This window comes from Perca fluviatilis, chromosome 6 (assembly GCF_010015445.1).
Source record: "Perca fluviatilis chromosome 6, GENO_Pfluv_1.0, whole genome shotgun sequence".
Lineage (NCBI taxonomy): Eukaryota > Metazoa > Chordata > Actinopteri > Perciformes > Percidae > Perca > Perca fluviatilis.
In genome coordinates, this window is record NC_053117.1 from 18,142,589 (window position 1) to 18,214,677 (window position 72,089).

Consider the following 72,089-nt stretch of genomic DNA (forward strand, 5'->3'; position numbering starts at 1 on the left):
TTACCAGGATAACCAAGTTGTGCCGCTATTTTTTAAACAGTGGAACAGGTAGAGGAATCACGTGAGTTCCCCATAGAGTTCAGAAGGCCCTGCCACGCACCAGCTGAGTGAGTGCGGATTTCAAGTTGCGGCTTTCGTCACTGTTTGTGACTTTGCCTTGCCACTTGCCACTAGATTGAGTGACAAGTATAGGCCTACTCGCCCTGTTGTTTATTTGGTTACCACAACTTGAACATTGAACATTTACAGTATGACAGTGCTAGATAGACATACCCATATTCCCTCAAAATAACCCTTTCTGCTCTGAAGCTAAATGTCTTGGTATCACAGCTACGGTAACTCACAAGAGCAAGTATTGGAGATGTGATCATAGTGCAACACAAAATATTTGCATATATAAAATAGGATCAACTTTGTTAGGACATATAGACAATTTATTCTACTTAGCTTCTCTTTAAAAACACAGTTTGCTGAAATGCAACAATATCATTCAGATGAGTCCAGGACCAACCAACAGCAGATGCACTATATGTGGACCAGAAAGGAGAAAGTTAGCGTGCCCTTTAGTGGTGCAGCCCAGCTGCTACGCAGTGTCTTTGTGACAAAGTGGGTGAGATTCCCTGCAATCACCATTTGTCCCTTGTGCTTGTCTACATAAATTTGTCTGGTTTCCTCCCACCATAAATAAAGACATGCAAGGTAACTCTTGCCATTTCCCATAATATAGGTACTGGCATTACAATTAGAGTTGGTCCCCGGGCGCCCACTGCTCATAATTAGTCAGGACGGGTACAATGAATGTGTATGTGTAAATGTACTTGGCAAATAAAAGAAATATTAACATATTATTTTTGGTGTTGACAGCCTTCTTATCATTTTTTCTTTTTTACACTCTGGCTATGCCACACGAAAGTCTTGTCAGAGGATTTGTTATGTAATGCTGGCTTGTTCTATCTTACCATCTCGGTAGCACGGTATCACAAAATCTGAGACTCAGCCAGCCTCATTAGTCAGGGAAAAGGCTGCTTTTGTAAAGTTGTTTTGCCAACTTAGATTAGAAATGCAGTATCATCTCAAGTCAAAGTGTAATGACCTAAATAGCAATATTGAAATGGCTCAAAACCGCAAATCAAATTTTTTACCAATAAAAATAACGTATTCCCATCATAAATTCCTGCAAGATCCAGTGTACCAAGCCTAACAAACACAACATCATTATTGAGCAGCAGAAGAATTATTTTAGACAGATTGTATCACAGTGGTTTCAATCACAAGGGTCAAGGCTGCACCTCCAGTCACCAGTGTGGTTCAGCTGGTCTGCTGGCTTAGAATGCAAAACTCTGCAGTCACAGTCTTCAACGCACATTTATACTAGTTCTCACTAAAAGTAGAAACTGGAGCAGCCACATTTTCATTCCAAGAGTTCAGGTATTAATGCAATGTGTGGTCTTGTACCCTAATCCCATAGCCATGAAAAATAATTTATGAAAACAGCTCAAATATGGAACAGCAATCAACAAATTCCAAATTCCAGCTAGTCACACTGCTCACCTGATGCTCATGTGTCCTCATTCAAAGCCTCTACCCACAATGCTTTGCATATCAGTGATCAGACATCATGCAATGTTTAATCTCACTGACACACCAATGGATCACACAGATCAATCTGATGCCCACAGAGCTAAAGCTGCAGAGGCCTGTGACTATGACAGTGACTATGATGCTGATAGTATCAACCTGACCTCTCCATTCAGCAAGGCTGCATAGTTGTGCTTTTAGCAAGGTATGTAACTGAATGGGGCCAACAGTGATAGACTGATTGATTGTGGGACTAGGTGTGTTACTTATGACACACATATGTGTGTGTGTGTGTGTGTGTGTGTGTGTGTTTGTTGTTTTCCAGGCACTCTTAGACAGACGTCCTGTGATGTGGCAGCTGACTACATTCTACACATGAATATTGTAGGAGTTTGCAGATGATCATTCTGTGCAAAGATGTAAATATGTTGAGCATAAGATAGATGTGTAAAGTAACTAAGTGCATTTACTCAAGTACTGCACTCAACTTCAGTTTTAAAGTGCCAGTACTATTCTAAAATATAGCATTCCAAAGTAAGAGTATTTGGTTTTAATAATGTGTTTTTAAATGGGGACAATAATACTTTATTTTTGAAATAAATATGAATAAATTCTATTTTTTTGTAAATTATATTCATTTGACATCTACAGTTGCTAGTTTCTTTGGATTTTTTGTGCAAAATCATTGATAAGCTTAAAAGTATATTGGCTGGCTTTTAATTTATTAAGTATTTTGATCAGCTTTAAAAATACAGTTTTAAAAGGATTGACACTAACATTATTATGACAGAGTTGTGGTTCATGTTTTAACAATCACACTGTTATGTTCTAAGGATGCAGCTCCCATCACCCTGGGTGACTCGACAGTCAACACTGTGGAGTCCTTCCGCTTCCAGGGCTCTGTCATCTCCCAGGACCTCAAGTGTGAGCAGAACATCGGCTCCCTCACCAAAAGCCCAGCAGAGGACGTACTTCCTGCGGCAGCTGAAGAAGTTCAACCTGTCAAAGACAATGATGGTGCACTTCTATACCGCCACCATTGAGTCCATCCTCAACTCCTCTGTCACCATCTGGTACGCTGCTGCCTCTGCTAAGGACAAGGGAAGACTGCAGTGCATCATCTGCTTTGCTGAAAAGGTGATTGGCTGCAATCTGCTGTCTCTCCAGGAACTGTACACCTCCAGAACGCTGAGGCGGGCAGGAACGATGACCAATCCCTCTCACCCCAGACGTAAACGTCTCCCCTCTGGCAGGACGCTGCGGTCTAAAAACCTCATGCCACAAAAACAGTTTCTTCCCCTCTGCAGTCAGCCTCATTAACAAGGGCCCCCCTCCCCCACTGACATTAACTCTTAACCCCCCCTCCCGCCCCCCAGTTACTAAACTTTGCATTAACCTACATCCTGGACTTTACACCCATATACGCCCATTGTACAAACTATATGTCCTAAACTTTTTGCATGTCCCTAAACATTTTTGCACATTCTGCACTAAACCATTTGGCCTCTTTTTCTGATGTTAAACAGCTATTTTGTATATATTTGTTTCTGTCTTTGTTGTTTATTTTATATTAATGTTTGTTTATGCACCAACCACCAAGGCAAATTCCTTGTAAGTGTTACTTACTTAGCAATAAATCCTTTTTCTGATTAGCTACATGAGAGCTCAACCCCTCCATACAAAACATTTACTGTTAGGTGTGTGTTAAGTGATTTCATACAAATTGTAAATTTGTATAAATTCTAACAAAACTAAAGATTGCAAATAGTTGGGACACTCAAATAAACAGAAATTGGTATGTATAAGTTGTTATGTTCCACTGCTTCAACACTGTACCTTGGCTACAATGTGCTATGAATCTTAAATAAAAACAATGTTGGGAAAGACCAAGAAAAAAAGTCAATTTATGGTCACTATTAAGGATAAAGTAAATGAAACTATACTGCTGTAATGGCTACAAACACACAAAGACAATCTAATGGGCCCTCTGATGTCTGTCAGGTCTACATTAATCATACTGAGTTAGGAATTTTTTATTTCAATACAAAGCCCTCAATTGTATTTAAATCTTGTGCACTTCAGTTAATTGGTCAAGAAAGAAAGTATGAGGGTAAAAATGCTGGTACTATATGTCTTCCAGCTGTATGGCATTCTGCCAAAACAAGTCTTCAAGGAGCAAAACAGATTTTCTAAAACACACACAAAATACACACATGGAAAGAACACACTTTGTCACACTGAACGGGATTTAAAAGCAGACATACCTGCAGTAGTTTAACATAAAACATCCCTTTTATAAGTAGACTGAAGGATTTTTCTTTTACAGACTTGACATAAAATAACGGTTTCAACTATGGCTTTAAGTCCTTTTAAAAGATAATTCCCACAGCCACAACACACACAAAGTAAATTACATCCACAATTTAAGTAGTACAACATGAGAGCCAGTATGCAAGTTTCGAAAAGAGCCAAAACCTCTGGTGGTTCAACGGAGAAGCATCATGTAAAAGGCATTTCACATGACCCAGCTTCACTGTGTTTAGGAAGTAGTTGTCATTGAGACATCTTGCAGCTTGACATTCACAATAGATTTTTCAAAAGCAACGATCAACGTAAAAATTAATTTCGGTTCTCAAAATGTGACAAAGCTTGGTAAAACTGGATGAGGAGGAACAGCCATCAAGTCATTCCTCAGATTTTAAATTTTGGATTGAAGCCTTTGATTCATGCTTTTTGTTTTGCTGTAGAGGTGATTTGGTGGTAAGTCGATGACCCAGCTTAAGGTTTCATAGTCTCTCGTCAGCGTTCTCTTAAGAACCACCTTGCATTTTGCCCTCATCATTGCTCCAAGCATAGCCACACATGGTTAATTGCATCATCTTTTGGATTGTGTTGTAAAAACAAAAGTATAACAATAATATTTGTATTTCAGTTGAAAAAAACAATTCCAAAATCTTCTGAAAACAACTTTTATTTATAGTTTATTCACATGAAGAGCAACACAGTTTCAAAAGCATCCGCAACATTTCATCCCAGTGCAAAAACAAAGACAATCTGATTGGGTACATGTGGTACTCTACTACAATCCTCTCATCAGACCGGCCACATTGCCGATTCACCAACTTTGACTGAACCTTGTACCTAAATGACATCAGCAACTCTTGTCTCTTAAAGCTTATCGCAACTGACTTCAAATAAAACAGTTGTTTTATAAATAAAAAATGATGAGAGAGTCCCAGAGCCTCAATAAAGCTGATTTATTCATCCGATTGCTGCCAGCTGGAAAAAAAAAAAGTGTCACTCTTTCAGAATAAAAATGGTATAGCCAGGACATAAAAGTATAAGATGTGTATTTTAAAGGCATATTCTTAATTCTTAATGCATTATCTGTTAAGCAATGTCTGTTAAGCTATGATGGACTGGATGGAATAAGTGAATGGCAATACTGTTGATAACCTCTAGACGGATCTAAACTGCAATGCGATTCTTCAAAGTAAAGTCTGACAGACTTATTACTACTTTGGTTTGGAATGCACAACTCTCTGTACTGTGATGTTTTATACTGCTAACCTCCACACATGGTGATGATGTAGACAGCCATGCCTTCGATACACATGGTGTCTTTCAGTGTTTTTCCACCTGCCATCTCACTAAGAGGGCCTATGCTAGCCTTCCCTCTGTCTGGTCCACTCTTGGATCCCACTCATCCTGGCAGCCACTTTGACCAACTAGTAGGAGTCGCCGGTGCAGCAACAAACACATAACCTTTTCAAAATGTTTTCCACCTGTGTGCAGTGAGGAGGTAACACTACTGTTGCCTTTGTGACAAGACATTTTGGGGAAGGTTTTTACATAAATGAAGATGTTAGATTGAGTTATTTTCTTTGAACAACACTAACTCTACTATATTGACTCAGTCATCCTGAACATCATGACGGTGATGGAGTGGATAAGTAAGCAGTACCACTTTATATAAAGCTCAAGATGAGTGTACAACTGTATTTAAATAAAATCTTGGAACAAAAGGTGGGAAAACATGTTTAGACACTCATTAAATAGCTAGGCTACTCTTCATTCTCAGGAGCAACACGACCGTTAACATCGGAGTAACTTTAAACCTTCTGTATTTTTATTAGGCTGATGAATAGCTTACTGGACAGATTAGTCATGCCCAATTTAAATGTTATTCTATACACTTTGTATCTTCAATACGCACATTAGCCCTTAAAACAAACAAATCAAGAAATACAGTCAAAGTATTTGATCAAGACTCAATTCTATGCATACATTTTCTCTTTACACTCTATTTACACACACACAACACAAAGCAAATCCTAAAATGTCTAGATGTTTAAAAGAGAACATCCAAAATCGTAGGGGAAAACGCTGTAGGGTTGAGCATATTTACATAATAACAATTACAAGTTTAAAAGCACACCGTGTGAAAGAATGGATCTGTACAGTGACTGTACTGCAGGCAAAAAGCTATTAAAATAAAACGAACTAGCTAAACTAGGCATATGACTGGAAGAGAAAAAAAGAAAAAAACATTTGGCTCCAGTGTGCTCTCACCTAAGACACATTGGTTGTTGATTTAAACCTGCACTGTTGTGCGGTACGCCATCTACTGTACACAGTGGGAAGGTTTTTTAGTACATTCAATTGATGCCAACACAAGTTTGGTATTTGAAGCAATCAATTAATCAATCAATCAACCAACCAACCAACCAACCAACCAATCAATCTTCTAGCCAAACCATGATTAATATAGAAAATGCTTCCGGTTGCACGAGTAACTAGTCCAGATGGGCAGGCAGCAATTTCGTAACACGGCGATACAAGGTCAGTTTAATGCTAAGAATAATTCCTCTCTAAAGTACCGGTAATTTCAACTTCTTATCGCTGAGAAATCCCTGACAGCTGCATCGACATATATCCAACGACTTGAGAGAAAGTCCAGGACCGACAGTGCATACAGTACATACGCAGTAATGTTGACATTCTTCATACTTCCTCTTTTTCCAAGTGGCCATTACACAGCTTATACAGTTAAGAGCCTGAGAGCAGGCTGAACACAAGGAGTGTGGGTGAAGCATGATTGTCTGCTCAGGCATGAGGTTTAGATGAGAGTTGCAGGGGAGAAGTTTGGTCGACAGCATAAAGTGTGAGGAGTGTGTGTTTGCATCTGACAACTTCCTGTCAGACACAACACAATCAGAGCAACCCTGAGCTAGCAAACACAACTCACAGGATCAATCTCAGAAAATCTAACATCTTGTCCACCCAGTTAGAGCAAAACCTCTGGCCTTGATTAGTGCTCTGACCTGGATAAAGGGAGTTAAGAGACAGTCCTACAATAGTGCAAACACTGCTGTTGTCTTGACGACACGCCCCTGTTGCCTGTCAGTGGGGCAGAGGCTGGATGGAGCGCCTCTATTAGAGCCATTTTTGGAGCGTGGGCAGGTTTTTGTCCATCCAGCGCTGGTTCAGCCTGATGTTTTCCAAAGCTTCCTGCACACTCCTCATCTGAGAGCCACGCTCCTTCAGACTGGAGAAGAAACCCTGAACCTGCACAACACACACACACACACACACACACACACACACACACACACACACACACACACACACACACACACACACACACACACACACACACACACACACACACACACACACACACACACACACACACACACACACACACACACACACACACACACACATTAGCCTGACCACTTGGCATAACACACTAAAAGCAATCTGAAAACAGTTAATATCTTGCTAAAAACAGATTCACAGAACCTCAAATACGCTGCAGCATGAATATATTCTGTAAACAAACATTAAAAACATACTTGATCAAGATGCGCCTGTGTGGAGAACTGAGAGGTGGCAGAATTGATGATTGTCTGGATGGCATAGGAGCCTAAAGGGAACCTACAGACAAAAACACAGATGTTGTTTCATCTTTTCATTTGTATGTAAAAATAATCTGAAAATGTACTCTCAGTGATAACTTGTGTGAAGCTGACCGGGACCACTTACTTCTCTATGAGGCGGTCCCAGTTCTCTTGTATGAAATCCCAGGCAAACAAGTAGCCGGCGAAGCCGTTACACACAGTGCTGATGACCAAAGGCAACTCTTGTGTCTGGATGATATCCCCCCTCAGACCTGCCTTTAGAATCCTAGATAGACCATAATAAGTGTTCAAATGTTCAGTGCACAAATGAGAATAGATGTGTCAAGCCCTTTAATCACAAACGTGTTTCAGAATGATGACCTTAAAAGAACAATAAAATGAAAGACTCACAAACCAACGACAAGAAAAAGAAAAAACTTTTTCATCACATCTCAAATATTGGCGATTTAGTGAAAGAAATTCTCAACAGTAATCACAGTAACCAAATTTCAACTAAATACTTAACAGGGGGGAAATGAAGGGTAACAGGGCAGATTTTATTCATACAATATAGTAATATCATGATGAGGATGGCACCAAAGAATATGAAATCTTAATACAAATATCAAATATTGGAGTAGGAGGAGACTTCTCAATTATGGTGACATTTGGGGGATCTTTATGAGTTAACATGGACCACATCAGGAGCCATAATGTATTTTTACATAATGCCACATTTTGGTGCTATTCAAGTAGTCACTGAAAAACAGGTGCAACACTGATCTGCTACTTGACTCAAACAGTCAGGGTCAAGAGGAGGTATTGGGTTTTGGTTCAGGTGTTTTACTGAATACAGCTTCTGGCTCGAGTTGAGTCCATGTTTGGTTAGAGTAACAGTAGTAAGTGTAATTTATCAAGAAATTGCTCTCAGGGTGGGTTGGTAGCATTTAGCCTCTGAGTGGACTTGTATTGACCTAAAAGTGAAATGCTTTGAACATTTCAAACACTGCTGTTACACAAGGTATGTTCCAATAAAAAAAAAAAAAAAAAAAATCTCACTTTGAACGAGTGCATTGGATGCTTCTCTCTTTAAGCATTACAAATTAAATTGACTTGATCAGTTTAATGTATGCTGAATATATCATCAATGTAAAAGGAAATATGTGAATGCTTGATCCTGGTCAGAAGCAAACACAAACACTTACCATACTATATGCCGTGCGTCCTGAGTGGATGCTAGGCCCCGTAGCATTTTCCGCTTCTCTGCATCATAGGTGACAGTGTGGTACATGTGGAGCAAAGTCACCCAATCTTCATTTGATTGAGCAGCCACAGTGAATACAACTTGCTGCAGATCTCCTGGGATCCTTAAGAAAATATAAAGATGCAAACCTATTTTAAGTTAAAAGTGCACCAAAATTCTGTTTACTGAATGTCACATTCCCCTGCCCCTTCTAAAGATAGTTTCTATCTAAAAAAAGATGTTCGGGCTACTCCTCCCAACCTGCTGTCGCTGTCAATTTGACCCAGAAAAGAAATTGAAAAATAAAATGTGTGCTACACCACTGTACGTACCGTGAGGTCCCATTGGACTGGTCATACTGTTTGAACAGGGCTTTGGCTTGCTGAATGCAGTTTTCTTGATTCAGGCTACAGGCTGACCCCAGCAAGGCAGAGCGCAGCTCCTGTTTAGACACACTCTCCTCCTCTCCCCACGTTTGTTTGTCCATCAGAGAACCAAACCGATCCAAAATATAATACTGTCATATGTAAAAAAAAAAAAAAAAAAGAGAAAAAGAAAAGAAGAATTTTTTGTTAATGTGGCTTAGTACATCTTTATTCCCAAAATGTATTGTGACCTTCTTCTACCTTCTTGTGTGTGTGTGTGTGTGTGTGTGTGTGTGTCTCCGCACCTTCATACGGGATACAAGACTGTCCTCTTGTCTTTTGTCGAGGAGTCGGTAGATTACATTGAGCTGTAACAAGGCCTCCGTCACAGGAGAACTCTCAGTTTCATTTGACATGTAGGTTAACAGGTTGAGTACTTGGTAGAAGGACACACGTCCCAGTCTGTTAAAAACACAGAACAGTGAGGGAGAAGAAAGAAAGGTGGAGAATGAAAGCTTTTTAAAAGTCAAATACAGAAATTGGAAAACGCTCCTATGCTTCCGTTTCTCCTGTCACTGAATGCAACTCAAAGAACAACTATTTATGTTGTCCGCTATACCTGGAGAGAGCAAAGATGTTGTGTATGAGCGAGGCACGGTCCTCCTGTGTAAGAACATGGACATTGCTGGACAAAGCATCTTTAAGAGCAGCCCAGCCCTCGTCTCCGTAGTGGACGATGTAGAAGCCTGTGTTTTTGTAGTTCAACTTCAGCCACTTTACACTTTCTGGTAGCTCCAGAGTCCCTAAAAAAAAAAGAAAAACACAAACATGCACCATTTGACATGTGAAGTACTCCAGACTCTTGACATGATGTTACAGGTTAATACTTGGTGTTTTACCTGACTTGGTCTTCAGATTAAACATCTGTATGCAATCATGGCCCAAACTACAGTTGTCAGTTACGTACGTCACTGGAATATTCCACAAGCTAAAGAGAGTGCAAAATACAGTTAGCTGTTGGGTCTTGGTGCGTTTCTATGATCTGTGTGCGTGTGCGGTAATGTAACCCACCTGGAAGAATATGTGGCTTTGTCAGACGTGAGCAAGAAGTGCTCCTGTGTGAGGGTCACCTGACCTCCCTTGCGGCTTACAGTTACCAATGGGAAGCCTTTCTGTGACGTCCATGAGCGCATCATCTCTGACACATTGTGATGCTGCGCCGAGACAGAGACCTGAGGACAGGAAGACAAATCCTTTGACAAATCCGGTCTGTGCAGTCCAGTTCGGGTAAAAATTACAATTTAAACCCTAACGGAATATTAACAGAGGCAAAAAAGAATGATGTTGAGAATACAGCTCGTGATCAGCCATTATGTGATGACAGTACAACTAGCCAAACGTAGTTGATGTCAGGAAGAGGAGTATATTTTAGCCACATGGCTGGCTGACAGATTACAGAAGGAAGTTAAAAGTAACCAAAGTGATTAACTACTCAATGTGTGCTGTCCATAGCACCAAAAGAGAGAGAGAGAGAGAGAGAGAGACACACACACACACACCTGTGTAAGGCTGTTCCAGAGGTCTTCAGTGTCCGTGTTTAATCCACTGAACTGTTTCAGGTATTGAATGATACCCTTTCTGAACTGTTGTTCCCCTGGCAGCCAGGCATTCAACATCATGAGAATGGATGCGCCCTGGAAGACAAGAGGCACAAAGCATCTGTGATCACACCCAAAGCACTAACTAAAACTATAAACGAGTTTGAGGTCCAGTAGAGACATTTTTCCCTGAGATAAAACAGCTGGATATGGAAGTTCAGTGACTTAATGAATATTTAATCTGTTTATCTACAGATATATAATTTGGAAAAGTGTACCTTCTCATAGGAGACAGAGTCAAACATCTCTTCCACCTGTTCCGGATTATTAACCTCCGTCGACACAGCGTGGGAGGAGTTTAGTGCATCTTTGTCCAAGGCTCTGAAGCGTACTGCTAGGAACAAATTACCCTGGAAAAAAAACATAGAATTTACTGCGAAGGCACAAAGTAAAGCACAGAGCTTCAAAATATGTGAGGCAGATGTTTGAACTTACAATGTCCAGCTGGGGAAAGACTTTCTGCAGCGACATGTACTGCATGTAAGTGGCAAAGCCTTCGTTGAGCCACAGGTCATTCCACCAGCTCATTGTTACCAAGTTTCCAAACCACTGTAACACAACATCAGAGATATTAGGACCTGATGTAGCATATTCACTGCATCTGCTACTTTCACACACACGCAGGCAAACACATCTACCTGATGAGCGAGCTCATGCGCTATGACGGAGGCAACTAATTGTTTTTCCAGAGGAGAGGACTGGTTGCCCACCAGCAGGGTGGTCTCCCTGAAAGTGATGAGTCCCCAGTTCTCCATGGCTCCTGCCAGGAAGTCTGGGATGGCTACCAAGTCTGACAAAAGAAAAAGGCAGCATATTGGGGTGTGTAAAGAAAGATCAAGGAGGAAGAGGAGAAAATAGCATGTTGGTACACCTTGTGTGAAACATGTAGTACCTGTGTGTACTCACCTAGTTTTTTGAGTGGGTAGTTAATTTCAAAGAAGTTATTGTAGAACTCCAGCAGCTTTGATGCGGTGTACAGAGCATAGTCAGTGTGCTCCTTCTTCTCTGGCACGGAGTACACAGACACCTATATGTACACATCAAGAGACAGTTCATCAGCAAAAGCACAACCTCACTGAATACTAAATGAAAAAAAATACAAAATGTACAGCCTGCACTGAAAGCAAAAAGGACTCATAGTTGTGTCAGACCTACCAGAGTTTCAGAGACATTTTTGCTGATAGGGGTGAAGTCAGCGACGATGAATGCCACCAGGTAGGTGCTCATGTTAACACTGGTCTTTTCAAACTCATCTTGCATGAGGCCATTGGAAAGCTGTGTGCTTTTAGCCTGAAACACAAAGCATAGGGACAAGATTATTACCAACTAATAAATACAGCACTGCAGACTCCCCATTTTTGCCAGGGAACATGCCAAATTCTATTTTATTTTGGTATATACTGCCAGCCAGAAACCACTGGCATCACATTGAGCCTAGGACTGGGCGATATGGAGAAAATCAGATATCACGATATTCTTGACCAAATACCTTGATATCGATATTGCGGCAATATTCTAGGGTTGACAATTGGTGCTTTAACAAAATATCTTCACACTTAGATTTTAGATAAATAATCATCAGTAATGTGAACATAATGTCTAAGTGGGGAAAAGGCAAATAATAGAACAGCTACAACAGTCTGGTAAGTTCAGAAAAGTACATCTCTTTACTGTAATGCAGCCTTTAAAACCAGAAAAAGACACCACTTATGTCATATCACGATATTACGATATCCAAAATCTAAGACAATATCTAGTCTCATATCACAATATGGGTATAATATCGATATATTGCCCAGCCCTAATTGAGCCTGTCAATACCAAACATTTGTGCTAACCAAATGACGCTGAAGACAGACACTGATAGAACCTGTTTCTAGCTTAGTAGATAAAAAAATTATTCAAATTATCAGTTGATGTCCATTTACATTTTCCTTCTGTTCAGAAAGAATATTTAGTTTGTGCTAAAGCCATTTAGAACACTATATGAGGTGTTTCAACACTTGTTACCATTAATGTTACAATACCTGAGGCATGTTGGAAAGAGTCATGTAGTTTGGTTTCCTGCTGATTTTAATCAGAAAGGTCGCTTTGAAGGCTGGTTCATCAAAGCAAGGAAAGGCTTTCCTAGCTGATAGTGGCTCAAATTGGGTTGCAGCTAAGACCCTGGTGACAAGAGAAAGATGAGCATGATCATGCAAATTAGATTACTGCTGTAAAACTCATTTTTTATTGTTATATTTACAGCACTGCTTTGTTAGTGTCTGGTCAAGAGTTGAGCCAAAGGTCACACGATTAGCTGTGAAGACACACAAGCCTCTCCATACAGGCTTTTTCTAGGTCTTAACTCTGCAGCACATCTCACAGCTGTTGCAAAGTACTTACACAGCCAGTTAAGTAAAGTGTACCTTTTCTTTCCATCTTTATGAATGTATGAGCTGTTGTAGAAACCGTCATAGGTGTGTGAGAGGCTGGCAGAGTAATCCAGGGTCAAAACACAGTACTGGCCTGCCTTCATCTCCTCAGAAAACTGAACAGCTATCTGCTGTCTGGGTTGGTACTCCAGGACAGTCACATCTCTGGTCTCCTGATCACCCAGCTGGAAGACAGGAAGTATGAGTTAACAACTAGCAGACAACATAATATAAAGCAAAACGTTTGGATCAAATATGTTTTCAGGCACAAATTAAATCCTTACATAAAGTTCTGTACAACTAAATCATCTAAACTCTGTAATTACACATGGTCATTCGCACACAAAAGAAATCTTCCAATCCCACCTTGAAGGTAGCTTTGGTGATGTTGAGATGAGCACTGTGTAGGACAATGATCTTGGTGTTGTGAAGCACAGACATGGTGATGACAGTGCGGCCGGTGAAAGTCATGTTGTTGAGGTCTGGGCTGAGGGTGAGGTCATAGCTAAGAGGACGTACGCTGCGAGGCAGCCGGAACTGTGCCCATGGAAACAGTTTGCCATTTGTGGACAGAGGGTAAACTGGCTCAAAGGGAGTGGTCTTGTTGGTTTTTCGACAACCCGCCTGCAAAAGGAAGGAGGGTTGGGGTCAGCCAGAGAAATGGGTATGCCAGAGAATCTCAAAAGAGAAATAATCTGACAAAGATATCAACATAATGTGTTGAAAGAGTCAGGTTTAGCTACCTAAACAGAACTAGTGAATATTTTTCTTACCTTGGTAAATGTGCATCCAGGTAAGAAGTACAGCACCATGGTCATGGAGGCCACTATCACCAGGAATAACACACATACAACGGTGGTACGGGCTGAGGGTCGTGAACAAGACCTGAGACCAAAAAGAGTTTAACTAGGGATGCACCAAATATTCAGCCACCGAAAATTTTCGGCCGAAAATGGCCCAAAAGGGCATTTTCGGTTTTCGGCCGAAATACCTTTATCACCGAAACAATACGGCCGAAAATGTTGTGATGACGCAAACAGAAAACGCGACCTGCACTTGTGTCAGTACCCGATCAGATCCACCTGCAAAGCGTCTCCTAAGCAAAGAGGTTGAGACGGACCACGGAGTAAAAACAATGAAAAGTACGCTCTCTTAGAGTCTGTCAGCACACGTTTCACTGAGATCTGTTCGGATCCTCTGCACTTCCATCGCGACTGTACTTGATCCGCGTTATAAAGACCATTACTTGGATGCGGAAATAAAGCACGCGACGAAAAAGCGAAAATGATCCAGGCCGCCATGGATGTGGAGAACCCGCGTGGAGACGAACGCGCCTTCAGCGCCAGGAGATCAGAGCGCAGAAAAAGACTTGTCTCGCTGCACCAGATGAGGGGCATGCACCCTCGTTGTCTGATATGTTCAGTGAAATCCTGCAAGAAAGTGCCTCAATTAATAATAATAATAATAACAATAGGTAAGCTATTTTGTTCTTAGGCTACTGTATACTGTATGTGACTATCAGATTGTAGCCATATTTCTGCTAGATATTTTTTTAATTAAACTTTAATATTAATTTATACAATTGCAATGCCTTGATTTTAGTAAAGTTAGTACACAGTCATAGCCATAAATGCAATGGTACTAATAATTGGCTTAATTTCTTTCGGTGTTTCGGTTTCGGTTTTCGGTCTTGGTTTCCTCTTTTTTCGGTTTTCGGCCAAGAATTTTCATTTCGGTGCATCACTAAGTTTAACATTACTTACTTTGATTCATTTACAGATTCAGGGTGACAAGGAGCAGCAGTGTTTATGAAAAAGCTGTAGATGGTGGTGCTGTGGGGGAAAGACGCTATGAAAATAAAGCTTCAACTTGGTAATCTATTGCTGAGCAGACTAAAACCCTTTTCCATGCACATTTTTCCACGCATCCAGTGTGTAACCGGCCTAAGGTCGGTCAGCCATTGTTTACAAAAAAAAGAAAAGAAAAGCCTGATCATTTCAGAATGGTCCTACAAACAACCTGTTATTGATCAACCCTTTGCCTTGATTGTTATGTCTGGCAATGTTGCAGGTTTCATGTGTGAGACAGGCTTGATGTTTGAACGCACCTTATGATATTCATTCTGTGCACTCAATTTTGAGTGAGGCAGGGCTGCATAATTATATCCAAGAATTATTTTGTCTAATATTGTGATTGCATTCAATGGTTACTTTTGTTGTTTCGGGAATACCACTGAAAGGTTCCCTGAACAGTTCCAGATGTTTTGGTCTTTACACATTTATATTGGATTTGGTGATGGCTGGTTGAGTGATTACAATTATATTTCATGTTATATTAAAGTGCACTAACTCAAATTTTTGGCATTTTACTTAACATAGATTTGATTCTTTACGCTGCAAGTGTTTCTTCCTGAAACTTGCTACACATTTATTACTTCCATCTATTACTAGCTGAATATGGCTTACTTATTTTAAAATGTGCTTCCTAAAAATAACAAGTTATTCAGTATTTATTTCACATGGAAGTTTTAGAAACTTTAAGTATTACAACACATCCACCTGAATTCAACATTTGTATATCACCCATAGGCTGTTTTACAGTCAATAATATCACCACACTCAAACACTAACCACAGAAGCTTTGCATATGATAATACATGATTACTTATGCAGCAATGCTTTGAGAAAAAAATCCCACAAGGCATACCTTGTTTTTTTTGTTTATGTACATACTGTACAGCATCCCAAATTGTAACCTATGCAGTGCATTACCTGGGTGGAGCCTGTCTGGTGTAGGGGAAAGAGCTGGATCTGTGAGCAGAGCTACGGTTCATGAAGGACATGCCCAGCAGACGGGCTGAAGACTCGCAGTCCTCATCATCCTCGTCCATGTCATTCTCTCCCAGGCCTCGTACAAGCAACCGTGAGCTACGAGGCTCATACACCACCTCATCTGGGTCAAGAGCAGGAAACGTCTGCAGAGAGCGTGTACAGCGTTTCCCATATAATGTTAATAACTGGATTGCCTTCCCGGGTAAATTAATTAGCACAGGGTACGATGTGTGGAGGTGGTGAGGAGAGTGAGAGCACAGACAGGAATAATGGAAAATAATAAAGGACAGAGAAGGGTCTGACAACAAAAAGGGGACAACAAATGGGACAGAATCATAATGAATGGAGAGCAATCAATTTTTGTTAGGATTGTGGTTGACGCAGAAATAAACACCTTTTTAGGAGAGGGTTTGTTGGGTGTCACACAGTGAGGGAGGACAGAGGAAGTGGAAACTACAAACTTAAAGTCTATAATACTTTGTTTATGAGGCTTTATGATACAGTACTGTATGTCTGTACTGACAAAATCAAAAAGAGGAAAAAGGGTCATTGTGTAGTTCTAAAGACAAGGATAGCGCATCATCATCGTCAAGCTTAAAGGACGTTCCTTTTTTGCTAGAAGTAATTCTCACATTTTTGACTAGATAGATAGATAGATAGTTAGTTGCAGCTGACAGATCTAAAATAATCTACAGACCATTGAAAGATGATCTGAACTGAAAGCGTGCAAATGAGCACCATTGGCTACCCAAAAGTGTGGGTGTGAATGAACTGGTCCTTATTTATATTGCCCTGATCAATCACATTCATTCTCATTTACAGATGAAAACATGCAGAGTGGTGCAAATATGCATTCTGAAATATGCAAATTAATGAGCCAGGCTGGTACTTAAAATAAAGGCATGCATAGTATGCATGGCATAAGATAACATGACATGAGCATACCGGAAATGCAGCGGAGTCTTTGGCCAAATCCACAACATCAGGCTCTTCTTCAAACATGCTGTTCTCAATCATGTTCCTCGGGAGGTTGGCTACACACAGAAATAGAGAAGTCAGATAGAGGATTCTTAAAAACAGAAGTGAGAGAGAACACAATCTAAATGATTATATACACTGACATAAATTACTTTATACACTGATGTCAATATATGTGCTGTGACTGTTTTCTACAGAAGAGTTGTGGCAACTAGCCATTTTCAACACAAAGGCTTGTTATTGTTACCTAGTGTGCAGGCAACATGAAGCCTGGTTTAACAAAGCTGAGTTTCTTCAGTTTCCTGTTAGTAAACCTCCTACAGCATTTCCTGGTACTTTGACCTACATGTGAGGCTGCTACTATTCCGTACTGGTATATTATGAAATCTGTATTCCCTTCAACGTTCATTCATTCAACTGAAAAACATAAATAAATACAATAAATACTCATCATCTGGCCCTGTCACATATGCTACTACTTCAGTTTACAAATGCTTTCATTTCCACAAAATAACCTGCATCTTCAGCATCATGACAAGAGTTATGCCTTGTCTTACAAAATGCATGTGATTTTCTGGCAGCCAGTTTCTCCCCTCAATAAATCTAAGTAATTCTTGAAACAATCAGAGGCATGTTCAACTTCCTAATTTAATAATAACAAAAGTAGTAAAATGCTAAGCAATGCAAGTCTCCCGTTTTGCCTCACGTTCCATTCATTTTTTTTAGAGGCTTAAGACAATACATTTTCAGTCTCAGTTGGTGATAGATTTAAGTGGAAAGCACAGAGAGACAGTCAACGCTTCCTGAATACATAGTACCGTTCATACAGAAACAATGGCACCAATCAAAGATGTGCTTTAGCTCCTATAAAGAATGACACAAGTCCAAACATGCATGAGGTGAATTTAGTTTCATGGCTGTCCTGTACAGTGTTTCTTATAAGACTGTATGGGCTGTCACCATGTCCCTGTCCAGACCACATTGCTGTGGTATGTATGTCTATTAATAGGCTAAGAGCTAAGTACTGGGTAATGTGCAGAGGAGGATTTGATTTAAAAAAAAAAAAAAAAAAAAAAGGACATATACAAAAAAATGATTGTCATATCTACTTCTAATTGTTGTGATATTATGGTGAAATTTATTTCATATAAGGATGTTGTGCTTAGATATTGATTAAATGGTTATCATCCACACTACAATTAGAAAATACACCAGGCAAATCTGCACAACCAACAACTCCTGTACTTTCTTCAAGCTTGTTCAAACTATGTAAATACAGCTGCAGGGCATGTTCACCAGCTGACTGCACTATTCCTGTTTACTCAAAACATTTTATCAACCATATAGAAGAGTTACAGAAATATAGTTAAATATATGTGTCTGACTTTGACAAGTGTGTCCACTAATTCAGCCCAGGTAAAAACAGACAACAGACACACTAAATAGATGCAGAGTACTGAGCCACAATACCGCTATTGGTTGGTTGGTCATTCATATCATATGGGAAGGAAGCATCTACTTCTGTTTTGCTATTATTATCTGATCAAAATCTGATTGTGAAATGTGACTTTGGGCTTTTACTAACAAATCACTAAGTCACAAAAAAACAAGCAGGAAGAAAAAAAAAAAACCAGGAAGTCTAACTGCTGTGATTTAATGATTGCTTCTTCCAGGTTTAAGGGTAGGAGAACATAATAGTGTGTGCACTGGGCTTTTTGTTTGTTTTAATAAAGCCATGGACAACATAGGGCCATAAAGCAGCTGGCTGCTGGTGGCCTGAGCTGAGTATGACTTATCAGCTCTCCACACCAAGGCAAAACATAGCCATTATCAAACCAACAGGCTTAAACTGGACAAACAGCGCTGCTGTGTTTTAACAGACAACTTGAGTCTTAACAGCGGAATACTATGTTTCGGTCAAGACAGACTTTGTTTAAGCTGTTAGAAATGTTACACGAATGAACAAAAAGGTACAGAAGCAGCCCATCCTGCGTTGTGTGTGTATGTGCGGTGAAATGTTATCATGCCGCTGCAGGACCGTCAACAGACAGACACTGCGATTAAGTTTGCTTCTGAGAATCCCTCAACTGTAAAAGGGAGAAGAAGAAAAAAAAAATAATAATAAAAAGAGTCACTCAGAAAACATAAAGGTTTGGCTTGTCAAAAGTCAAACCCACCCCTCTCAACATCCTAGGGTGACATTCATTTCACTCAGTGAGCTTTCTGCTAATGTCCTGTGTTAGTTATTAGCTGGCCTGCTGCTGTTAGCTTGCTGTTAATCTATTATCAATCTATTATCTTGCTTCCTTACCTGCAACGTTACTGTCAAACGGATCCATGGTAGGGTATCTCAAACAGCTCCTCGCGTCCAAAACAAGGGAACAGGTTTACAGCAGCTCGACAGACGTGCTGTTGCTCTAGCTGGCCACACAGCAGGCTATCAGAGGCTTACAATAAATAGCAGCCTATCCTCACTGCTCTAACGTGAGCTACGTAGCTAGCTACTAGCTAGCTTGGAACTAGCCAACTTCTGACAATTGTAACTGACTGAAAGACATTTAGCTTACGCTAGCTGATATCCATAACTTTATCGACCATAGCTGTATAGTAGACTAAAACGTGAAGTCGGCGGGATCGTCTAAAAAAAATCTAACCTAACACAAAGATATGTAAACAAATCTTATTCTAACACGCTCGGTAAACAAACGAACGAGCAAATTACACTTCCCTTCCTGCCCCAGTCCTGCTCCGAGCAGTTGTTGACAACCTCCCATCAAATGATAATGCTGACATCTTATTGGATGTTACTACCGGGAGCGCGGCCAGGCCCCACGACACGCTTTCACGCACACCAACAAACACACATGAATATTTATTTTTTTACCTCACTTGGACATTGTATTTTTATAGTCACGACATGGATTTTAATTAATCTCAAGCATTATCCTTACCTATTAACAGGTCTTAGTTTAACCCTAAAACCGAGGCTGAACCCTCCAATAATAGTTGAATAGTTAAATGACGAAAACCACCAAACACTGTTTTTACTATACTTGTGAGGACATGTTTTACATCCATTCCCTGCTGGCTAGCCCTAACCTTAACTCTAAACGTCACATGTCTTGTCTAACCTCAATCCTAACCTTTTTTTTTTACCATAACAAAGTCTAAATCCTAAATAAAATACTTTAATACAATGAATACCAAGCACACACATAGTGTACACATACACAATGGACTTAACACAATGATATGTTTCGGTTAATGCAAAGGTGCATTTTATTACTTTTACTGTATTGTCTATTTGGTAAAGAATCCATTTGCACAGCATTTAATTGCTCTCTCAATATCCCCCCACACACACACACACACACACACACACGCGCACACACACACACACACACACACACACACACACACACACAAAAACACACACACACACACACACACACACACACACACACAGCTCCTCACACTCACTACTACTTCTCAGCTGCCAGTTCTACCAATTACATTTTCTTATAACTTATAATAAATAAGTCCCCTGGAAAGTTACAAAACACTCTTTAATATACAAAACACTTCAGTGATAATAAGCACATTACAATTAGCAAATAAAAACACAAATTCAAAATTTCAAATATTTCCTCGTGGCATCTGTCAACCACCACCTCTCTTTCTGCTGTCTTTCACTTCATTTGCTTGTTCAGCCAACTTCTCAGATTCTCTAGGTTTCTCTCAAACCAGCGAACATTTTTCTGCACGTTGTCCAGGGCAACCTGAGTAGCTCTCAGCTGAGATGCCTGCTCTTTGATGGACTCAAAGAACAACTGCACCTGAGAATCAAACACACATATATTAACAAAAACACAAAGATGCCTACAATTGAAAATTAGACCAATTTCAGCTAAAGGACCTACCGCAGGTCCTTCATTCCAGCAGCAGTCAGACTCTTTAATACAACATTATAATGTAGCACTGCTAGCTGATTCTGCTACATGAGCCATCACTGGACAATATTCTGCATTATCCATATTTATTTATTTATTACTCTGTGTCACCTCCTACTGCAATATGTCATATGTCAAGGAATTTCCCCAGTGTGGGATTAATAAAGTCTATTTTATGTTATCTTATCTTGAAGTCACCATTATGTTTGCAACAAGACAGGCACACATTTGCTGATGCTTGTGGTTTTATATATATCGCACTATTTTACAACTGAAGACAATTAGAATTCTGTAGAGTAGTATAAAATGCAAGGGCAAAACAGGTTGGGTTTTGGTTAGGTTTTGGTTTTAACATCACTGTCACTATCTTGCTCATATTGCCAATGCCAGCCAATGCTAATAGGATTTTGAAATATTGGTTCTCTCTAAATTGCCTAGTTCAAGATATAAGAGCGTATTTACTTCAGTGAGTTCCTCTGGAGATGAAAACTGGCCTGTGGTGCCAATGATGATGTTTCTAATACAAAATGAGCCCAACTGGAACCTACAGAGCAGAAAGACAACAGAGAGGACACTCATAGATTAATATAATTTCCTACATATACACACACTGTGATTTAGGGCGGTCATAGTCTCGCATTGCCAAACCTATCTCCTTAGCGCTGTGGGGCGGGCATAGTTGTGGAATCAACTACCCATTGTGTTGCTTATGGTAAAATCATGTCCTTATTATATCAGAAACCTGTCACTTGTTATTAAACAGCATGGAAGCCACTAAAAAGGCAGGTCTTAATGTTGTACACAAAGGTTTTGCATCCAACTCAGAACACCAGCTTAATGAGTAAAAGGCACTTTTTACTGAGTGTATATACTGGGTAAGATATTATTTTTATGCTTTAAAAATTATGGAAAAAGATAGAATTTCCACATCATTCATTACTTAACTGACTCATATTGTCATTCACAATGCATCCATTATGTTGTACTAACTTTTGAACTAGTGTGTCCCAGTTCTTTTTGACAAAGTTCCAGGCAAGGTGATGTCCTTGCGGGTTTCTGGCCACCATCAGAATGAGAGTGGACAGGTCCTGGGATCGAATCACCTTACCTTCAAGACCCAACTCCAGCAGTCTGCAATGCAAAAACACAATATAACCTACTCTATTAGTGCCACATTATCTGTCATCACTTGAAGAGCCTTCATTGAAAGTTGTTAAGCATATCTGTAACATAGCACAGAATAAATATTGGATATCTGTTGGCTCCAGTTCTTTGATACAATACCCAATGTTTGCCACATGGTGGCGGCATTAACTGTGTGAAATATGTATTAGTGAGGAAATGTACCTGTGTAGTTTGTTTGTGTCTCTGCTGCGCGTCAAGGCAAACAGGATTTTGCTTTTTTCTGCTGCAGAGAGGGAGATGTTGTATGTATGTAAGAGTGAAGCCCAGCCGTGGTCATCCTGAGCTCCAACTGCAAACACTGTCTCTGCCACGTCAGTTGGCAAGCTAGAAGCAGAGACATGCACATCAGAGACATAATAAAATATAAAATGATACGGTCCAGCACAGCAAAGGGAATAGCTGCTGTTTATGTGAATCATAACAGCGGTTGTTGACTGATAATGTGTGTTAAAATATAATTTAGACGGACATACTTGAGTGTACCGTTGGACTGAAGCCAGTCTTTGAAGCTCTGATGTGCCTTTTCCAGACAGGGAGGGTCATCCAGGTAGCAAGCAAGTGACAGGACCTCTGACCTCAGTCGTCGCTCAGACACAGAGCCCCTGTCGCTCCATGTCTGCTCGTCAATGACCGCACGGAAAAATCGCAGGATGTACATCTGCACACAGAGAAACAGCATCTCATTAACTTAAACTGCATTTCGTATTGACATTGGCATAAATATCAATCTAAATGTGTACTCTTGTCTTCTTACCCCCAGGCTGCTTGTTACATCAAACTCATTCCTTTTCTCAATCATCCGGTAGAAGGCCTCTAGATAGCCCAGTCCTTTGAGGAGAGGCACATTGTGTGTCTCCAATTGCAGGTAACCAATCAGGTCTAAGCCTTGATTGAGCGGCAGATGACCTGCCCTTTGGAGACATACAAGAATATTTAAAAGGTTAGGTGTTATTTAAGGTGGGACAATTAAAGCCGTTTTGTTTATGTCACTGTCTGTCTTGTTGTCTCACACAAACCCACAAACACATACACACACAGATGCTTACGTGACCAATTGAAAGGCGTTGTGTATCAAGTGAGTCCTGTCTTTGTAGCTCAGAGCAGTGTGGTTTTCCCTCAGTAGTTTTGCCATCTCGTCCCAACCACCGTCCTCGTAATGAACCACATAATAGCCTGTCATGTCAGTGTTTACTTTCACCCAGCTGACTTCCTCTCCTATATGTATACTGTCTAAATGAGACATAAACAGCAAAAGAGAGGATAGAAAACAATATAATGGCATAGCAAAAGTGAAGATATGCATGAATTATATTTAGCATATTCTCTCTTCCCGGTTACCTGTGTGTGTGGTCATCAGGTGTCTGTGGATGGTGTTGGAAGCATCTGTCTTGTATGTCAGAGGGATATGCCACAGGAAACTAGACAAGAAAAGAGAGTATCATTTTAAAATGTAAAACCTCAAATTTAAACCTGAGTGATGTCAGATTAAAGGTATAAATGGGCGTGTCGCTGCAAGGGCAAAAACACAGAGTGGAAGAGCAACGTACAGTGTTATTAGAAGAGTAAACGAAATAGTAAAAAAAACTGTACAGGTGCATCCTCACCCCTGTTGCAATGTGGACCAGAGAGTGTCAGAAGGCAGCACTGTCCTCAGAAATCGGTCCTGTCTAAGCAGCAGACGAGGCCCCTTCCTAGTTACAGTTACCAGAGGAATACCTTTCTGCAGAGTCCAAGTGTTCATCATGGCTGTCAGGTCCAAGTGTTCCCCTGCAAACAGGTACTGTAGGAGACAATATGTGATTAATACAACCACGTCCCAAGGTTGTGTGATAGAGGTCAGTGAGTTTATAGTTTAACTCACTGCATTCTTGGAGGCCTGGCTTCTGCTGTAACAATGTTTTCCTGAGATGAAGTCCTCCTCGGAGCATGTCTGGAAAACAACAACAAAATTCACATGTACATTACGGCTTACCATTGTACTGTATATCATGATGTTTAAAAAATTGATGTCTTCCTACCTTCAAGGCAGCTGTTTAATTAAATTCCAATTAAATTCTGTACAATATAGTACAATTAACTATGAGAGACTTGATGGGTACTCCATCACAATGGACACCATGTCTGCTTTAATTTTTGTCAATGTTTTGTTATCCATGCATAGCACAGTGTATTCTTTTAAAATCAATTACAATTTAATTTCTGGAAAAAGATGACATAACTTTGATGGCTATAAAACAGACATACTGTTCATTTTGATTAATTACTTACTTTATGCAACTTTCAAGTATCAGCAAAATTGATTTATGCACCACAACGAAATGAATGGGAAACAATGACTGTCTGGAAGGAGGGAAAACAATTCAAAAATCTAAAACACTACAGCTCCAATATGAAATTTTTAGCAAACTATACCAGATTGTACCAAAAAAAGATGTATTAATTGATTTACAAAAATATATCAAAGGACTACATAGTAAAATAATGTAATTTGTGTTTGTACATTGGCTAGGCTGTCCCACAGGTCCTGGTTGTGTGCATTTCTGTAGCTGTATTTGCGGAGATATCGTACTATCCCCCGCTGAAACACATCATCTGTCAGAAAGTGTCGCAGCATGTGCAGGACACATGCTCCCTGGTGGGAAAGAGAAAAAAGCTTTATTTAATTAATGAGCTATGACAGGTTATGCTGTTGGCTTCAAAGAAGTTTGAATGTTAGTCATAAATGTGAAAAAGATTAGATTTTCTGTCACGTTATCATAATAAAGAGATTGATAGTTATGCAGTCACAAGTGTGTGTTTAGAGGCTAATCAGAAGTGAGTTACAGAAATATGTTTTGTTATATATATAAATATATTTGTTGTGACTATATTTTATTTATCCCTGATTTTGTAGTTAATACATTTCCACAGATAATATACTCATAATGAATTGCCATTATGAGTTGAGTAACCCATTTTGTGACTGAAGGTGCAACACATGTATGAGACTGAAAGCATACTTTGTCATAGGAGACTGTGTCAAACATCTGTTTGATCTGAGTGGGGTTCTCTGCTGGGCTGGATATTGGCCGGGAAGAGTTCAACGAATCATGACCAACTGCTGAAAAACAAGTGTGCAGAAGATATTCCTCCTGCAAGAATGTGCAAAGAACAGGATCATCAGTACTAGGCTTAATATGAATTTACCACTATTAATCAATTAAGTTGATTCTCAGAGTAAACAAAGCACGTACCACTTTGAGGTCAGGGTAGGTGGCCTCGACTGAAATGTACTCCATGTATCTGGCAAATCCTTCATTCAGCCAGATATCGTTCCACCACTCCATGGTCACCAAGTTACCAAACCACTGCAAGCAAGATATGTAATGATTTGACTATTCAAGCCAAACAAACACTTAATCCTGTATGTCATTAAAGTACACTCTCACCTGATGGGCGAGCTCATGGCCGATCACCATAGTGACCCAGAGTTTATCAGAAATGGAGGATGTGAGGGGATCAAAGAGAAGGCTGGTCTCTCTGTAGGTGGTCAGACCCCAGTTCTCCATTGCACCAGACTGGAAGTCTGGGATGGCTATCAGATCTGAGAGAGGGAAAACACAGGTCAGGGTACAGAGAGTGGCAGGGTAAAGACGGGAAATGACAATGTGTGAAAAGTAGTTACAGGAAAACTGGGGGTACCTTGTTTGGGTAGAGGATAGCGAATGTTGAAATAGTCCTCATAAAAGTCTAGCATTTTGACAGCAACCTCCAGGGCGTAGCTGGTTTGCAGCCATTTCTCAGGGGCGGCATAGATGGACACCTACAGACACAAACCAGTGCAATAAACAAAAACAAAAATGTGTCCCTGAGAAAGAAATATTGGTGGCAAGAAATAAAGAGATTTAAATATCACCAGGGGAACACACCTGCACCCCAGAAGAGGTTGTTGCAGAGATAGATTTAAAGTCACAGATGACAAAAGCTACGAGGTATGTGCTCATCTTTACACTTGCATCAAACTGGTCTTCAAGCAGGCCATCGTTTATTTCAACTGTCTTGATCTGAAATACAGAAAGAATTTATTGCAGCCATTTTTCACACACATTTGAACATGTGTGATAACTAGCATGCATGCAACACTCACTACAGGCATATTGGAAAGGGAAATGTACTCTGGACTCCTCCTGATCCGTATGGAGAAGTTGGCCTTGAAGCTCGGCTCATCAAAACAAGGGAATGCCATCCGAGCACTCGTGGGCTCAAAGTGAGTTGAAGCTAAGGTTCTGAAAAGAGACATCAGTGGATACTTTTTGTATTGAATAGACAGTAGACTACTGAACTGTAGTTGAAACCCCCAGTAAGATCTTTTACTAAGCTTGCTGTGAAACAATGTATCTGGTCTTACCTGGTCTCTCCGGTGCTGGTTCTGTAGTTGCTCCTATAGAAGCCATAGAAACCGTCGGCAAGTTCTGCCCCAAACTCAATATACAGAAAGTACTTTTGCCCACTGCTGAGCACCCTGGGAGAGAAAATGCCAATCTGCTCATGGGAAGGGTTATGAAGAACTGGAAGAACCTAGAACAGGAATAGACGGAAAGAAGTTGGGTCTATTGTAGGTAACATTGACAAATAAACTGTAATAATAACTGCTCTGCATTTCCTACCTGGCCAGACAGATGAGCAAGGTTCTGGTCCACTATGGTGGCCTTGGAGATCTGCAGACCCTTGCTGTGTAATACAACCCAGTTTGTATTGTTCTGGACATCAATCTGGATCTGTACTGAGCCAGTGAAACTGAGACTTGTGAGGTTGGGGTGCAGGAGGAGGTGATAGTGAAGAGGAATGATGTACCTGAGATAAAGAAACATGTTTTAATCTATGAATCAAAAGATAGAGGTCTTGTTCATTTCTTGGATATGGCTGTTAAAAAACTAGCAAGAAGGGTACCTTGGCAGACGAAGACGGCTCCAAGGGAAGGATAGATTAGTAGTACCCAAAGAAGACTGTTCTCCTGCAGGGTGAGGAGGGCTTGACGCCTGTTGTGAACGCTGGGTGGGCTGAGACCCAGTCAAAGACATGTGGAATAGAGACAGCACTAATATCCTAACCAGGACCATTGTAGAGGAAATGTCCTTCAACCACAGATTTTTTTTTGTGTGTGTGTGACAGGCTGACAGCTAGTATTAAACTTGGTCACATCCCAAACATGAGGAGCAATGAAGGATCGCCTGATGTGAGTGTTGGGATGATTTGTCCAGATGTCACGCTATCAGAATATGGCTGAATCATAAATGTTGGGACTTTTTCTCTTAAACCTGAAAGACATAGAGAAGGATTAGAAACACACCAAATACATATATGTTAGTGAAACATGTATACCACTGTTCTTAATGTGTTCTACTAGAGTCCAATCAAAAATTTTTACCACTAAAGTCTTCCGGCATTATGGTTGTGGTTAAGGTTGCCATCTTCACTGTAAGCCCTTGGGGGCATACCTTTACTACAACTGCTAATTGTTATCCATACATACAAAAAAATTAATCTCCCACAAATGTAATCATATTTCGCAATGTAGCAATTCTGTTTCTACCTATAATAAGTGTTTATGTTTTAGGGGGACAGTTTTGAATGAATTTTGTTGATTGGTCGGTTCATTCGGGCAAACTGAGCTGCGTGTTTTAGGCCGTAAGCACAACCCAGCCTAAAGGAGACTCAAACATGTGACAAATGAACCACATGATTTTCCATGCGAACAAAACAAGATGAGGACACAGCTATAATAGAGAGGTGACAACAGCTGCAGGGTCATTACTGCAGTTCAAACCAGGCTGCATATGCAGTAGTTGTGTTGTACCATGTTGATTATGACAGATTATGTTAGTTACAACAGAAATGTAACTAATTGTGGACTATTGTTATAAAGTTACACTTAGCTAAAGTATTGTTCATCTTGTATCTGCATGTTTTAACAGAAATCAATAAGCAATTGTCAAAAACATTTACCTCGATCATTTTAGCTTCATCATCCTTCCCTCAAGTTCCTGCTGCTGAGTTTCACTTTCTCTTATTAGCTCCCGCCCACTGCTGAAAAAACTACCTTGTGTGTGTGTGTGTGTGTGTGTGTGTGTGTGTGTGTGTGTGTGTGTGTGTGTGTGTGTGTGTGTGTGTGTGTGTGTGTGTGTGTGTGTGTGTGTGTGTGTGTGTGTGTGTGTGTGTGTGTGTGTGTGTGCAGGTGTACCCTACAAGAGTATTGCCTAATGTTCTGGGTGTGTTGATATGATCAGTCTCTTACCTCAGATCTAACAGCCATATGCAGGTGTGCCTCCAGTTGTTCAAATTACTCTTTACTGACTATCTACTGTCCACATTACTGTCCTGTACTGTCCTCAGTTTTCGCCCTCTTTATGAATGCAGAGAAAGCCCACACTGTGTGTAAGAGCTCTCTCCCTCTCTGTGTGTGTGTGTGTGTGTGTGTGTGTGTGTGTGTGTGTGTGTGTGTGTGTGTGTGTGTGTGTGTGTGTGTGTGTGTGTGTGTGTGTGTGTGTGTGTGTGTATTGAGGGGGGGTGGGTTCATTGTTAGTTTAGGGTCACAACAATGTGACATGTCAATCCCCCATAATGCAATGCTCCTGGCAAAGGCAAATGACATGTCCCCATTTCACACACTCACAAATACACAAAGTGTGCACACACACACACACACACACAAACACAAATACACACACATACAAAGAGAGAGAGAGAAAGAGGCGAGGCAGTTATTACTGAAGCAACAATAACTATAAAGCAGACATGGCTGAGCCATCCAGGGGTCTATTTTATCTTCCCATCATCTATTTATGGACAGGTAAGAGCTTTCAATTTCTAACAAAATGATTATGGTAACTATTTTGAATCAACGTGCAGGAAAATTCCACATTACTATTTGATGAAAATCATACATTCCAAAATATTGACTTCTCAGAGGGACGGGACTTGTCGTTTTTTTGTTTAAAACATGGCTACCATGTTTGATTTTATTCAGTGACTGATTCAATATTATTCACAAAGCCAAAAATCACAAATTTACACTCTATACAGTACAACACCTCTATCCTTAGGTTTTTATAATATCAATAGTGGCCACTCATAGAGGAGTATTGACTCCTTCTACTGGAGTTACTACATTAAAATCACAAAGATTGATAAGGTTTTTGAGATTGCAGCACAAAAACAAACTAAATATTATTTGTTGCATGAAGGATTTAATTATAAACTGTTACACACCAATATGTAACATGTCCATGTTTGAAATTCTGTTCTTATAAGCTAACAGGTACAACTAATAGATACATTTTCAATACATGATTGCATTGTTGTGTTTGACCCAGTACATCGCCTTCTGTAAGATAGTTACAGACCAAAATCTCTCCGCATCCTTTTCATGTTGTCCTCCATCATCTTTTAGGAGGGGTAGAGGGTCATGTGCTGGCTTCTCTGGCCCCTCCAGTCCACCTGTCAGGGGAGAGGCTGGGCTGGACTCTGCTGGTCTGTGTGGTGAGTGACTTCAGGAGAGGCCACCTAGACGTCAGCTGGAGATCACCATCAGAAGGCCACATGTCCAGCTCGCCATACAGCATTGCCGTAAACAGGAAGCGTCGTGGCAACAGCGTTGTGGCGATCCTCACAGTAGCAACAGGTGACTGGCCATCGTACAGTTGCTCTGTGAGTCACAGACGACACCCAAAAGTCACCAGGAGACACCACACCCCCTCATCAGGTAGGACTGCGGCTGATCACGATTTTGGTTTCTGTCATCTCTTCTCACAAATAGAAGTTACATTTTATTTTACCTTTTGATAATTTCAGATCATAAAGACAAGATCTGCTATGAATATGAAGAGACAAAAGGTATACTTTGCAAACAATAAAAAAAAAAAATCTCCCTGTGATTCGTACAGATGTTGTTCCTTATGTTGGTCTCTGTGGTTTGATCTCCAGATGTTGCTGTGTGGACAAACACAGTAATTGTCTTGGTTATGAGGCTGCTTCTCATGAAGATTATCGTCTTCAACACTTTGATGACCACTTATATTGTGATTAAGTGGTAAGAGGATGACTATATGTGTCTTAGTTGGACTGATGCGCCTTTATTGAGAAAATAACCAGGTTTATGGTGTTGTCTAACAGTGTGAAAATGTGTTTTATCCAACATATTACCGTAGGTAATTGTTTCTTACAATGTATTTGATCTTTCAGATGGTTGGAAGATGTACCGTGTGGTCTTGAAAAGAAAACTAACCCAGAGAGGGGAACTCTATGTTGTCTGAATCTGCACAGTGAGGGTTTCTGGACTGGAAAAAGTTGAGCATAGTCGGCCCTTGAGGTTTCGGATTGGAATCTCATGAATTAAATGGGAAATTATCCACTTTCAGGATTACAGGAGTAGCAAATGCTTCCATTTTTTTGTCGCGCCCTTTTCAGCATTTTCTAATTGACATCCCAGGTGTTGCCAACTGTGGCAGTTGAAAAGAGATCATGTCTGTGAGGCCAAACCTGGTATCTGATCAAAACCTAACCTCAGACAGATGGGTTGGTGCACATGCTGTTATATGCATATGTGTGTTTGTGAGAAGATCTGTGTGTATTCTTTAATCCTCAATTCCTTGCATTACTAAACAAATAGTGGGGAGTTACAAATAAACATAATTTTATCTTTTTTAGGATGTTGTTTTGCTTTTTTATATTTCTGTTAAATGTGACAATAATAAACAAGATGTAAGCTTGGACCATTTTGACTTTATTGTTTTTTTAAATAAAACACTTGCACACAGTTTTTTCCTTTTTCCATGTTTTTTTGAGCGCCTTGAGTAACACATTGACATAGCAACAGAGCACCACTAAGTGGCAGTACAATCACATCTGACATTTTTTTAAATTATTATCCAACAGCAAGAATATGGATCTTTACTTCCTCTACAGGACACTACGTTCATAAATAAGTTAAGTATTTCAATATTGACCAGTCACTCTTCACCAAACTGACACTCACACATGATGTATGATCACATTGCCAAAAACTGATATTAAGCTGATTATGGCCAACCAAATGGGGCATAATTATACAGAAAGCTACATCTTAAAAAAGCTCATAGTCTTGACATGTCTATCAGGTATCAAATAGCATACATTTCCCACAACACACTGCTGAAGCTGACGGTGTAGAGTTCTCAGTGATTTGCCGAGTTTACACGTATCCCAGTAAGGAGCAGCTCATCAATTCTGGCAGTAGGAGTAAAACAGTCTACAGGAGCAACATTAAAAACAGGGGAGAGAGTGTGAGGAGGAGACAAGTGCTGGTTTGGTGGTGAGTTGTGACATCCTGTGTACATAAAAACCATACATTATCGGTCTTTGGCTCAAATTAAAACAACAAAGAATACAGAGAGCAACATACATGAGCCGGTATCATCACAGCCTCTTGGCAAAAAGTTGGGAATAACTCTGACATGATTCTAAGAGGAAATAAAAACACATCCAAGCATCCAACCAACTGGCAATAGAAAAAAAAACACTGACGCACACACACACACACACACACACACACACACACACACACAACACACACACACTTTCATACACAATCGCACATATTTGAAATCAGGACTGAGAAAAAACAAGAAATTCATACAGCAACAAAATAGCACTGATGGCATCTGCTGTGACACTATTCACAATACATTCAAAAGGGAACAACTCACATTGACTGAATTAAAATGAGACGCTGTGTAAAATCAGCTATTGGAAGAATGATGCATTTAGCAAAAATGGCAGCTCCTTGTATTTAACAGACTTTTACTTTGAAAGGATAAAAAATCAATTGATGGATGATCTCCACAACTTGAGCCATTGGAGACTGTCATGGAGGACAGTAAGTGAGAGGAAGAAACACTGATGTGGATTTGTTATAACAACAACAAAAAAACTAAATAAAGTGCTTCTGTTAAAACAAACATCCTCTGTCTGAGGTATCAAAGAAAAAATCACATCAAATGACACAAAAAATGAACTCCACGCCATTACACTTTGCACTGAAGACAAGCTATTTACAGTTTGGAGTGTATATCCACACACTCTATTCACTCACACAGGTACGTTTGTGTCATTGTCAAGTGTCTTATCCAAAGATGAAGACAGATTGTGAAAGCCAACATCACATCACCTGTGTTATTCCCCAGAGGGCTGATTCTGCCAGGTAAGATGCAGTTAGTGTTGCCATCTCCTGTGCTAAAAAGTTCGCAGTAATTGTCCAGACTGCTGTTTCCTCTGAACATGAGAGAGGAATCAGTGCTCAGTATCAGTGCTTAGCAAAAATCTCCCCAAACTCTCTCTCTAGTGCACACACAAAGTCCTACACAAGCCTCCCACTCTCGCTCTTACATCAATACTACGCTCAGAGCACACAGCAGGAGCAGAGCTAGCCGCGTTATAGGTTGAGAATCAGAGTGTAAGGTGGAGGTGGCAGAGCCGCGGGGGTAGATCCTCCATCTATCCCGGTGTGGATGGAGACTCTCCATGTCCTTCAGGGCGCTGTACGCCGCCATTGTGAAGTTAGCATCGCCAGTGGTGAGGAGATCAAACACGCAGGAGTGAAAGTAAATGTCCTGCACCTCCAGCTGCTCCCTGCAGCGTTCCTTCGCCCCCTCGACACTGAAAACCTGCGCGGCACCGTAGGGAGATGCTTGTGTCTGTGAGGAGTAGCTGGGCCGACGCAGCTGCTGAAGCTGCAGGCCGAGCACAGGAGGGGAGAGGGGCAGGGGAAGATGCCCTGCCTGGTCGATGCGTTCTCCGCCGGGGCAGCCATTCAGACAGAGCTGCAGGTCCTGGGTGGCATCGTAGGCCTGAGCCAGCTCCTCTGGGATCCGCACCGCCAATGTCAGGTAGTGGCCTAGCTGGCGAACGATTACAGTTACACCTATGTAGCCAGCGTGCAGCTCCACGTGGCGCCCCGGGCTGCGCTCAGAGATCCACAGAGCCCGGACTTTACCAGTTGCACCTTCTGCACCAGCAGAAATGTGGATAGGTTCTCCGCTGCTTATGGTTCCATCATCAAAGGCAGCAGGGAGGTTGTCTGTGACGGCCTGGTAGACCCTCTGTTCTGTACAACCCTCATAGGGCTTGAAGATGATGGTGATCTATAGAGAGGGAGAGAAAAAGACATTCACAATTACAAACTCAATTCATTAGATATAGGACAAAGACAACTTTCATCAAAGAGATGAGAAGAGCTATAACAATGAGTCAATTAATCATAGTTAACTGATTTATCATTCAAATAAATATCTTTATTGAGTATCTTTCAGTTGGACAAAATTGAGGTTTACAAGGTAAATCTCTCTCCCCCACACACACACACTCACAAATAGTAACATTCACCCATTACGCAGGTTATTAACTCTCATCACACAACATTTGAGAAATGACTAAATTACTTTTCAACAACTTGTAATTTGACACAGCTATGCAAACATGCTGACACATGCACACACACAGGGCTCAGTGGTAAGTGGAGGCAGTGGATACAGGGGTGTGGTGTGAGCATTACGGTTAGCACTCGCATCATAGTTCCGGTGAATAGCTGCATTGTTCACATGACAGCTGTGAGGAATGAGGCATGGCAGGCCATTAAGCCTGGAGGGCTATGTGTGTGTGTGTGTGTGTGTGTCTATAATAATCGTGACTAATAACTTGCCCCACCTCTGACACAAGGTCAAACCTTCAGCTCCGCATTTGCTTAATGTGTGTGTGTGTGTGTGTGTGTGTGTGTGTGTGTGTGTGTGTGTGTGTGTGTGTGTGTGTGTGTGTGTGTGTGTGTGTGTGTGTTATGTCAATGTGTGCATGACTAAGTGTATGCATGGGTGTGTATGTTTTAATAATTAAAGCTATCGACTAAGCTAGAGAGGGCAGCTCATCATGGGAAATATCAACATAGCTTCTTTAACACCACAAAGATCACCTTGTGTGGCTCGCCATCCATTTGGTAGTGTGTGTGTGTGTGTGTGTGTGTGTGTGTGTGTGTGTGTGTGTGTGTGTGTGTGTGTGTGTGTGTGTGTGTGTGTGTGTGTGTGTGTGTGTGTATTTTTGTCATAAAGGGATAAGGCCCCTTAAAACACATAGTGCTTTAAGCTGAGTGCAAGGAGTGCCACTTATGACACACACACACACACACACACACACACACACACACACAAATACTTGCAAAAACACACATGAGTAAACAGTGGGTCCTTTCACACATCTCATTCCATGTTATTAGAGGTCAGGCTATATGCAGCCATTAACCAAGTTAGGTTTCCAACACTGCTTCAGTCACAAGAGATAGTCACAAGATCGGGCTGTTTTCCTCACACCTGTGAGTCTGAGGGAGCGAGAGACACATTGAACGAGACAGAAAGAGAGAGAAAAGTAGCAGGGAGAGCAAGTATGTTTTCTAGCCTCACATTGATAAGATGTCTTATGCTGAAGCACAGAAAGAAAAAATAAGCAATTAAGAGTTCATTATAGAAAATGTTTCTCTCTCTAACACACACACACACTCACTCACACACACACACACACACACACATGCAAACACAAGCGCGCGCACACACACACACACACACACACACACACAAATAAACTAGATTACGCCAGCTGCCTTCACTTAGGAAACTCTTTCAGCCTTAATAACAGCAAATTAGAACTCAAAAGCTAATTTCTCTCTGCTTCCTGCTTTATAAAGGTTCTCTTCTCACCTTATTAGTTGCTGTGGCACTAGAGCCAGGTACCACGGGAACATTAGTGACCTGTACTGACAGATAGTCATTATCGATGAGAGGCCACGCCCCCTCCACCTTGCAAGTCTGGAAGCTGTCCTTAAACGTCCTCAGGTGTGGGTCCCCAAACAGCCCGCAGAAAAGATAGACAGGCCGAGAGTGGCCCTGGCTGTGGCCGTGAGCGTGCGAATGTGTGTGTGCATGCATGTGGGAGTGGGAGTGGGAGTGGGAGTGAGCATGCTGGGTGCGACTGTGGTAGTTGCAGGGTTCGTGTTGAACTTCAGGGTGCGTGGAGGACGTGGGCCCGTCTCTGGAGCAGTTCCTCTGGCTCATGAGGTCGGAGATGCCCAGCACAGCAGAGTGGAAGACAAGGTTCCCACGGCAGGACTTAGCTGTCCTCTGGGTGCAGGCCGAGTATGCACGTAAAGCTTTGCAAAACTCAGTGTGAAAGCCATCCACGGCCGGCGTCAGGTGGGAGGTAAGGGAGACGAAGTCGGTGGTGCACTTCTGTATACGGCACTGAGGGATGGCAACCTGGCACTGACCTGGAGAGGACAGAGAGCAGAAATGTTGTTAGCAGAGTGAAATCATTACAGGAACAGCCCTAACAGCCTTAAAGATTATCACTCATCTGATAATGTGGGTATGTACTACACTGAGAAAAATGCAAAGCTCATGTGCACACAGAAGACTATTAAGGTTACTTTGAACTTAAACACACAATGCTACCGGCCTGTTACAATCCAACGTAATACAATCGGAAAAAGAACCGTCCACTAGTTAAAAGTCTTGATGAATCAGTAGTGCCGCTCTGTGAGTGTAATAAACCTTAAGTGTAATAAACCAAAGAGCAGCCAGAGAGAAAAGATAAAGAACGTTTTCCCACAAGGAGTGAGATAATACTGCTTATATAGCCATGGAGCACATAACAATACAAGGTGTGCTATGTACACAAACATACTACCATGACTTTGTGAAGCTTATAATGTTCCATTTTTGTTGAGGGTATTGTATTTGTGATCCTGTGTAGCTTTAGCAGATACAATACACAATCAGAAATGTTTATTTAGTTTATTAGATATAACTTCATGTTTGTTTGCAGCTATGAGCAACAGAGCAGGCTGAAGTAAGGAAATGCATCCAAAAGACTGATTATTCTGTCCCTGTTTACCCATTAGGAACAAATTTCTTGGTCCAAAATTGTCCCTGATGTTTTATCTGTTGCTATATTTCTGAATGTAACAAGGGTCAAACCAGCCTTTTATATCATAGATCATCAGAGAGAGAGGGAGTTAGAGCAAGAGAGAGATTAGAGACCAGACCTAATGCATCAGTCACAGCGTTCTCCCATTAGATTAGGCCAGAGAGAGGCTCTGCAGTCTATGGGCAGCTGCACAGACACACACAAATAGCTATCTTAGAAAGAATGCTGCTTATGCTTTCGTTAAATGCACACTAGGGCTGCACGATATTAGGAAAATATCTAATAGCGATTATTTTGACTGATATTGCGACTGCGATATGATTCACGATATTGGAGGGAATGATCATTTTTGTATCATTATTCTCATTTTCATTGAAAAATATATTTTTTTAAAGATTGAAGTGTGATTTGGATCTGTACCAAACAAAGGTTTTTTCTTTAGTCTGTAGGATACAATTTTTAAGCCAGGATGTCTCTGCAGCACATATTTTGCCTTTAACAAATATTGCGCCCCCCTGCGATTTGGATATTGCATTAGTTCATAATGCGATTTCGATAAAATTACGATTAATATTGCAGCCCTAATGCACACAGTCAGTGATCTTCAGATGGTGCTATGATCTTCTAATGGCCAAGCAAAAGCAGAAAGTGCATGGTTTTTACTGATTCCCTTAATGTCACACCATCACTTCAAAACCACTTACACATAAACACACACAAGCAAATAGCACATTCCAGCTCTTCTTTGTACATTTATTTCATTTTGGGGCATGAAGGAGTCGGGCACCACCATTTGGGGGCAGTAGTGATCTGAGTTTTAGAAATCAAGGTGCAGGTACGGACCCCCACTCACACCCCGCTTTAGAATCTCTCTCCTGCCTGTTAAATACTGACACCAACCCACAGACCCACAGACCCACACACACACACACACACACACACACACACACACACGCACAGGCTGCCATCCATGCCAACAACCACTGTACAGACAGTCTGAGTACTGAGGACACATTGTGTCTTTGACTGGTGCACCAACAGCCTCCTTCTTTCCCTCCTATCTGCCCCGCAGTACCTAAATACCGCTCCCAATCTAATCAGAGCGGGTTTATTCTCTTTCGAAGGGGTATCAGAATCATGAGCTGCTCTAAAAACACACAAAAGAACTCATTCACTGACATTTTCCCAGCAGGGTGACGTAGCAGAGAAGAGAGTCGGCCCTGTAACTGAAGGACTTGAGTTCAAACTGCTGACTTATATAAAGGTTAAAACCTCTCTGACAACAAGCATCTACTGAAGTTTCACACCAGGTGACCCTGCACTGCCTCCCTGTGCATGCATCACACACACAAAAAGGGGATTTTCATGAGATGATTAATAATAATAAAGCACAATTTTAATATTTTTGCTCTTCAAGGCTTCCAGTATGATCTCCCTTTTGTGAAGCCATCCTCCTAAGCCTTCCTTCTAAACACGCATAGCTGTACTTTCAAAAGAAAATCCAATCTATGCATATAAATAAGCAATTTGTGGTAAGTCGAGTCGAGGTGATGAATACTGAATTGACTTGAAAATAGTGTTAAGAAGAGAATAAAGAACTCCTCATGTGAGGAGCTGATGCACGAGGGCTGTTCAACACATCCAGAGCCTGGTTTGTTTCATCCCCTGTGGTGAGTATCTAATATAGACACAATAAAACAGCAAGCAATGCCCACAGCACTCCTTCCATGTCCTACCACAATATTAGCCTCTCTTTATCACTCCATCCCCCACTCCCGGCTCTCATCTCTTCTTTTTTCTCAATATTTTTCCAGCTCAAATCATTTCCCTCCATCAGCATTGTTCTGATATAGCCCTATTCTTTCCTGTTTACAGCCATCTCAGTCTGATTCCCTGACCAGTCTCTCACTCCCGCATCCTGAGGCACCCTCTCCACCATCAGACAGAGGTCAAAAGATCCTCCATCTGAATCTCAGGCTCAGTTTAGCAATTCTTTGTCTCCCTATCCGACAGCCTCCAACTTTTCTGATCTCCGGAGATCAGAAAAGGATCTACTGGGATCATCTCTCAACCGAGGGAATAGCTTGTGAAGTGCTTATTGATCACCTTGTTGTGTGCACTTTCTCTCTCTCTCTCTTTCTCTCTCTCTCTCTCTCACACACACACACATAGATACAGACACACACACACACACACACACATGCGCGCGCACACACACACACACACACACTGAGCTCAAATCACACAAACAGCCCTCCAAGCTTACAGATACAAAGCTTCACAGGAGCTCACTACAGCGTGCACTCTTTCTCCCTCTCGACCAGACACTCAGGAGTGGGAACAATAGTCAACAACTCAGACATTCCTACCACCCTGTCTAAACAGACACATGCTAATGGCTGGAGCGACAATGGAATATGTCTGAATGCCTTGAAATGTACAAGTTATAACAAATTAAACAACTGACTAAATATATGCACATTCTTTCCAGGTGACGCACGTGTAGCAGAAGGTGCCAAGAGGGTCTTTAATGTGAAGTGGGTCTCTCTGTTCCCACCAGGCTGCGTGCAGAGGCGGTTTTGTCCCGCTGCCTGAGCCGTGTTAAACTAATTACTGAAGGTGTGACTGCTCAACAGACAGCTGCCACAACAGCAGACCCCCTGCACACACAGCAACATTCACAGACTTGGCCCAAAAAATAAAGCTGGTTTCTGGAAAGAGGACATGAAAAATGCATCTGTGGTGATGCATTTAAAACCAACACACACTGTGGTACATTCGTGGAGAGTAAATCATGACCTCTGTACAGCCACAGCCAAGGAGTCATATTATGTTTTAGTGTCAGTAATCCTTACAAACAACTTATTCACTTTTGGCTTTCTCTTCTTTTGTTTAATTCTTTGTTTTCTTCTTCTGTCCAGCATGTGGCTAAGATTGGGATGTGGGACTTTCTGCTTTTGGTGATTAGAAGACAAGCAGCCACAAATACAAACACATTGCTGTTCAGAAAAGCATTATTTTAGGGTTTTTTTTTTCCTTAGAAGAATATACCTTGTGTAACTTAAATCACTTTCAAACCATCTCTTATGATGCATTTTATAAATGTGCACCATGCAACTGAACATAAAGTGTATAGGTTTAGTCTGATTTACAAAACAGTACAGCCCCGATTACTAACTTTTCAGATCAGATTTATACTCGTATAGATAGCCTATTGTTTATTTCGATATTGCTCTGAGGAAAGGTATCTGTTATATATGGACACGAGGAGAGATAGTCACCCTCTCTTCCCTTCTCTTCCCCTCCTCCATGGGCCATTAAGGGGCAGACAGGAGAATGACGGCCCAGGAGAGAGGAGGAGAAACTCGATCCGTGCTCAGACTGCTGCACTGCCGCTGGAGAGAGAGCCATTGTCAGGCAGCACTGGGCCCAACACAAGGATCGGAAACGCAATGATTACAAACGCCTAATAACTAATAAAGTATGTCTGATTAAGACCTAATGCAACAGACTGACAATAAATGTTGTTACCGTGGTTGCAATTAGTGCAGCGCACAGCAATTAGTGCGAAATTGAATGACAAAGTGCGTGAAATGACAGATTAGTTGCGATCACGCCGAGAGACACACTCGTTGTTGCGGCGTTGAAGTGTAGGCTAGTTAGTTACCTATGTGAGCACCGCAGCAGAGAGCGATGATCAGCAGCAGCAGTGGCCGGAAGCGGCGCACCAGAGACGGGGATGCGAGGCGCTCAGCCCCGCGGCAACAGCATCCGGCTCTCCCCATCCCCGTCCATGCAGGGCCAGGAGGGGAGAGTGGACGGACCTCCAAAGGGCGAGGAGGAGTAGTGTCCAGGCCTTCTCACTTCTTCTTGTTCTTGTTCTTCTTCTCCTTCTCCTTCTTCTTCTGCCTCTTCTTCCTCACTCTTGTCTCCTTCCTCTCCTCCTCGGGTGCGCAGGGGCATTAAAACACAGCTGCTCCGCGGAATGCAGGGCGGAGGGGGTCGAAAGGCAAAGAGAGGAGGAAAACAAAGTACAAGGATAAGTCACTCCGACAACACTTTTACTTCCCCCCTGTAGGCTACAACATCCACACCGCACGTGATTTAAGTGCGCTCCCTCCGCGGTCGGACTTTCCCCTTGATTGTGATCACAGCGTGCTCTCCTCTCCCGTCCTAAACACGCACACACATCTCTCTCTTCCTCACCAGCCAGGCCGGGGTTTCTCCTCCACTCCTCCCCTTTCACTTTCTCCTCCTCCTCCTCCTCTGCCCCTCCAACAAATCAATAGAGAATCAACCAAACCCTGCTGGCGGAAAACCCGCCTACCACGACTCTCACTCACAGAGAGAAAGAGGCAGACTACAAAATAATGAAGAGGCCGGAGATAAAAGTTGTAAAACGTTGGTAAGATGCCATTAAATCACTGTGTATACCGAAGAGAATAATGGGTTTCCGATGTAGCGCTGCCAAGCCAAGGTATTTTACTTGGCAAAGTGAAAGCTGATCATCACAAACCAGAGCCTAAGATAGGCCATGCATAGCGTATTTCTTCATGTGTTCGTTTTTCTTGTGTTTTCTCTCTAATAATAGTAATAATAGGCTATTAACAATAATAATCATATTCCTATAATATAATAATAGTAACCCCTCCACCCGGACAACAAAAGGAAACTAAGCAAATTAGTTTTACAAGCTGTAATAGGCTAGTTATGAGCTAAACATCCCCAGAGAGATAAATAACACACACGCTGTCATTAATCTGTTTTCTTAAATTTGTTTGTTATTTAGGTATAAATGAAACGCCTTTTTCTAATTATTTGGGATGCTATGCACGCACACTTTGATCTTGAAATTATCACACTAAAAACAAAATAATACCATTCTGTGAAGAGTTAATGATGACTTGCAAATTTTAATGCCCGTCATAACTTTGAATGCAGGAAGTTCTCCACACTGCTATGGTTTTAATCTATTTCATCTTTTTTATTTGATCATGTGCACTGTCCAAATGAGCTACAAATACTTGGGAGATATGTTACTAATTGGTGGGTAATATACACTACCGAGTGGCTCCATGTCTCCAAGCTTGTTTTTTGTTTTCTGATGAAACCCTCTAAGACTTAAACCTCACATTTTTAACTTTATTCCAAATAACTTTGTTGTAGTTGGAAGGAGATGTGCACCAACCTTCCCTCTGTGGATTTTTTTAAGATAAGTTTGCATTTCTGCTTACGTTATTGGCAAAAAGCTCACAATAGAGAACAGAACACAGTGTGAAGGGAGCACCTCAGTGATATGAAGCAGTCCAGACAAAACAAACTGTTCAAACTGTTACTGTCGTAAATCTGTACGGTCAAAAGAACAAAACTGCAGAAGGTACAATATGTGAGACTATAAACACCCCAAGGCAATAATGAAAAGACACTGCATAGACAGTGCAAAGGAGCCTACCTTTGCTATCACTATTGTTTCCTCCCCCTACAGCTATAATTCATAAATTAATAACTACACATGCTCTTTGTGGAGGCGGTGGAAATGCATTTGAAAATTTGTATAGCAAATATTTTTAACCTGATCCAAACTCCTTTTTCAACTAAAGATTATGGAGTTGGATAGGCTTCAAAGAAAGCACAGAAGTATCTACAGTTCTAGATCATGTTTAGTGTGTCTTCAACAACTTATCTTCAACATGTTTTTAGCTGCTCAGTTTGTATTCTGTCAAGAGAGTAGGTGTGTTGAAGGTGTGCATGTGTCTGTGCAGAGCTGTATTCATCTGCTGCATTCTGCCTGTGTGTGTGTGTGTGTGTGTGTGTGTGTGTGTGTGTGTGTGTGTGTGTGTGTGTGTGTGTGTGTGTGTGTGTGTGTGTGTGTGTGTGTGTGTGTGTGTGTGTGTGTGTGTGTGTGTGTGTGTGTGTGTGTGTGTGTGTGTGTGTGTGTGCTATGCAGAAAACAGAGCTTCACTGTGGCTGATATTTTATGTGCCATGTGTCATAGCCGGATAGTTTCACTCTAACATGACTCAACTACAGTACGTACACCCACTGCGCTGTATGGTCACGGCCTCTCGTTCCCCACTGATTGTGTCAGTAAAATAAACACACACAGTCACTATAAAGCTCATAAGGATATGACAGTAAGTGCGTCCAGAGGAGATGATGTGTGCAACTCAAACAAAATCTGATATTAGATTATATTAGCTTCCTGTTTGTGCCAGAAGCCTCTGATCTCACCAAGCAATGAAGACGTCTCTGTGTGTGTGTGTGTGTGTGTGTGTGTCAGTGAGTCAGAAAATCTTGTCAGATGTTGTATTATTGTGTATAAATGTGTATTTGTCCACTATCAAATAAAAGGCATATACATACCTTAATTTTAAAAAGGGAGTTTTTCCACCACTGTTGATGGCTATTAAAATGATATGAATCATATGATCAAGGTTTTACAGTCACCAGATCTCAACATAATAAAACACCCTTCAGTATGAGAGATTTTGGACCAATGTGTTGAACAGTGCCTGCACCACCATCATCAAAACCCCAAATTAGTTTGTTTTTCCTTTAATTTGCCACCCGGCTGTACATCCTGTCCAAATATTGGGACAGGAATTAAGCAAGCAGAGTTTTGACAGTTAAAACTGCCTCTCTGACCGACTTGCCACCTCTCTGCAGGATGAAGCACACTAGGTGAACATTTCATTTATGCCTACACCCCGAACACAGATTAGTTAATTCAATTACATGTGTGCATATGGTGCTATTCATCATGGCTAATTTCATATTTCATTCTAATCACACATCCGCCCACAACGACACACACGAACCTTGATAACATATGACCCTATTCATGGAGTTTAATTCTATATTTCATACTAATTCATGTAATCAATTACACCACAGCTGAGACCTGGGAGCACCCCCTTACACATACACACACACACACACACACACACACACACACACACACACACACACACACACACACACACACACACACACACACACACACACACACACATCTTTATAGAGCTGCTCTGCTAGTCACACATGCATTCACACGCTGCGCCTCAGGCACAAAGACAGTCTGTCTCTGAACATCCAGCTTGTCTTCACCTTAACACCTCTGCCTCCCTTCTCCACTTCTACCTCTCTCCACCTGCCCATCACCCCAACTCCGAACAGCCCGTCATTCAACAAATGGCTCTCGCAACTCTATGCACACCTGTGTATGCATGTGTGTGTGTGTGCGCCAGACTGTGTAAGTGTTGAGAGTTTTGCATTGTTGCAAACATGTCGAAGGCTGTGTTTATAGGAAAGGTAAGATGTTGCAATAAATCTTATCTGTTTGTCTCTCTCTCTTTTTTTTTTTTTTTTTTTTTTTTTTTTTTTTCTCTCTCTCTCTCTCTCTCTCTCTCACTGTACTACTAATGCAGTAATACTACACTGTTAAAATACTCTGAGACATATACAAGTAATGCATCAAAATTATTTTTAGGTAAAAGAACATAACTATTAATAATTGAGTAACAAAAATTACTTAAATTCTCGGTTACACTTTAACTTTTCTACATAAGACTGACATGACACTGTCATGAACGTGTCATAAAACATTATAAACAAGTCATAAACGTTTATGACAACTCTTTTTTAGTAGGTGTCATTCGGTTTTGTCATGACACGTTATGGTTATGTTATGGTTAGGGTTTGGGTCAGGGTTCATGTGTCATGACTGTCATGACAGTGTCATGTGAGTGTCATGTATTCATGACAGTGTCATGTCACTCTTATGTAGAAAACTTAAAGTAAAGTGTTACCAAATTCTCTAAAGTAAAATTACTGTAGAATGGTCTATGTCATAGTCTTACTGTATACAAGGCTTATATTATTGGATTATCATTATTAATGTAGTAATTTGTAAGATTAAGAGAAAAAACTAAACTTTTATTTCAAAAGAAGTGTAATTGTTGTTTTGAAACAATTAAAGTGCATTGGAGCACCATAATGTGAAACGTTTAAAACTTGAACTAAAATGAATGTGCATTACAGTAAAACTGGCACTGGTAGATTTTTTTTCACATAAAATAAGTCAAATGACTTGATAAGAAAGACATTTTTTGCAGGGAACAAATGCATCGTATTTCAAATGGGATCGTATTTTGTATGAAAAATGTAATTGGTAAAGTAATTAGTAACTACAGCTATTGAAAATAAAGTAAAAGTTCAATAATCTTGAGTACATAGTTACATTCCACCACTGCGCACATACTATATCCAGTTCTTCTCTCTCACTCCTTCTCAGTGCCAGCCACCACAACACACACACACAAATCCCACACACCCCATTCCTGACTCACAGATGGGTGGTAAAGGTCAGCGGGGACCACAGGTGTGTGTGTGTGTGTGTGTGTGTGTGTGTGTGTGTTTATATTCCTGATGTGAGACGATAACATAAAAGATAAAATCCAGGTATCAAAGCCTCTGGTAATGCGAGTGGAAACCCAATCCCATAATAGCCTGTTTGATAGCTGTTTCACTCCCTGCCAAACTCATGTTGTGTTTCACTTGAGTTGGCCTTATCAGACCTCCTGTGTCTGCACATTCATTTCACTGTTACAAAGAGAGGAGACTGAGGCTGGTTTCAGGTGCGTCGTGTCAGAGTGGGAAAGCGAGAGCGCTCATCTCAGGGTCAGTTTATCTTTTGAAATGCTGAAGAGAAACGTAGTGTCATCAGAGAGCTCAGATCAGTGGGAGAGGATTCCAGAGAGGGAGATTATCACATTGATCCTTCTCTTCTTACACTCTCAGCCCCACTCTCTTTTTCCCCAGACCAGCCCACTGATGTGCATTGATTGACTGGTACTGACGTAAAGCCAAAATACTATCATGACACTCCAGTTAAAAATAGAAACAGAGGAGAGAAAATAGAACACATAATCATGATAGTGCTTTCTGTCCTTCCTCTCTTCTCTCTAATCGTGCTCCTCTCCTTCCTCTTCTTATCTCACCTGCTTGTTTTGCATACATAGAAGAAAGCAACTGCGACATTTACTGTACTTTTTGAGGTACTTGTAAAAGAATGCATGCGACTTTCAACTTCCTGTTGTCAGATTTATGTCATTTTTACTCCCCTACATTTATTTGACAGCTATAATCACTGGTTACCTCACAGATTAGATTACAGACAAAACCTATGATGATTTTATAAAATATGATGCATTGCTATGGATTAAACATCTTAAAAATATACACTCAGTCACCAGTTTATTAGATACTAACCTGGCTAAATATGATATACATTTTTTTTTCACATTGTGGTATTGCTACTTTTACTTGAGAAAAGGATCTGAATGTCAGGGACACTTTTCTCTTTTAGCTGGAAAAGGTAAATGTATAATTCCTCGGGGCACATACAGGTAGCCTATTGTAAAGTGGATTATTTGCCACAAAAGGAGTCAAGTGTGAAGATATCTGAAATAATTAAATGACCCATTTAAGAAATTGAATAACAGATTGAACATTATTTTTCTATCATCTCTTCATCATCTTTGTCTTTACCCTCTTCATCCCCTTCTTTATTTTCCTCATCTATCATTTCATCCTTCATGTAAAAACATCTGAAGCACACACAGCTGCATCAGACAGCGCGGTGACAACGAAGCCTCTGTTTTCTCCGCAAACACACACACACACACACACACACATAGAGCAGTAAGTAGGAACCAGCTGAAGGATGTAATAGGGCAGATGAGGATCATGGGGTTGCAGTTTGGTTTGGGTCAGGGTGAATGTTTGGCAGCTGTGAGACAAAGACGCGCTATTAAAACGGCTCCCTTCTCGCCTCCAGCTTGCTTTGCAGTGAAACTTGTTTTGTCAGTCATTTTGCCAGTTAACATCGAGTTAAATAAGCAAAAGCCTTGTGATTCTATCAACGTTCCTTCTGGGATAAGAGGCGTCTCTTTGTGTGTGTGTGAGTGCATAACTTCCAAAATCTGGGACATTTTCTACATGGTCAGATGATCAGCCTGATCATCTGACCATGTAGAAAATGTCCCAGATTTTTGTTAAATCTTTTTCTTAATTGTTAATCTAGTTGGCTTTCTATGCATGTACTTTAATTACATTACACACACATCTCCCTTTCTCTTTTTCTCTCTCTCAGCAGCAGGTTACTTTGTGAATGTGTTGCATTTTCCACACACGCAAACACATGTATACACACACACACACACACACACACACACACACACACACACACAGAAAAGATATGGGCATCTATAAATCACTCACACTCTGGAGCCATATGCTCATACCTGTCTGTGAGGAGGAAGCCCAAACACAGGTGAGCCTCTCACATTCCAGCAGCCCGCAACCTGACAGGTATACAGATGAAGAGAGAGAGAGAGAGAGAGAGAGAGAGAGAGAGAGAGAGAGAGAGAGAGAGAGAGAGAGAGAGAGAGAGAGGGAGAGAGAGAGAGATTTTAGCCAGGCTAACATTCAAATGCACAAATTGTAACTGTAGTTGTCAAAACAAAATGTGACTGAATGTGTGTTTTGAACCCCAAACTGTTATTAATTATTAGGAGTTGGATCGAGATAAACAGTAGGCTAGGTAGCACTAATCTTCCAGTCAGGTGCCATTACAGTAGGCTACACCATTGCAGAAGAAAAAGATGCTGTAATGAAAAGAGAGACAGTCAAACCCCAAACGGTATGGGAAAAAAACTGCAGAAAATGTGATGGAAATTAGGCATTTATGTTTGTTTCATGTATTTTAGAGGAACGTTACAGTCTCCTCATCGCTCCATTTTCGTCGCTTCAGTGGAGCGGGAGCTTCAATGGACGTCTAAGCCACTATGCTATACGTCATGATTAATTTGTCTTCAGTTGTACTTTGTCGCATTTTACTTTTATCAATTTTACCAACTTCTCCAACTCAGCTACACGTAACAACTTTTTTTGCGATGTTTTGAGGGGGTTTTTCAGGTTCTTTTATGCACACATTCAAAATGTGCATAAAACAGGTGGATAGAAAAACCTAGTGACAGAGAGAGAGAGAGTGAGCTCACAACCCCTCTCGCTCTCCTACATCCAGCTGTGAGTGCCTCCCTCTCTTCTCCTCCCCCTCTCCTTCCCTCTCTTCCCCTTGGGATAGAGTGCTCACAGAGTGGCAGATGGGTGGAATGCATAATACATAGACTATTTGGGGGGCTGGGTGTGTGTGTGTGTGTGTGTGTGTGTGTGCGTGCGTGCGTGCATGCGTGTGTGCGTGCATGCATGCGTGTGTGTGTGTGTGTGTGTGTAGTTAGTCCATGGGGAGTAGGGTGTGGAGTCATTATAGATCTAATGGTTGTGTTTTAGACACTGCGCCGTGCCAATCTCATTTGAAGTGCAAAAGCCAAATGAGTGTGAAGCGTTTCATTACTCATGCTCTGTGTGTGCGCGCTCCCCCTCGGTTCATGCGAGGCAACAGATCAGTGATGCAGTCACAACTTTTTAACTGACATGTGAGATATATATGTATGGGAGTGTGTGTGTGTGTGTGTGTGTGTGTGTGTGTGTGTGTGTGTGTGTGTGTGTGTGTGTGTGTGTGTGTGTGTGTGTGTGTGCACATTAAAGCATGTGTATTTTGAAGGACGTTTAAGGTGGATGCTATACCGAGTGAATTTGAATCTTTTGTTCTCCACAGTCGTGGTTCTTCTGCCTCCCTGCTCGTGTAGACCAACTTTATTTCCCTAATTACTGTGATTACAGCAAGATGAGGCCTATGTATCATAATGTTGTGTAATTAGCACTCAGTTGTGAACTAACAAGGCCTCCTCAGGCATAGGTAATGGATTTTGGATAGACAAGCTGAGCTGAGGCATGACTAATAGAGCAAGGGTAAGTATAATTAAGGCCTGGAATAAGGTTCCTTCTCACACACGGCTGAAGTTGGAGAAACAAAGCATCAGACGGCACTGTTGTCAGAGAAGTTCATCTAATCCATATCATGAATAACAGCAATGTCTCCGTTGGATCATTTGTTTTGTGGGAGTTAATGTGTATATGTAAGATGTGTACTATATCCAGAACAGATAAAGGCTTGTTAGCTGATGGAGGTGAAAACCCACCGCACTGAGCGCACTGAGACAGAGGCAGACAAACAGCGAGGGGGGGGGGGAGAAATCAAGAAGGAGAAAACAGAGTGAGAGAACAATAAAACAAGACAGAACAAGAGAGAGCTGGCAGGTAGCAGTTCTCTGGAGATTCATTAGGCTTGTCAGAAATGCTGGCTGTGAATATGCGTGCACAGCAAGCTCCTTGGTGGGTACACACAAACATACACAAACATACACACACCAACACAGGTGGCCGCAGGTGTATAGAGCTCTCATCTGCTGACAGGTAGGGATGAAAGCGCGATAGGGACGGTGGGATTTGGAGTCACACTGTGAAGACAGCATGCTGCGTGTTTCCAAATGGCTGCTGCGGGAATTAACATATCCTGACTGGCATTACGTCCCGTGCTCCGTGGCACACAGCATCTTAAGTGATGAGGGAAAATTATTTTGTGTAAATGTGACTGGAGGAACTCAGTTTTCTACAGTGTTGGGGCACTGTAAACACAGCAGCCTAGCTTTCAAGTGCTGTACAATCTACTCTGTGACAGTTTGTGCTTTGACAGGCATCTCAACATGTGCAATAGTTTAACTGGACAAATACCAGTGTGAATGTATACAATATGTGTGATCCTGCTTCTGGAAGAAATAATCAGTGCTACGTTTTTCAATTTGTCTGGTTAAATAGGGCTTAAAATGCTGCTGAGCTAGTGTGTAATGAACTGAAACAGTAGGAAGCATATTAAAACAACTGCTTGAACAGGAACCATTTTGTACACAACAGACTCTCTTTCTGTCTTCTTCTCTCTTTCTCTTTCTGAATAAATCAAGGAGTGTATTATCATTGTTTGTTTACAGTAAGTTGAAACACTAAGGATGAAAAATGACTAACAGATGATGAAATGACCTGAAATGTGTGATGCAATCTGTGCAAGTGGAAGAGTCCTTTGTCTACATGTGCATGATTGCATGCATATGCATGTTCGTCTTGGCACAGGAGCGCTGTGTGTCTGGGCTTTGGGCAGTGTGTAAATCCCAGTGTTTAGGTGAAAAAGAGAATCCCCGTCTGATTCCCCAGCTGTTCCCGCAGACGTTTCTCTGCCTCGACAGCTTGATCGCTCACAAAGAAATGTTTACTGTACACACACAAGTAGATTTTCAGGCATTCAGACAAATGCACGCGGAGAGCTTACTGACAATGAATAGAGGTTTTTCTTTGCAGTGTCCAGTGAGTGAAGTGCCAGCCCCCAGATGCACCCTCTCATCACACAGAGGACCTCAGTGGGAGATGGGGAGAAACTCCACACCAGCAGCTGGAAGCTAGATGACTGTTCCATGTGTTCATGTCTCACTGGAGATCCATAAAGCCTGGCCGACACAGCCTGCGACCCATCCTGTGTGTGTGTGTGTGTGTGTGTGTGTGTGTGTGTGTGTGTGTGTGTATGTGTGTTTGAATGTGAAAGACAGACAGAGAGAGAAAGAGAGCTAGAAACCGCCTGTATGTATTCATCAGTTTCAGAAAAGTATGGTATTTCATCTACACCACCTTTATATACAGTCTATGACCTGCACCCTATACTGGCAGTATACACATTTTTCATTTTCGTGGCCCCTGTGTTATGTCTAGTGGGCAAATAAAAATAGTCTCTCTATCCCTAGGAAGAACTTTTTCTATTTTCTGTGATAGTATTTATTTTCACCATTTTTTAAGTGTAAATGATCAGCCTGGCAACTCTTTCTCTCTTTTCTTCTGGGGACTCAGCTGTGGCCTCTGGATCATGGTACCATGTTTCCGTGACAACCAGACATCATTGCCGAATGCTGACACTAAAATAACAGACTGAATAATTTAGACGGATCCATTTTTAAACAGCATGTCAATTCACATCACTGGCCACAGACACCCTGCTTGGCACCCTGCAGACAGGCCCACCCAGGCCGGGTGAAGGGTGCGGTGCAGCGTCCAAAACTCAGTCAACAACAATCTGGCTGTTAGAGCTAGAAATGTCCTGAAACAACAGTGGAAATAAAGGTAGTTGTATAATATAGGTCAGTGTTCCCTCTTGAGATGAAAAAATCTTAGAATGTTTTAAATTAATATTCGCATCATAAAAAATGCATTGTGATACAGAAAAAAACAAACTAAATCAAAATATGGAGAGGCAGGAATGAAATCTACACAAATAACTGGCAAGCAGGAACAGTGTGGGACCCCATGTCATAAAATCAGATTTTATCTACTACAGAACTGAACTGTTTTTGGTGTTCATGTCATAGGAGAAAGCAGCCCGGTTTGATGAAAGTAACACATGGCTCCGTGATCAAAGTTCAAAAGACGTCATCCATCAGGACTAATTTTCACGTCCGATTTTCTCATTTAATTCAGTTTAAAAAAAGATCACAGAAATTAGCATTGATGACCGACCATTTATTAGCATGAAGCATTGGTGCAATATGATAATAAGAAGGTCTAATTAATTGAAACAGATTTGTAATGCATGTTTTATCAAGAAGTGAAATCTGGGCCAGATGACAGTTAAGCAGCTGGGGTGAACAGCAGATTTAGTTTTATTTCATGTATTTCTTTTTTATATGAAACATGCTTAATTTGCAAATGTTCCACCTCACGTATTATTACTTATTATTTATTTCAGCTGCAATGACAAGCTAACATTAACACTCGCTCCTTTCATCTCCCTCACGTTTCTTAAAAGCTATTTTCTATGTTTTATAAGAAGGAAAACCATAAGCTGAGGGCTACAATTCATATATACTCGTAAATAAAAATAAAAAAAGACCCATACATGTCCACACAACACACACAGTACCTATTGATAGCTTATTCAGATGGAACCATCAAATATGTGTACACATGATTTATTCTGCTTATATTATATATTCAGACACCATTGCTTGTGTGTGTATGTGTGTGTGTGAGTGTGTGTGTGTGTGTGTGTGTGTGTGTGTGTGTGTGTGTGTGTGTGTGTGTGTGTGTGTGTGTGTGTCTCTGGTCTCCCATTATTTTACACGCTCCTACTCACACCCCCACACACACGCCCAATCACCAGAGGGCTAAATGGAATAACGGAGGAGGAGTGAAAGGGGCCTTGCAGGTGTCTCGCTACTTTGTGTCTCTTTGTCTCTGTCTCACTCACTTTGTTTCATTTGAACAGTGTCAAATTATCCTCTCTACCTCTCTGCCGTCATACAGTTGTTTGGTTTTTTTAATCATAAAAACTAAAATAAAGATCAGCAAAAGCAAAGCCATATTTTGAATGCAAGGGTTCACAAAATGTTTCTTTAATCCTTGATGTGTAGCTCTGTATAAAATAAGTTTAATTAGAGTCAGACGTACACAGGGTTTTATACTCGTATTGAGAAAAACATTGTTTCATTTTTGATTCATATTGCATCTGTGCCAAATATTGCAGTAAGTAAATACAAAATGAATATTTTTCCTGAGGACAGAGCTACTCCAATTAACACAGTCTTTATGAAGCATTGTTATCAATGTATGTCCATCACTTCAACAAAAGTCAGTATAGTGAAGAGAATTTTAATTGAAATTTCCAGTTGTAATTTTAAATTTGTAATTCAGTGGAGGATCATAATTTACATAAAAATACCTTCCAGCTCTTTCTTTCTCCCTTTTTCCCCCACGTAATACGATATTTTGAATTTGACCTCGTGTTCTGGGATTTTGGGAGAAGATTCCCCCTGACACGCCCTGTCATCCCTTCAAACACACACACATACACACACACACACACACACACACACACACACAAACACACACTCCTCCCACCCCACCAACCTTCAGGCAGTGCACCTGGGTACAACTCTTACACACACACACACACACACACACACACACACACACACACACACACACACACACACACACACACACAGATATACACGTGTGTGCAGAGACACATTCCCCCACACATAAACACTATGCACAAGGTCAAAACACACAAATGCATACTCACAGTCTCCAACATTCAATCAGATTGGGTACTAAACTCAGTGTTTGGGCAGAATTTAGCTCCTAACAGCCGTCGTCAGGAGGTCTCCCATTAGGTCTTATAACAGCTAACACCATGACCACCTGGGATATGACAAACACACATACAGTACATACACACAGTGTGAAAACCACTAAGAGACACACAGCAGGATTGATCCCCCTCAATGGTATTGATTAGCCTACCCCCAACTCAGATCAGAAGATACCAGCTGTGTCAAGCCATTTGCTTCCTGAAGCGCTCCGTCTCCTGCATGGAAGATGAAAATAATGATGCTTCGAGCATCTTCTTTTAGAGAAATTCTGCCTGCTGGAAAAGGGCAAGAAGTCCACAGGGAAACAGTTACTGCAGATGAAGGTCGCTCCATGCCATTTGTTTTAACCCCTGTCCTGGCCCTACTGAATGTTTGTGTGTGTGTGTGTGTGTGTGTGTGTGTGTGTGTGTGTGTGTGTGTGTGTGTGTGTGTGTGTGTGTGTGTGTGTGTGTGTGTGTGTGTGTGTGTGTGTGTGTGCGTGTGTGTGTCATCTAGTTGTTACATGAGTGTAAATGTGTCATGTGATCCGGCTGATCAGCTAATCAGAACGCATCCAATTGTGTGTCTAGTGTTAGTCTTTCTGTAACTTTGCATGTGGCGTGTATACACTAACACACAGAGGGACACAGTCACACACTCAAATGCGTAGCTGGGAGAAACATCAAGGGGATTCTATTCAAATTATAGTTTCAGTGTTTTATATTCTTCAAGGACAGGACAGTTACTACATTATTGATAAAAGCATGAATATGTTTCTTTTCCAAAGCCACAAGCCAAAGACTCGGCATGATAATATCATGATGTAAAATTTACTAAGCTTAGCAAAGTTTAAATAGCTGCTCTATTTCAGTTGTTACTTCCCGGTAGTCCCTACTACTGTTTTGAAACAAAAAACGGAAACTGTCTATCTTAAATCTTTAAATCTGATTCAGTCTAAATGTTTACGACACTACGGCTAAAATCAAGATAAAACGAAAAGACTCCTCCAGAGTGAATTCTAAAGACTCAAAACCGTACTATTCCTGTTCAAAACCACAATTAGTATCTGTATTATTTCCTCATGGAAATACAGTCTATCATTGCCATAACAGTTGTGAATTACATTATTAGTAGAAAACAAGCAGCTGTTGGAGCTACAATGTGATGAGTGCCCCAATTGTCTGATGTTTTGAGAGTTTTGCATTCAATTATGACATTTAAAAAAAAAAGAAATCCTCTCTGACGGATGAATAAAACTACATTTAAAAAAAAAGGAAGGTGAAAAATACAAGTCAGTAAAGTATTGCATGTTAATAAGTGTGGGGCAGTTAATAAGGTGTTACAGTAATTTCATTACTTTTTTATTAACAGGTAGAGAAAAGGTACAATTTGAAATACATCAATTGCAATACAGTTACAAGTCGCTCCATTACGTTAACATTTTGGGGGTCGACAGTTTCCTGACTTGAATGGTACAGGTTAGCCTCAGTTTGTGCCTATGATGTAGCTTTTCGCATAGCATACATTCAAGTCACATAGACAACCAACCAAAAGATAATTATCCGGTGATTTTTGAAAAACCCACAATGTTGTTTTAAAAGACTTACCATTGTTCTGAAGGTGTTTCTAGAATCCCCAAAGACTCTTCTAATCACCTGCCACCAGATTTTCCACCTGTTTTCCTTAGCTGCTGTTTTATAGTGACGAAAATATTGGCCGGCTGCTTGCTAAACCACAGTGTCTTTTTTCTATTTCTACATATTAAATACAGAAGATGAGACCTGTGAGTGTGGAGGATTTGGAGTTGTTCAAAGGCACCTTTGATGGAACTGGTTTGAAAGTGGGATGAAAGTAATGTGTAAAAAAAAAAAAAAAAGATATTTGCTTTAGTAATGAGTAAAGTAATGTAGCCTAATCACTCATACTTCACAACAGGATAAGTTTTCTTGTCTTGGAACAACAGTACTATAATCCCCCTCTGTATCCCCGGCTGCCCTTAAAATATTCATTTTACTGAAATACTTTAAATAACCTCATAAAACTTAAAGCAATATGCCATAGTCCAGGACATGTCTGGTAAATATTCTACAAGGCAGTAAGAACTTCTCTGAAGCTCCGGTGAACCAGCTTCAGTTTAAGGAGAACTGCACATATGCACGTACATTTCAGAAGAGAGCATGTAGACTAAATCACGTGGTCACCTGTGGCCTTGTGCGTGTACTAGATGAGCTTGCGTGACGATCCAGAAACCCATCCATCGTGTCATTCGTTGAAATTTAAGCACCTGAAAACGTGATGAGAAAAGTTTTCGAGTGTCTTTGAATTGGCTAATGTTTTATTGTTGTGCAATGCTTGAAGTAGGTTATTTGTCCAATTTCAGCATGTTGAATGTAGGTGTTCTTTCTGTACAGGTGAGGCTTCCTGCCCAGCACTTCAAACATCCACCTGATCTGACACACTTTAGGCACACAGTTTAGATTCAACACAGCCAACCATCTCTCTCCTCTCAAACTCTAAATGTCTCTCTCCTACTCTGCAGTCTCTGTCCTTCTCTCCCCCCTTTTTCCCTCGCTGTATTTTTGACAAGCTGGCACACTCAAAGGGCATTGTCAAAACGTCAAACTATATAAAATATAGATATAGAAAGAGATGTACAGAGGAAAAGGGGCTAGAAGATGAATGGAGGGAATATGAGAGAAGTATAAAAAAAATAGGAAAGACATAGTGAGAGAGTAAGAAAAGAGATATGGGCTCTCTGTGGTAAAAGACAATAAAGTGTGAAAGGTTTTTCCTTTGTTTGATGTTCTCCCCTCGGGGGCTTTGTGACAGAGACTGCTGCTGAGCCCCAGTTAAAAGAGGAAAAATGACAGGAGCCATCTCTCTTTTTTCTCTCTATGGCCCTTCAGGATGAGGGTTGTCTGTGTAAGGTGTAAGTGAGTGAGTGAGTGAGTGAGTGAGTGAGTGAGTGTGTGTGTGTGTGTGTGTGTGTGTGTGTGTGTGTGTGTGTGTGTGTGTGTGTGTGTGTGTCAGAGAGTGTGAGAGAGAGAGAGAGAGAGAAAGAGGGAAAGTATGAGACAGACAGAGGAAGCAAGAGAGAGGGAGCCCTTGGGGTCTAATAAATCAGGCCTGCATTGAACAGGAGGGTCCTGGATGATATTGCGTGGGAAGACAGGTGTCCATAGTATTCTAGGGCAGAGGTTATGGTCAGACACATCAGTAATCTCAAACAACACACACATACACACACACGCACACACACACACACACACACACAGGCAGGGCTGAAATTACCCAGAGACAAAACCCATTTCCTCCTCTTGTACCTCATTAACATGTCACAGCCCTCTGCTTCATATTTGGTTTCTTTTTAATGTGTAATGCTGCTGTGATCGAATAATGAGAAGGAATGGCAACGAGTGTCGCTTTAGTAAACAGTTTACCATTGATTATTCCGCTGCTTATTGTGTTTTCCTTCCAGTTGCCAAAAAAGCGAGGCTGGCACCTTAGTGCACACAGTAGCAGTGGCTCCCCAACAACATTAGCATAATAATAATTCACAGGCTGGAGTTATGGAAATGAAAAAAAAAGATTGTTCTTTTATTCTGCAGCATGCAGCAGTATTCCGCTAAGACATCCAGTTATTATACATGACAAATATGAATTAAACACACGAGTTTGAGCTGGAGTGAAGGTCTGTGAGCGCGGAAGCAATCCTCAACTCTCTGCTGTTTGTGTGTGAACGACTGTGTGTGTGTGTGTGTGCAAGAGGTGTGTTTGTGTATATATATGCACATGTGAGAAATGTGTGTTTGTAATGCACACAGGAGGTCCTGAGAAATGAGGAACTGTATATTTGTTTCTGGGATAAAACCAGAGCAGTCAACTGTTCTCGGTCATCTGTTCGAGCCATTTCTGTGTAAGTGTGTGCGTGTCTGTGTGTGTGTGTGTGTGTGTGTGTGTGTGTGTGTGTGTGTGTGTGTGTGTGTGTGTGTGTGTGTGTGTGTGTGTGTGTGTGTGTGTGTGTGTGTGTGTGTGTGTGTGTGAATGCCTCGGGGTTACGGATAGGGGAATGTTGTGTGCCTCTCTTCTCTGTCCTCCTTTCCACCCTTAAAAATTAAACTCCTTCATGCCTCAAATACACACAAACTGTACACACAAATACACACATGCACACATGTTCAGACAGTCAAAGAGTGAAGGGTCCCACAGAGTTCATAAGCTAGTGAATAATAAAAGCTCCACACTGGACCTGTCTGTCTGCTGTAAAAATGGCCTGTCTATGACATGAATGTGATTTTTGCTGTGTGTGTGTGTGTGTGTGTGTGTGTGTGTGTGTGTGTGTGTGTGTGTGTGTGTGTGTGTGTGTGTGTGTGTGTGTGTGGTGTGTGTGTGTGTGTGTGTGTGTGTAAGAGTGAGTGTGCTCTCTATGGTAACAAGATGAATTATTCACTGTTTACTGATGAGGAAGCATTTAGGCTCCCAGGAGTAGTGCTCACAAGCAGGCCTCACCTCTCTCCTTGTGCCCTCTCTCCGTTTTTATCATTCTCATCTCCTCATTCCCTCTTTACCGCTCGCGCCCATCACACTTTCATCATCTCTCCATTACCGGAGCTGTTGGTTCACGTCGATGTCGGATAATGGCGCTGTTGTAAGAAATACTCTAGATTAAGGGTTTCTTCGCTTTTAGCATTACATCTCTGCCTGTCTTATCCCACTGACCTAGTTGAGAAACAATTTTCTGATGGTAAAATCTATGTTGAAAAACAATAGAGGAAACTATTTGCATGCATTAGGGAAGAGGGATGGGACTCAGCTCTTCCTCTTTGGGGCTGCCTTAGCTGTTTTAGCATCACTTCACTGATTAGACTTAGACATACAGATATACTCTCAAAAGTAAGCACAAATCACTGGAAGCCAAGTCTATTCTTTCTCAACACACCCAAGGTACACACAAATGAAAAAACTAAAAAAACAGTTAATAAACACACTAATCAAGCTCCAATTACCAGGAGGAGGCTTTTACACATGGGGACCAAACTTCCTTCATCTAATTGGTCTGCTGAGAAAATCGCTAAGCTGTTCACATCTGCAGGGAAACACACACACACACAGTCACTCTGAGCCAATCAGTGCAGAGCTCCTTGGGCAATGTGCACAGTTCCATCCTTTCCTTTAACCATCCCTTATCCCCTGGTTCATCCCTCGCTTTCAGCTCCATCGATCCCATTACCACAGTCAGGGACCCCAATCCCTGGAACAGAACCCCACAGACACACATGCTCACGGGCACACACACACAAATACAGCACACTTAACCACAGCCCAGCTTCCATCATGACTGAAACCAAAGGTCCAAGTTTTTTTAGCCTATTTGTATCTTTCCTGTGTTGTTTGTGGCGTTTGTGTGTGTGTGTGTGTGTGTGTGTGTGTGTGTGTGTGTGTGTGTGTGTGTGTGTGTGTGTGTGTGTGTGTGTGTGTGTGTGTTTGGAGTTGGGTGGTTTCCCATCCGGAGCAGCCGTTGTGCTGCTTATTAAACAAAGCCTGTCTAAAGCTGCCCTAATCCTTTCCCATAGCTATCCCTGACTACACATATAGACACACACACAGATTTGTGTGCAGTTACTGAAGTCCAGCGCTCAGCAACACATTCTGTCCTCTGTCAAACCCCAGCAGATCGAGGGAGAAAGAGGGAGAGAGAGCGAGAGAGAGCGAGATGGATGGAAAGGAAGACTTAGCTATACACACATTCAAACACACACCCCCACAGAGTACATAGTTTCTTTAGGGTCTGGCGGCTGGTCGCACATCTGGGATTGAAGATAACCCTCACTAGCAGCATTGTGTGTGTGTGTGTGTGTGTGTGTGTGTGTGTGTGTGTGTGTGTGTGTGTGTGTGTGTGTGTGTGTGTGTGTGTGTGAGAGGATTATATGTGCTTTAGAACCCCCTGCACCCAGTAGCACCAGCACCCAACGCAGCTCTACCATCCAAAACTCTGCTTCATCTAATACATGGGGGTTTTCTGAAGCATAAATTAATCTCATAATAAAGGTAAAAGAAAGAAACCTACAGACTGTCTTTCAAAAATAATATTGCACAAACCACAGTGCTGATAGATGGGGGTGGATGATGAACTGCCTTTGGATTCATAACACAAGGGAGAGTCCATTAAATTGTCTACTTCAGCTCATTTCACCTGCATTTTTAAGAGACTGGCCTACTGAAAATCTTTGCTAGTAAGCCAAACACCAAAATAACTCTATCAATCGTTTTGAATTGTGGAAACTTAGGTCTGACAGTCTTGAAAAGGAAAATGTATATACTTTACAAGAATACTACTGCTCAATAATCAAGCTACTTTCTGGCCTATTGAGCCAGAGAAGTTGTGCAGGTTGATCAAACAGTGAAATACATGAGATCCCTCATAGGGTGTAGATGATCACTGATTATACTATGTATCATTCGGTTCAAAAAAATTGCAAAACACTAACTATGGAAGATGCCCACATCATTATTAACACCAGTGACACTGTTTTGCACATGTGTGGGTCTGATCCTGATCAAGTTCAACTGTTGAATCCAAAGAGAAACAACATTGTGGTCTCTCTTTTAAGGTGATATAAGGTCATTTCATCTCAGCTGTGCCCCATATGTTGCTGCCTTGGATCAGCTTCAACAGAAGCTACAACAGAACCATCCAGACCTGCCTTACTGTAAATGGGAGCTGTCCGACATGTCAGCCCAGCTAGAGTATTGCTTCTGTTTCAAAGGTGGATGAAAGGAGACAGAGTATTGAATTAGCATACACTAAATGGTTAGGTTTGGTATTAGATGATAAATGGCTGCATTTTAGTAACTTTTGAACTTGGTTTTAACAATATATATATATATATAATATATATATATATATATATATATATATATATATATATAAGAAGACAACCTCTAGGACATTAAAGGAACATGCCGACTTATTGGAAATTTAGCTTATTCACCGTAACCCCCAGAGTAAGACAAGTCGATACATACCCTTCTCATCTCCGTGCATGCTGTAAGGCTGTCTGACGTCTCCAGCGGCATCAGCCCATAACAGAACAGGCAGATGAATGGTTCCAGTAATCCTACTGCTCTGAATAAGGAACGAAATAACGCCAACATGTTCCTATTTACATGTTGGTTATTTGTAGAGTCACGCGGCGTGTACAAAAACAACCGTAACATGAGACACAGCCATCTTCTAACCGTAAACAAACCGGGAACTATATTCTCAGGCGGAAGAATATAGTACTTGGGCGGAGTGATATGCTCGCAGCAAGCCTGTCTGAGAATATAGTTCCCGGTTTGTTTATGGATAGAAGACGGCTGTGTCTCATGTTACGTTGTTTTTTGTACACGCTGGTAAATAGGAACATGTTGGCGTTATTTTGTCACTTTTGTCACAATTCGGAGCAGTAGGCTAGTTGGAACCAGTTACCTGCAGGATCTGTGCTAGGCTAAGATAATGCTGGAGCCATCAGACAGCGTTACAGCACGCACGGAGATGAGAAGGGTATGTATCGACTTGTCTTACTCTGGGGGTTATGGTGAATAAGCTAAATTCCCAATAAGACGGCGTGTTCCTTTAAAGTCATCTCACCATAGTTACAAAGAGGCTTCATTATGACGACTGATTTGTTTTGAACTTTGGCACTAAGTGAAATTGATTTATTTACGTAGTGATGTGTGAAAGTTCTCACATGTATTACAGGGACTGGATACATTTGTGGGTAATTCAATCACAAATAGGGAGTGACTATGTTTTTGCTTATAGCTTACACACTAAAAGTGAATGCTTAGATAAAAGCATCAAAACCCCTAACTTTTGTAACCATGCCTTAAACAAAGGCACCAAAAGTACAAACACATTTTCTGCTTTGTACTTTGTTTGCAATTCTGCAACACACTTCTTGCAAAACATTACACATTGTTTCTTACATTAGAAACTTTGTTCAAGAATAAAAAACTCTTGCATCATTGGGAAAACACTCCACTTCACACTCTTCAAAATGTAAAACACTATCTGAAATTGGCAACACACTCACACACACGATCACCTTGTGTACCGCAATTAGTCTGCAACAAGTTCTCCATCACCATGCCATCTTAGGTGCCTACAATACTGCACACATAATCACATTTCTGGATGCACTACATAATATAGTTGTACAGGACGGACCATAGCAGCCCAGGTTTGTTGTCATCTGAGATAGTTAGTTTCCACTGGGCTGCTCTGGTCCTGGACTGGTTCACCAACCACAATACTGTAACTTCACAGTTGTATACGTGGCCCCTTACTCCCCATTTCTCAATCCGATTGAGGAATTCTTTTCAGCTTAGCGTTGGAAAGTGTATGACCGTTTGCTGTCGTATAAACCTGCAATGGGAAAAAATAAACAGTATATTTATTTTTCTGATGCCTTTCTATTTTTGCATTCATTGAATTGTAAGTAGATGTTCTGTACTGGAACAATCTTTTACAGGAGCCTGTATGAGAAAATAGGTATTCAAAGTACTAAAGAGAGCAGTGTTTTGTGTAAAGCACATCAGTGTGTTGTTGCTGCTTTGAAAGAGTAATTCAAGTGGTACATGTGTGTATCATGTTGTTGCAAAAATGCCATTTTGAAAAAGGATTGTTACATCGTGATTGTAGAGTTTCATCTTGACATAAAAGTGAGATATTTAAGTGTTGTGTCTTATTTGGTTTGTGTGAAGAGTTTTGACACGAGCCACATTCTGCAACACGTGTGTAAGCAATCAGCAAAAACTGTAATACTCTGCAATGCCTACCCACTTTCAACCTTTTACAGAAAAAAATCCTCTTTATGTCTATTCATATTGTCTCACCTTGACAGAGTGCAGTCTGTGGACTGCCTGACGCCTGATAAGTAAGTCATATCTCTAGTTGCGTATAGATGTATTTACTTTACTGTCAGCTGTGTGTGTGTGTGTGTGTGTGTGTGTGTGTGTGTGTGTGTGTGTGTGTGTGTGTGTGTGTGTGTGTGTGTGTGTGTGTGTGTGTGCGTTCGTGCGTGCGTGTGTGTGTGTGTGTGTGCATACGTAAGTCTGTTAATGCATTTGTGTTTGTGGCTCTGGTCACTCACTAAATGCGTGAATGAGACTGGAATTGTTTGTCCACAGCTGTTTGCTGTGATATTTCCATCTCTGGTTTGTGTGAGCACAGCACACTGTGACTTTGGTATAATATATTTGAAGCACATGTACCCACCCCCATGGAGGTGTGTGTGTGTGTGTGTGTGTGTGTGTGTGTGTGTGTGTGTGTGTGTGTGTGTGTGTGTGTGTGTGTGTGTGCGTGCGTGCGTGTGTGTGTGTGCGTTCGTTAGTGCGTGCGTCGCGTCGCGTGCGCGTGCGTGCGTGCGTGTGTGTGTGTGTGTGTGTGTTTGCGTGCGTGCATGTGTGTGTGTGTGTGTGTGTCATTGACCAATAGAGATAATTACCTCAAAATGCATCTGCACTCTCAAGTCATCACTTATGGAGATTACATCCTCACAGTAGTTTCATATGCGTTAATACACACACACACACACACACACACACTAAAGTAGAGTTAATTTGACTAGGGCTGGGTTTGAGGAGCTGCTTCAGACACACACATCACAAATAATTTCAATGCATCTCAATGAAGAGTCTTCAAAATGGACGCAGCTGTCAACCACACATACACACATCTTACACACTCTCACACTCAGAGCTGTCTCTTCAATAAGTGTGTATTATGTGTTTGACCAAGAAGAGTATTGGCCAGAAGCACCTCTTTGTTTCAAGACAAAGAACGCGTCAAAAACATCATTAGTCTGAGGCTGCAGGACACCACCCTCACACACACACACACACACACACACACACACACACACACACACACACACACACACACACACACTGTTTTCCAGATGCTAATACTATTGCCAGTAGGGGTTCTGGGCCACAGTGAGGCAATCACTGAACACACAGTAGGAAGACGACTTCTCTCTGACACATACACACACAGCGGCAGCAGCATTTCTACCACAAAAGAAGGATATTGAATTTTTATTAAAGTGGCAAAATCAAAAGCGGGGGTAAGGTAAGAGGGAGTGGAGAATAAAAATGAGAAAGAAAATAATGTGTACACCTCTATTGTCCAGCTTGTACAAAGCCACGAAAGAGAGTCCCCTCTGTAACCTTGTCCTCATGAGTCAAGGCATAAATCACAGTAAATTGTGTTTGTTCACAATAACCCAACCATGGTGTGGCATGGAACTGTGTAGTCAGCACCTATGTGCACATAACCTCTTACGCACAAACACACACACACACACACACACACACACACGGTAGCCTGACCTCTCTCCTCTCTAAACTCCTCTCAACTGACATCAGCTTCACGTAAAGCTCTGACATCAGCTTTTAGAGTCCAGAATATCTAATAAAAACACTTTTGGGTCTGGATAAAAACATGTTATAGAGGTCTTTGCCTCAGCTCTTATTGATGCACCTGCAGCATCACCATATTGCAGCCAATAATAAGACTCTCTCACCACCACTGTTTAAACTCTCCTCTCTCGCACTTTTCTTTATTCTGTCTTTCCCTCTCTCTCTGCATGACTGCATGGTGTAATCCCAGTCAGGCCAGAGGAATGTTCTGTTGTTCTGGTGTCTGAGCCTGTATACACACACACACACACACACACACACACACACACACACACACACACACACACACACGCACTGGGAAAGCAAAGGACAGCATCTTCAACACAGGCACACAAAGAAGGGTTGTGCTACTATAAGCACCACAGAGCAGAGCGTCAGGGCCGAGTGGAAAACCACAGGAGAGGGGTGATGACAAAGAGATGTTACACCTCTGCGGTCCTCCTCCTCCTCCTCCCTGACTCTCCTCCCCTCCCCCATCGTTCATTCCAAGGCATCAAGGTCAGACCATGTTACAAATGAAGCACTGCTCCACTCCTCTTCTATCCACTCTACACACACACTCTCACATAAACACACACACAGGCTGATGAACGCCCGCTGCTGTAACTCACTTCTTGCTGTGACATCATTAATACGACATACTGTCCACAGTGACATCATTAATAAGAGCTGGGGTGCTGACTCTTCCTTAATGGCTCTCTAAATATGACAGGTTTGACATATTGTCCATGTGGTGGTCCTGTGTGTGCATGTGTGCGTGCGTATTTGTTTGTGTGTGTGTGTTTGTGTGTATACATGTCTAGCAGAGAGGCATGTGCATACACTGGTGCCTGATTTACACTGCAGGCTGCTGTTTGCAGGGTGCAAGCAAATGTCAGCCAGAGCAGGCTCCCTGTCTTTTTTAAGCAATTAGGGAATCCTGACACACACACACACACACACACACACACACTTTCCTGGTTGATGGCCTAAACTGAGCAGGAAGATGGATTCTGAATAATTAGGGAGATAATTGCCCAGGCAGGGGAGAAAGAGAAGATCAATGGCTGATATTTGAGGTTTGTGTGTTCTTGTGTGTGTGGGGAGGGGTGGAAGTTTGGAGGGCATATATATGTATCGACTGTCTTTATGTTCAGTTTAGGTGTTGCTGTTCTGTGTAGTGGAAATGTCAAGCAGAGGCCAAAACACCAGCACAACCTTGCATTGTTAAACAATCTAAGTTATACCATAACCAACATAGCCCACACACTCCGACATTGACCTACATACGAATACATATAAATAGAATAAATATATATGGTAGTAAAAATGATAGTCAGTGATGGTGGTGCGGAAGTAAAAACGAAAATGTGTTTTGAAGTAGTGTGCACATAAAAGGCAATGCTACAACGGAGGAGGGTTTCATCCTGTGTCTTTGTTCAGCCTGACATCAGTAGAAACAGACTTCCTTGCCTTTGTTTGGCAGACAGGAGGGATGAAATAGAAAAGAGAGTGATGCAGGTGGGGGGAGAGTGTAGCAGGTCAGACTGCACCTGCTAAGCAACGGATATATTGTCATGGCAAGGCTTCCTGCCCTCGTTCTGTCTGACACACACACACACACACATCTCTGACAAAAGCTTGATCAGAGCCTCCTGCTTCCTCTTAAACTTCTTCCAAATCTTTGTCTCTCTCTCACGCTCCTGCTGCTCTCCTCTCCCCTCCTTCCTCCCCTCTCCTCTTTCAGACAAAGGTGAGCACACGTCAGACTGACAATCAGAATGGAGCGTGCATATAATTAGCACACACACACACACACACACACTGACATATGTACATGATGAGTCGCCTACACCTCCCATGGCAGCCACACAATGAGCCTCACTGACATTCATCCCTATCATATATATCTCCTGGCAAACTAGAAAAAAACACGGTCGCCCCTGCTATCTGGGACTTCTTTTCTTCGCATTTTCTCTGTGCCATGCATTTAGATTTCAGTCCTTAAGCACACAACCCCATTCACAGTCCCTGCATTTAGAATCATTAATTTAGTATCTAGGCTACCAACAAAGGCAAACAACTGGGACAGCATGACTGCCATCACTATTAATAGAAGTTGCTCTGCAGTGCATATTGTAAAGAGTTATTATAATATGTGGAGCGGACACAGAGGAAGGAAGAGCCTAACAGAGGAGGAAGAGAGGAAGGATAAGAGATATATTAAAGTCAGAGGGGCAGCAGCTGTGGGTGTAATGCTGTACCAGATAGGAGGTGGCAGGTCGAAGCCTGGACTCGTCAGACGCATCTCCATATGAAAGGAGCTCTGTGCCACTCTAAACACTACATATGCATTTGTAATGCAGCTCAAACATAGGACTGGGAATTCATCCACCGCTACATGCGAGTGTGTATGTGTTTAAGCAGGTGCTCTGAGGACAAATGGTAATCAATCTGAATTCAACGAGTTCTATCTCCACCTGGCACACAACATATCCACCGACACAAGCGCCATCCCTGAATGGGACAGGTCATTTTTTAAGCGTCCATCGAGCCATGTCACGCAAATAACAAAGGAAACGGAGCTGTGATAACTAGATGTCCTCCCCTCTAATTACAGCTAAACGGATTTTAAGCATGATAATATGATGTCTAAATTAGCTTCTCACAGCATGCCACCTTCCCTGTTTGAATGATAAAAGAGAGAAATCTCCAGCAGCACAGGCCTGTCTGTCTTTGTGTCCTGCCTGTCGGTTGATCCATGATCTCAGACTGGAACGGTGCAGCTTGCAGTAAACCTGGCAGCTGACTGACAGCTTAAGTCAAAAACATGAAATATGTTATGTTTCAGCACCTCCCGACCGAAGACACCCTGGGGAAGGATAGTTAACTTTAATGGTTTGTTTAGTTTGGAGACGTACGTGTGTGTGTGTGTGTGTGTGTGTGTGTGTGTGTGTGTGTGTGTGTGTGTGTGTGTGTGTGTGTGTGTGTGTGTGTGTGTGTGTGTGTGTGTGTGTGTGTGTGTGTGTGTGTGTAGGCCTATGTATGTGTATGTGTGTGCCTGTGTGTGTTTATCTGGAAGAGTGGGGGCATTTAAATTGCAACGTGGCTGTGTGGGCTGATGACTTCACGCTCAGTTAATTGGCCAACTTGGTTATATCCGTGCAACACTTACTTCCACAGGCAGACCTGGATCTACCACACACACATATAAACAAACACACACCTCCTTAAAATAAAATCTAAACATAAAGTCTGCTTCAGCCAGATGTAACTTTCTCCTTCCAAGTTTTCATGCCCAGACAGGTGAATATTAAGGGTGGTACGGTTCACGAAAAAAACATCCGAACCGTTCGGTTCCCTTCGGTTTGGAGCGTGTGTGCATCGCACGGTTCGTCAGTACACTGTTAATGTGCACTAACCACTTACTGCCGTAGTGCCCACTTTTGACTCTGACTTGAGCGTGTAATATGTTTCCTTAACAGCAGGCGGCGCTAATCTGTATTGTCACCCAAAAAATGAAAACCGGCAGCTGATTGGACAAACGCGGGTCTGGTTTCTCCAGAAATTCAAAGACGTCTCGTACCGTCTACGTTCTGAATACGATCTCATATTTTACGAAAATAGTTCACTGAAACGTGTTTCTGAAAACATTTTAAGCGAGAAATAGGCTGTGCAGTTGCTGAATCTGTCTGTTTTTTTTGATCGACAAAGGTCAGTTTAAAAGATTTTCGCCAGATTTTGAGAGGCGGCGAGCTGAGCCACCGCTCCTCAAGTTGAGTGCATGGATGTAGGTGGATTGTGTAGTGCTGCAGGTCACGTCACGTGTAGAGAGCAGTGGGAGAGATAAGGAAGACTGCCCGGAGTTGGAGGATGCGCCAGCATCGTATAAGTCTGGTGCGTGGGAACATTTTGGATTTCATGTTACCTATGATGACAGCGGAAATAAAAGAATCGACAGAACTGCCACTGTGTGCAAGCATTGTGCAACATGCATTCAATATGCTAATTTTAGCTATGATATATATATATATCATATGCTGAAGTATATTTCTGGAGTGTTAAAGATAAAAAGAAAAAATAACAAGAACTGTACAGAACCGAAAACCGTGACCCTAAAACCGTGATAAAAACCGAGCCATGGGTTTTGTGAATCATACCACCCTTAGTGAACATGTGTGGACTGTAAAATAAACAACAACCTAAATGCCTAAAAAGCACTACTGACCGTAGAAAATGACAAACAAGTGAACAACCTTGCGGCAAAAAAGCTCCCTTCTAGCTTAAAAAAAGTGTTTTATGGATACAAGCATCCTGCTGGGGAACTTTATTCATTCATCTCCAAAGGCATGTAGCACATTTACTTTTCAGAGGCTGAAACATTTTCTGCAAAATGACATATCTGAGTTTTAAACAGCGCTAGCAATTTCACTGGAAACTATCAGACTTGATGGGCAAATAGGCTTTTCAGGAGAGTAATATAATGTTCATCGATGGAAGCATGAAAAAATGGCAACCACACACAGTGACAAAAAATGAGAAATAACACCATTATGTCGTCTCAGCAAAACACAGAGGGCCATAATGGCATACTCTGCTAAACACATTAACTTAACATTATACTGTCACAAGGTGGTTGATATGCTATTAACTATGACCACTATTACTGAACTGTAGGAGCAGTGTGATCGTCAGTAGGGGTTCTGCTGCTGTAGACGTAAAAGACTTCGAGGATTTACAAACACACACACACACACACACACACACACACACACCATACAGTTTATTAGCTGGTTGTGTTTTTGCCTTTTTTCTGTCCATAAACAGATCTGTCAGAACAACAGAACACAACAGACTGGTAAATCCAGTTATCCTCCATCCACAGAGGAAATGACCTGAACCAGGCCATCTGTGTGTGTGTGTGTGTGTGTGTGTGCGTGCGTGCGTGCGTGCGTGCGTGCGTGTGTGTGAGCAAAATGGGGTGGGGATAAAGCAAAAGGGAGAGAGTTTGCCGCTGATGCTCATGTGTTATTCATGAGAGCGCAGAGAATTTGTGGAAAAAAAGCTCTTTCAAACATTAGGCAAAAGAGAGGACAGCAAAGTAAGTAAGAGAAGGGTAAAGAAAGCAGCGAGGCTGAAAGTATGACTTCACTTGGCTTTTTGCTGTTTTATCTCTCTGCCTCCATCTTCTACCCTCTCTTTTGTCTCCATTCTGAGGCTGTCGGACGGAAGACAGCGATGTAAGAGACTGAAAGAGTCCCAGACAAGGAAGAGGATAGAGGCAGGGCAGGGGGGTAATGTAAACCTGGGTAGGCTTTGCCCAAATACTCCATCCTGAAAACATGGACAGGCAGCTATTCTTAACACACTATTGTGACGATTGGCGGGTTAATTCCCAAATAAATCAAAGACATTGACTGCATCCTCACTGCCCACAAGCAATCCCCACCCAAGTCTCGGTCATGGTTACACCAATACATGTAGATAAACCTGAACACTGAATCAAACCCACAACACTAAAACCCAGGTAACACCCAAAATATTAACGGAACATCATTAAAACATACTTCGATGAAAACAGGAACCGTTCAAAACAAGTCCCATGTGCCTTTGCACTGCTTCGGACTGAGCTCTAGTAACTGTTTCTGAGAGGATACCGAATATCACAATCAAGGGGTTCGGTTCAATGGTTATACTGAGAGCCTCAGATAAAATTTTGGACACTCCCGACCAAAATATTTCAAGGGAAGGACAGGACCAGAAAGTATGAGTAAGATTAGCAGGGGAAAAAGAACACCTGCTACAGCTTGCATCAGCTCCTGGGTATATTTCAGCTAACTTAGCTTTACTGTAATGTGCTCTATGTAGCACTTTAAACTGAATAAGTGCCAAGCGGGCACATGATGATGATGAATTGACTCTCGTCAGTGCACCTTCCCAATACTCTCCCAGATCAATTCCCAGCTCGTCCTCCCAGCTAGACCGAATCCTGGCTAGGTTATGGTCCTCCAAAGAGATACATTTCTGATATAATACAGACAACAATCTTTATAAGAGTTAACTCCTCCCAGAATTCGCGTGCTGGTAGGGTGGGGAAGGAAGAGTAGCAGGTCTTGAGAAAATGTCGTATTTGACACATAAATATATATAAATATATATATATATATATATATATATATATATATATATATATATATATATATATATATATTATTTATGGTGACAAATCATAGCATTAGTTATCTCAACCAGAATCATTGAGTGCAGCCACAGTCTGCCTTTTTTACCAGATTAGAGCACCAGGGACGTGCCTGGTGCACACAACTACGCTAAAGTTAAAGCATACAAATCCCAGTGTATTCCCTGTATTACCCTACTGCTTTTGTCGCTTTGACCACCTTCTCCAACTTAAGTGTTTTACATCTTTTGAAAGCGCCTCTGAAGCACTGTGGCCACTCTGTGTTCGTCTGTTAGGTTTGGTTGTCATGGTAATCAAAGGCAGTGTCAGGAATGGGTGATTCGGGAGCGGACTAAAAAATAATCAGCCTACATAAAATATATTGATGACAATGTCGTAAATTATATTTGTCAAAACTGAGCCTGCTACATGTGGAGAGTGACCTCACAGAAAAAGTCTGTGATGCCAAAAAGAAGCAGCGCTATTGCTACATTAAGGCAAGACTTGTTTAGTTTTTTAAATGACAGTAATGTATTGATACGCCACATGGAAAATATTATTATTGTAATGTATTTTATTGTGTAACCTCTCAGTGAAATATTCATAGGTCGTAGTGCTTTTTATTGTCAAGGGTAAAGCAGAAGTGTTGAATTCTGACATGTGTTGCCATTGGCTGTGTAACGTTATTCGATTAGGCTATAAAAGAGAAGAGGTGCAGTGCCGTCTCAGTTCAGAAGTTGAAATCCATGTTTTTTTTAAGATGGCCATTAATCCAGCGGTCTCTAAACAGCTGTCGGATCAAAACATAAGGTCGTCATGCAACGTTACGGATCATATCCTAGTTAGTGGCAACGAGCATACACACGATCCTTGGTAAAACCGCTCTGAGGACGCGGTTTTACCAAGGATCGTGTGTATGCGGCCTAGGCTATCCAAATCTACCTCCCTAGCTCCCACATTAGCCTACCCAAACCTCCACCTCACTCGCCGCCTATGAGGCAGGGGAAGAAAGGGAAGCAGACAGGGAGATTTTGAGGAGAGGAAGGGAAAGAAGAGGAATTAAACTGGGGTTGGATAAAAAAAAAAATTAAGCTGAGAGGACTGAAGGAGTAAAGAGGAAGCTCAGGGAGGCAGATGGGCTAAATGAGGGGAGTGTATGTTCCAGGTGCTACATCTCAGCATGAAAACAGAGCAGGAGAAAGATGTCGCTGTTGTCTTTTTGATCCACTGAGAGACAGTCTGACTGACTGACATTTGAAAAGGAAACTGGCACCAAACTGGCTCTATTAACCTTTGGGAAGGCTTACGATTGGAGATAAACAAACAATTACACAATGCTGTACAAACACAATGCATATTAGTATGCAAATTTGATGAAAAAATACTTGCAAACAAGACCGTGTCTACCTAATTACAAACACTGAATGTATTATTTGTGCCCAATGCTGAAAGAGTAGTAAGGACTGATAGATCTGTTTCTACCTGTGCATTAATTACAAAACTACTGGCCCTATTTTCATGAAACATGGAGGAATGAATCAGCAGTTGTTTTTTTATTATGCTTATTTCAAAGCTTATCTTAGCCATTTTTTTGAGCTGCTGCAAGAAAAAAATGTGTAATTAATTAAATTCCCAGCAATTAATTTTCTTTCCCCCATAATAGAATTTTTAATTGCAGTGATTGGTCCCAAGTGGTTGCTGCAGGGCATAATGTTCAAGACAAATGTTCTTATTATAGTTTTTCTGAGTATGAAAATAATGGTCAATGCAATCAAATGCACAATCACTGTCAAACACCGATAAGGCCAACTAATGTTTTAATGCAACATTCATTAAAGGGGAACTACACTGAATTTCCACTTCAAAGTCTGTTTATAGGTCTTGGGGAGTACTACTGCATATGTGGAAAATGTTGTATAAAGCTTTTTGTGGCTCCAGAAAAAGCTGCACGAAATCTGATAAATCTTGGGGTGTGGAGCTTAAAAGAAGTGAGCTTAGCAGACCTCTGTAGTCAACTCCTCATCTCTGCTCGAGGCTAGCCATGGATGTAGAGAACTGGATACAGCGTTCCAGGCGGAGCCCCTTTGCTTCCTATGAGAGTTGCTCAGTGGCGCATGACACTAAATAAAGTTCAACTGCCATGTCTAAAATTACCCGGATGATCAGCACTACTTCCCCACTGTGTGGCCCAGCAGGCACACTAACTTGAATGGCGATTGAATGATTTAATCGTGCAGCTCATCTAAACTTTCCAAATGTTATCGGACTGAATTGATCAAATTCTGATAGTGAAACAAGTAATTTCCCAGGGTTTGTGATGCTCCAAAAAATGTATCCACTCATTTACAGACGTCTCTTTCACCATGTAAATCTAAGAGTAAAAGTCTTTTTGGGCCAAAGGGCATAACGTGACTGACACGGAAGTTGCAATTCCACCATTTGGCAACTATATAAAATTGGCTTTAAAGCCTGGCGCACTTTCTAGCGCCCTGAGACTACATTAGCCACGACTAGCATAAGACTAGAATCTCCGACCGAACTGTCGGTGTTCAAGTTTGGTGGGTAATGTAGGCAACAGGTTTTTGACAAGGGAGAAGAAGAATAAAAAATACGATATCTCTGGTTCTGGTACATCGATTGATAATTTTTTATAGAAACTGTCTATAGTGAGTCTGTTATAGTGGAGTGCAATGCTAAATCAGTGCAGTATTCTTTCAAGACACCCCTAAAATAACAACAGAATTTCAAGACACATCAAAAGCCCCTGCTTTTTTATATATATAACAACTAGTGCCTGTAACATTGAATGAGGGAAGCTGTTTGCACAATGGTGGAAAATAAAACAAACTGTTCTGCTTCAGGCTGTGTGGACCATTTTTCCATTTCACTACCGCCAATATACTTAATGCCCTAAACCTGTGTCTGGAGCGCAGTGAGAGTGTGTCTGTGAGGTCAGTTCCATAAAAGTGCACCAGCAGGTGCCTGCTACAGTACATCACACAAAATTACACATTCAATCAGACCCAAAGACACCCACACACACAATAAATACACACAACACACATGCATGGTTGAGCTGATACATCCAGACGTCTGACTCCAGAGCTCATAGCTTAAATCACCTCTGAGGGAGAAAGACAGAGAGACTTCACTCTTATTTCTCCCTTTGCTCCTTTGAGTGTGTGATAATCCGGATCAAATAAGGTGTTGTGTTTGGCACAAGGGGCAACATAAAACCATTCATAAA

General features: G+C 41.4%; 3 protein-coding genes across 3 annotated transcripts; all 3 read right to left on the reverse strand.

Moving 5' to 3' along the window:
• Positions 1-4,531: 4,531 nt before the first annotated feature.
• LOC120560293 (leucyl/cystinyl aminopeptidase) lies at positions 4,532-19,739 on the reverse strand. The gene is made up of 22 exons (XM_039802610.1): positions 19,282-19,739; positions 16,938-17,026; positions 15,933-16,135; positions 13,935-14,046; positions 13,528-13,785; positions 13,156-13,346; positions 12,775-12,913; positions 11,903-12,037; positions 11,654-11,774; positions 11,386-11,537; positions 11,183-11,296; positions 10,966-11,097; positions 10,649-10,783; positions 10,161-10,321; positions 9,989-10,077; positions 9,709-9,892; positions 9,395-9,551; positions 9,057-9,241; positions 8,687-8,848; positions 7,627-7,767; positions 7,437-7,518; positions 4,532-7,146 (listed from the first exon to the last, which is right to left on the reverse strand). The coding sequence occupies exons 1-22, from the start codon at positions 19,307-19,309 to the stop codon at positions 7,015-7,017; spliced, it is 3,102 nt and encodes a 1,033-aa protein (XP_039658544.1). The 5' UTR covers positions 19,310-19,739; the 3' UTR covers positions 4,532-7,014.
• Positions 19,740-20,517: 778 nt separating this feature from the next.
• On the reverse strand, positions 20,518-28,170 carry erap2 (endoplasmic reticulum aminopeptidase 2). The gene is made up of 21 exons (XM_039802611.1): positions 28,091-28,170; positions 27,035-27,402; positions 26,752-26,938; positions 26,493-26,662; positions 26,232-26,370; positions 26,014-26,148; positions 25,787-25,907; positions 25,534-25,688; positions 25,339-25,452; positions 25,105-25,236; positions 24,606-24,737; positions 23,967-24,035; positions 23,710-23,885; positions 23,444-23,523; positions 23,152-23,335; positions 22,860-23,016; positions 22,579-22,763; positions 22,268-22,429; positions 21,911-22,051; positions 21,383-21,464; positions 20,518-20,806 (listed from the first exon to the last, which is right to left on the reverse strand). The coding sequence occupies exons 2-21, from the start codon at positions 27,202-27,204 to the stop codon at positions 20,660-20,662; spliced, it is 2,838 nt and encodes a 945-aa protein (XP_039658545.1). The 5' UTR covers positions 27,205-27,402; positions 28,091-28,170; the 3' UTR covers positions 20,518-20,659.
• Positions 28,171-30,854: 2,684 nt separating this feature from the next.
• rgmb (repulsive guidance molecule BMP co-receptor b) lies at positions 30,855-40,317 on the reverse strand. Its single transcript, XM_039802613.1, has 3 exons — positions 39,753-40,317; positions 34,861-35,426; positions 30,855-33,261 (listed from the first exon to the last, which is right to left on the reverse strand). Exons 1-3 carry the CDS (start codon positions 39,868-39,870, stop codon positions 32,503-32,505), a joined length of 1,443 nt encoding a protein of 480 aa, XP_039658547.1. The 5' UTR covers positions 39,871-40,317; the 3' UTR covers positions 30,855-32,502.
• Positions 40,318-72,089: the final 31,772 nt, after the last annotated feature.

Bases quoted from the DNA above. Each gene is read 5' to 3' on its own strand.
- erap2 (XM_039802611.1), bottom strand. From the start codon at position 27,204: ATGGTCCTGGTTAGGATATTAGTGCTGTCTCTATTCCACATGTCTTTG. The intron at 23,886-23,966 runs GTGAGTTAAACT...TGTCTCCTACAG, and splicing joins GCCAGGCCTCCAAGAATGCA to TACCTGTTTGCAGGGGAACA. The intron at 23,336-23,443 runs GTAACCGGGAAG...TGTCTCATTTAG, and splicing joins CCTGATGACCACACACACAG to ACAGTATACATATAGGAGAG.
- rgmb (XM_039802613.1), bottom strand. From the start codon at position 39,870: ATGGGGAGAGCCGGATGCTGTTGCCGCGGGGCTGAGCGCCTCGCATCC. The intron at 35,427-39,752 runs GTAACTAACTAG...TGTCCTCTCCAG, and splicing joins CTGCTGCGGTGCTCACATAG to GTCAGTGCCAGGTTGCCATC. The intron at 33,262-34,860 runs GTGAGAAGAGAA...CCCTCTCTATAG, and splicing joins GTGCCACAGCAACTAATAAG to ATCACCATCATCTTCAAGCC.
- LOC120560293 (XM_039802610.1), bottom strand. From the start codon at position 19,309: ATGGATCCGTTTGACAGTAACGTTGCAG. The intron at 10,784-10,965 runs GTACACTTTTCC...CTTGTCTTCCAG, and splicing joins ACTCTGTCTCCTATGAGAAG to GGCGCATCCATTCTCATGAT. The intron at 10,322-10,648 runs GTGTGTGTGTGT...TCCTGTCCTCAG, and splicing joins TCTGGAACAGCCTTACACAG to GTCTCTGTCTCGGCGCAGCA.